General features: G+C 51.9%; 1 protein-coding gene across 1 annotated transcript; it reads right to left on the reverse strand.

Moving 5' to 3' along the window:
* Positions 1 to 6,805: 6,805 nt before the first annotated feature.
* Positions 6,806 to 24,424, reverse strand: OAF (out at first homolog). The gene is made up of 4 exons (XM_081238715.1): positions 23,612 to 24,424; positions 9,601 to 9,735; positions 8,517 to 8,697; positions 6,806 to 7,812 (listed from the first exon to the last, which is right to left on the reverse strand). Exons 1-4 carry the CDS (start codon positions 23,882 to 23,884, stop codon positions 7,547 to 7,549), a joined length of 855 nt encoding a protein of 284 aa, XP_081094841.1. The 5' UTR covers positions 23,885 to 24,424; the 3' UTR covers positions 6,806 to 7,546.
* Between the last annotated feature and the right edge of the window lie 46,550 nt (positions 24,425 to 70,974).

Here is a 70,974-nt window from a genome sequence, read left to right on the forward strand (position 1 = left end):
CCCTGCCCCCCACCTCTCCTTCCAAGCGGTCTCTCCACCACTGTCTCCTGTGGTGAGTGGTGGTCCACGTCTGGGGGAACCACAGGCAAGGGCCCCAGTTCCAGGCCAGCTGGAGATATTGAGTGTAAGTTTCAGGCTGCCGTTGGGTCTTCTAGTCCATGCTCCCCATCCAAGGCCAGACTTTACCATGGAAGCCCAGTTTTGGACACCCAGTCACCACCTTGACGGGCTGTCAGTCCTGTTTCTGGACAGCTCTGCTGGTTAAAACGTCCTACATCCCACTTTGCCCTCCGGAGCTTCTGAGCTCCACGCCGATCCTACACCTGCACACATAGGAGGACAGCGCCATTGGTCCTTTCATCCATCTGGAGCTGGGAATTGAGTACCCATCGGAGCTATGCATTGGGCTAGGGGCAGGGAACGGAACAGAGACCAGGCAGTGTCCCTGCCCTCAGGAAGCTCACAGGCTGGCGATGCTTGCGGACCAGTGAACAGTAAGTCCCTCATCCTGGGGCCTGTGCTGTACCAGGGAAGTAGGGGGGACCATGGGGGCCCACAGTAGGGCACGTCTTACCTGAGTCTGGGGGGGTGGGCATCAGGAAAGGCTTCTTAGAGGCAGGGACATCTAAGCAGAAATCCCCAGGAAAGAGGTAGGAGGAGGAAGGGAGCCTAAGCAGTACAAGCAAAGGGAACAGCATATGCCAGGAGGGTGCCTGGCACCCTGGGGGGAGCCCACATGGTACAAGGCGGCTAGATCACAGGGTACAAGAGGTGGAAAACCACAAGTGAGTGAAGGTGATGGTATTTGCACAGGGAGGACCTTGAATCTGGCCTAACTTAGGTGGAAATAATTCACCAGTTTCAGGAACAGGTGACTTTTACTGATTGCATCACAGCATAGGCTTGAGTGCCACGGCATGGGGCGGGGGGAGGGGGAGAGAGGAGGAGGGGGAGTCTGGCAAGAAGCTTGACTGTGAGGACACAAGGAGAAATGGGACAGAGGTGGAGTGGGACTCGGGTTTGAGGTGCTTTTTTTTTTTTTTTTTTTTTTTGGCGGTACGTGGGCTTCTCACTGTTGTGGCCTCTCCCGTTGCGGAGCACGGGCTCCAGACGCGCAGGCTCAGCGGCCATGGCTTACGGGCCCAGCCGCTCCGCGGCATGTGGGATCTTCCCGGACCGGGGCACGAACCCGTGTCCCCTGCATCGGCAGGCGGACTCTCAACCACTGCGCCACCAGGGAAGCCCCTTGAGGTGCTTTTGATTGCACTTTTTAAATGGAAAGATTGAAACGCTCTCAGCACAGGAGGCAGGAAAGAGCGAGATGCCAGGGGAAGAGCGGGGAACACTTCTCCAGAGAGGAAGGGGAAGGGCTGGGATTCAAAGCCCTGGAGTCGGGGAGAAGGGACACTTCCCCACCATCAGGACGGGCGGGAATCCTGAAAGGCTGGTATGGATGCAGGGGGTCGAGAGGTTTCTGCTCCTGGGATGCAGAAAAGGAGGGCACTGTGGGTGCAGTGTCCCTTCATCCCGCCCCCGCCCCCCTAGGAGTCAGGACATTCTCCCAGCGGGAGACCCACAGCGGGAGCCAGGACCACTAACTCACCACCCCTGAAAGGCTCTGCAGGCCTGGGTCCTGAGGTAGCTTGTGACCCGCCTTCTCTCTCCCTTGTTTGACGGGAAGCCCCCTGAGGTCTGGACCTTCTCCCAGGGAGAAGCATGTGGGCCTGTGCCGTCCACCTCACTTTGGCCCCCTTCCCGTCCACCGTCCATCCTTCTGGGTCCCCATCTGGGACCGCTGTCGTCAGCAGGATCTCTACAGGAAAACAATCAGCTGAACTCAGAGGGCCTTTAATGAAGTATTGCTTATTTACAGAGGTGCCAGCAGGGTTAAGGGACACTGAGAAGCTAGGGCTGAAGAGGAATGAGGAGGAGGAGTTGTCCAGGAGTGCAAGGAGGTCTGGAGCCTTGGAGGAAGGAAGCCAGGGCCAGACCCGTGGTGCTGAGGAAGTAAGGGGCGGGGAATCCAAGCCCCAGAGTCTCTCTCATCCTGCCCTGTGACGTCTGGTGCTTTTCCTGGCTGAGCCAGAGGTGAGAGAGCCCAGGGGAGACAGATCCAGAGGTCGGAGTCCCGGGGCACAGAGCAGGGCAGAGGGAGGTGGAGAATGCAGGGGGCGAGGGGCAGACGGGGCAACAGCACGGCCAGGCACCTCTCTCTAGTCACTTGTTCATGTCCGAGGATAAACCCTAGAACGCTTTGATGCTTCTCACAGTCAAAATGACCAACGCTTGGTGATAATATAAAGTGATGGCAGGTATGGTACTTAATTTTCTCTGTCAGCTTGGCTAGGCTATGATGCTAGTTTTTGGTCTAACACTAGACTAGGTGTTGCTGTGAAGGTATTTTGTAGAAATGATTAACATCTACAGGCAGTTGCCTTTCAGTAAAGGAGATGACCCTTGCTAATGTGAGTGGGGCTCATCCAATCAGTTGAAGGCCTTAAGAGCAAAAACAGCTTTCCTGAAGAAGGAATTCTGCCTCAAGCCTCAACACAGAAATTGAATCTGAGTTCCCAGCTGCTGACCTGCCCTACAGATTTCAGACTTAAGGCTGCCACGTCAACTTCTGCCCAACCTGCCAGCTGCCAGGACTTAGCTGCCCACATCCCCAATCACGTGAGCTAAAATCAATCAGTGTGTGTGTGTGTGGGTGTGTGGGTGTGTGTGTGTGGGGGTGGTTGACCCTTGAACATGGGTTTAAACTGCCTGGGTTCACTTATCCGGGGATTTTGTTCAATAGTAAATACCATCGTACTACACGATCCACAGTTGAATCTGTGGATGCAGAACTGTGGATGCTAAGGAACCACGGATATGGAGGACCAACTATAAGTCATACTCAGATTTTTGATTCTTGCTCCCCTAATCCTTGCCTTATTCAAGGGTCAACTGTATATATATGTATACAGTTATATATATATATATGTATGTATGTATATAATGTATATATATATATATATTCTGTTCTGTTTCTCTGGAGAACCCTGACTGATACAGCAGGAATGTGTAGAAACAGGGCCTCTCACACACTGCTAGTGAGGATGTAAATTTGGACAGCACCATCTGGAGGTGATTTGACACTATCTACCAAATACTGGCCATAGGAGCCAGTCAATTGCCCATCAGTAGCCAAATGGCTAATGATCTGCAGTAGGATGCCAGGCAGCAGTTACACGGTGAATGCCAGTGTCGGGGAAGACAGTCTAGAGAGGCCCTCTCTCTTAGTGGATGATGGAATTGGGGGCTTGGAAGGGGAGGTGACCCACCCAAGGTCACCCAGAGGTGGGCCTAGGCCGGTACCCACATTCCTCACGTGAATTTTTAGCCTCAAGTTTTGCTTCTGGGGAGCGGCCCCTGCCCCACTTTTTTGCCAGATTCCTTGACAGCTCCACGCACCCTATCCAGGTCCCATGAAGGCCCTGGGCAGAGAGGCTCCAATTGTAGGGCTCCACAGTTTCCCCACCTAAGACATCCAGTGGTTAACAAGACCGCGGGGAGAGGAGACTGAAGAAAACCCACAGGAAGTACAGGCCCAGCCACGCTCGGATGATCCTGCCGGGGAGGCCTGGCACCACTTTGAGCTCCTCTGGCTTGAAGAGGCACTGGTGAGATCTGGTCTCCTGGGCTCCCACCCGAGGGCCTTGCTTACCTTGGCCAAGGGAGCCAATCAGAAGCCTGTTCCTGCCAACATCAGTCCCAGGGGAGCTTTGGGAATCCCCCCACCCACCCAGTCCTCAGTGATTGCTACTGCAGGGCTGGCCCTGCCCACCCTCCCCTGCTGCGCCGTGCTGAGGTTCCGGTGGGCCCATCCGATAAACCCATTTGGGTTGTAGGTGTGCATGGCATAAGAAGGCTGGGGTTGGATTCCAGCTCTGCTCTCACTACCCTCTGACCTTGGGCAAGTCACATCGTTTCGTAGGTGAGCCGCATTCATAAAATGTCACAGAATCACTGAAAGAAGCCAAGTGAGCTCATTTGTATGAAGGCACTTCGTAAACCCTGAAGAAATGAGTACTATCGTAGGTATATTACCTCTTGCAGGTGTTTTCTCACATTCACAAAGGACTTTTGAGGAAAGTAAAGCCTTATCTCTCACGTAGCTGACCATCTACATCTATGTAACAAGCTCTGAGTCTGATGCACACAAATAGGAGACTTCCAACTGGAGGCACCGTGGCAGAGCCAGAGCTTGGCTGGGGAGGTTGGGAGGGTTCCTTGGAATGATGGGAGGCGTGGACTTCGTCTGAGCATAGGGTCAGGCCAAAGTCACAGGGAATCTTAATCCTCATCTCCATGCCCTGAGACCAGAGAAGGGGCCCCAGGCAGGGTGGTCTGTAGTGACAGCGTCCAGGAGGCCCCTCCCTGCAGGAGACAGGCAGGCGTGGAGGTGCTAATCCCCCCTCCCCAAAGAAGATCAGAAAAACACTCCAAGTCTTGAAAACATTACTTTTTAAAAAAGTATTATTCTTGGCTATTTGGAAGTGAGTAGGGAAGGCATATGGTTTGGGGACCACCACCCCCAGCAATGAAGACACACCCACAGAGTTAAGAGGGGTGGGAGATGCCTTCTCCAAGTAATCCCCTCCCTCACCCGGAGCAGGGGCTGAGCAGGAGGGGAAGGAGAAAAAGGCTTGGGGAGGAAGGCCTCCCCAACTTGCCCCCCAGCACGGCTGAAGCTGGTCCTTGAAAACAGGTTCAGAAAGAGGCACGCCCACTTGAAAAGGATGTCTTCCCGCTCCCCTACCACTAACTTGACCATCAAGCAAGCCCAGCACCCAACACACCCCTCTGGCCAGCACAGTTCAAGGGGCAGCAGCAGCCTGTTCTGGGGGTGCTGGGGAGCAGAGTAAGGGGGACAGCCCTGCCAGTCCCCTTCCTCCTCCAAGGCCTGTGAGGAAGGCTCTGACTCCCAGCCTCCTCCCTCCTCAGGAGTTGGGACCCCTGGGACTTGCCCAACACCTGAAAGACTCCAGTCTCTGCCCTGTGCTCACACGGTCCCCTCCACCTTGCCAAATCCCTACCAGCCTGAAGCCTCAACCCACGTCCCATCTCGTGCAGGAAACCCTCCCCAATCAACTCAGCCTGCACATCCCTCCTCCTTGGAAGCACTCAGTGCCCAGCCCGGCACTTCATATTACAGCCTCTTTATACTAGAAGATACTCTTGAAGTGAAGAGGCCTTCAGGATGTCTGGCTCCACTGTCTCGGGTTTATAAATGAGGAAACGTCTGCTCTTTTCACTAACGGTAACAATATTAATAGCAGCTAACACAGTGAGCACTCACTATGTGCTGGGCACTTGACACGTATAAATTCACTTCAGTCTCACAATTCAGCCCATTTTATAGCTGAGAGAGCTGAGGCACAGAGAGGTAAAGTAACTCAAGATTGCACAGCAAATAAGAATCATGGGGGCTTCCCAGGTGGCGCAGTGGTTGAGAGTCTGCCTGCCAATGCAGGGGACACGGGTTCGTGCCCCGGTCAGGGAAGATCCCACATGCTGCAGAGTGGCTGGACCCGTGAGCCATGGCCGCTGAGGCTGCGCGTCCGGAGCCTGTGCTCCGCAACGGGAGAGGCCACAACAGTGAGAGGTCCGCGTACCGCAAAAAACAAACAAACAAACAAAAGAATCATGGCCAGTAACAGGCCCAATGAAAAGATGCTCAACCTCACTAACAGAGAAATGCACATCAAAACTCCAGTGAGGTATCACCTTGCTCTGGTCAGAATGGCCACCATTAAAAAGTCTACAGATAACAAATGCTGGAGAGGCTGTGGAGAAAAGGGAACGCTCCTACACTGTTGGTGGGAATGTAAATTGGTGCAGCCACTGTGGAAAACAGTATGGAGGTTCCTCCAAAAACTAGAGTTACCATATGATCCAGCAACTCCACTCCTGGGCATATATCTGGACAAAACTCTAATTCGAAAAGATATTTACATGCACCCTTATGTTCATAGCGGCACTATTTACAACAGCCAAGACATGGAAACAACCTAAATATCCACTGACAGGTGAATGGATAAAAAAAGATGTGGTACATATACACAATGGAATACTACTCAGCCGTAAAAACGAATGAAACAATACCATTTGCAGCAACATGGACGGACCTAGAGATTATCATACTAAGTGAAGTAAGTCAGAAAGAGAAAGACAAATACCATATGATATCACTTACATGTGGAATCTAAAATATGACACAAATGAACTTATCTACAAAACAGAAACAGCCTCACATAGAGAACAGACTTGTGGTTGCCAAGGGGGAGGGGAGGACGGGGGTGGGGGAAGGGTGGACTGGGAGTTTGGGACTAACAAATGCAAACTATTATATCTATGTAATCACTGAATCAGTTTGCTATACACCAGAAACTAACACAACATTGTAAATCAACTATACTTCAATAAAATAAATTTAAAAAAAAAATCATGCCCAGGATTTGACCCCTGGAAGTCTGATTCCAGAGTTTTCACCGTATCTCACGTCTCAGTCTATGTCACGGGGTCTTTTACTGCCTGGCTTGCCCGTCTGTGTATGTCTCATCTTCTTAAGCGCATAAATTTTGTCATATCTTTTCCTAATAATACCCACCCCCACCTACATCCTCTCCCCCCAACACAAGGCTGAGCACACAGTAGGTGCTTTAGGAGCCGTTGTCCCAAGATGGGCCACCAAGAGCACAGGGACACTTCTCCTGACACCAGGTGGCAGCATTGGCCAAAAGTTCTCTCAGAACTCTGAGTCTAGAGCTATCAGCCAAGTAAAAATTTAAACTTTTATTTCTGGTACAAATGATAAATACTTTGCATTAAAAATCTGGGATTCAAGTTTTCCTCATACTTCATGCTCCCTCCCTGCCTCAAAACCTTACAAAAATATTTCTGCTTCGAGGGTGCAAGCCGGCTCCAGCTCCCTTGGCAAAGTCCAGGTCTGTGGAAAGGCACCTGCGGTCTGTCTCAGGGTGCGGGGCCCCCAGCTGGCCCCGGGCAGCCTCAGAGGCCAGTAGTGAGAGGAATGTGTTGAGATCCGCTGTCGGCACTGCCCCCTCTCTGGGGCAAGGATCCCCTCCCTGTTGGGCAGTGGGAAGGTGCACAGGGGCCAGCTCCTTCTGGAGGGTGGGGCAGGGGGCTGGGCGTGGGGAGGTGGGTGTCACAGGCATCGACACCTTCCAGGGTCTAAACCTGCAAAGAGTTAAATAGGAGAGTCACGCTGTCATATTTTGGTTGCTTGAAAGCGAACATTTCAGGGGAGATGGGGGTGGCAAGCTTGGAGAACCCCCTTCTCCCTCCGTCCCCATGGGAGTGGGGGGCTGCCTTCATGAGTTAACCCCTGCCGTGCCACACCCCTTTTCACAGTGACAAGTCGGGGGGGCAGAGGCTCCGGGATTAGGAGGAGGGAAGGGGGTGGCCACCCCCTCTGGCGGCTGGGGGAGGAGCAGTGGGCCCCAAGCAGCTGCCTCCGGGACCACCCCTCATCCCAAGCTGGCTAGGGGTCCTCATCCCAGAGGCACAGCTGCCTCTGCGGCACGTAGAAGTCGAAGCTGTAGCTCTTCTGGCAGCTGCGGATGCCACATTTGTAGGGGGTCGGGCGGTCACGGCCGTGGCAATACTTGAGCATGCAGGGGTACCAGGCCAGGCTCAGGCCGTAGCGGCAGACGCAGGGCTTCCCGCGGTCCCCCACCTGCCCACAGCGAGGCAGCGACATCTGCTCTGAGGCCTTGGGCAGGGCCTCGAACACGAAGCTGTCCACACCTGGGGGAGAAGGCGGAGGTCAGGGATGGGGGAGGGGGGGCCTCCTGGCATGGCCCCTTCAGTCACCCTGGCACCCCTATGGGCTAAGTGTTATCATCCCTGTTTTACAGATGGGAAAACCGGCCCAGAGAGGTTTAACCATCTGGCTGAGGTCACACAGTAGGTAGGGGAGTCAGGACTGAATCCCAGGTCTGTCTGACTTCAGGACAGTCCTGGGAAAGGTGACCCAGAGATGGGCCAGCAGTGAGGTCCCCTAGGCCGGGAAGGCAGGGACCGTGTAAAGATGGGAGGCGTTCTCAAGGATCCTGGGAAGGTGTGAAGGGAAAGAGAGGAGCTGATCTCTGAGAGGTGGCCGAAGAGGTAGCAGGTGGGAATGGGCATCTTTGGGCCCCATCCAGACCCTGGTTCCTGTGCCCATGTCCCAGGACAGAAGGTTCCATCTGTGTTCTCACGAAGGGCAGGGATGAGGGGGGCTTTGCCTGGGCATTCCCTCCCTGGGGCCTAGCACAGTCACAGTTCTCCGCGTCCCTACCTGGAATTGGTTCCTTTCATCTGCTGACTCCTCTCAGTAAAGAGCCACACAGGCATCACTTCCTCCAGGAAGCCTTCCCTGACCAGTCCCAGCTGGGTTTAGACCCCCCATATCTCATCATTGCTCCCCATCATATCTGAGACGATACGGCAGCGGGCAGCACCCAGCTGACCTTGCTCCAGCCAGAACCGGACGTCCTCCTGGCGGGTGTAGATGGCATCCGCGGCCTCGGCACACACGTTGCGGAGATGGGGGCTCAACAGGCCCCCCTGGCTGAAGTTCACGGTGACGTCCATGTGCATCTGCTCCAGGCCCCGCACCTCCTCAGCCTGCCGCACTGCCCGTGGATTTTTCTGCGTGGAGAAGAGCCGTTCCCACCCGGCCTCACAAGGCCCCCTGCCCACTCTTTCCCTGGTCGCTGAGAGTCAGACAAGCCCACGCCGGCTGTCTTCGGATCCTTGGGGCCACCGGCAGGGTGGCAGTCAAGGGGCACCCAGCCCCCCTCCAACTGGCGGAGAAACGGATACCCAGGGCGCAGTCAAGCCTTTTCAGCCAGCGGCCGCCGGGCTGACCTCTGTCTGGGGCCTGAGGGAGAATTCTGACACGTTGCTGGGGGGTGGCGTTGGAGGTGGGCAGGCGAGGCGAACTGTCCCAGGGTCAGTGACCTCTGGGGCCCTGTATTCTCCAACATCCAGGCAACTGAGTCACTCTGGGAAAAGCAGGTAAAAGGGAGGGGCCTCGGACAGCTCCTGCTGGATAGTTCAGGGAACTTAAATGAGGCCGGGGAGAGGCCCGGGGTCCGGGAAGGGACCGGGAGCAGGGCAAGAGGCTGAGGGTTTCAAAGGCTGCACTGAACACTTAACATGCACTATCCCACTTAATTCTCACCATAACCCATCTCTCAGTAAGAAAATAGGGGTTTTGAAGGCGAGGTGACTTGTCCAGCGTCACCGGGATGATGAGTGGTGGCCCTGGGCCTGATGGCAGATCCGACCTGCCTCCATCATAAACGGGGAGGAGCTGAGATTAGGGGACTGGCAGAATCTGGGAGATGGGGGTTCAGGGCAGATTAGGGATCTGGGGTTATGGGGTCAGGTCTGGCATATTTAAGGGGTTCGGGACTGGAGTGTAAGAGTGGGGTGCCAGCGATCAGGTGGGTCAGGGGCTGGGTGGGAGACTGGGGCTGGGGTAGGGTCCAGGCCAGGAGTCAGCTGCAGGGGTGAGGGCTCTGGGGCAGGTCTGGGGTGGGCACTCACCTGTCGGAGCTTGGCCATAGCCTCGCTGGGAATGATCTCATTGTGGTGCAGCCGGGTGACAAAGCAGAGGGCCTGGAACTGGCTCTGCCCTTTCTCCAGCTCCCCTAGGATCAGGGCCCGGAAGATCTTCACATCCTGATGGAGAAAGCAGAAGAATGGGAACCGGCCAGAGGGGGGTGGGGCCTCCTCACCAGCCCACCCAGTGCTCAGCTCAGACCCTGCAGAGGACACAGGCCTGGACGCTGCCCTGCAATAGACGCCTCCCTCTTGCTGGCCTGGAAATTTTTCTCTTTCCCGTTTAAACCTGTGACTTAAAAGAAAGAACATACCCCAGATGTTCCAAAGCCTCCTGGAAAATTCACATAGTGAACTGCTGGAAAGCTTTCCAAAACAAAATTGTTTAAAAGTACAGAACGTCACCTTAAAGGAAACAGCACCCCTTTTGGCTCCTGGTTCATTCATAGCTGATGCTTCCCCTTGGTGGTACCCCCATATCACCCTGATCAGGGTGAGTCAGGGCCCCTTCAACCACCTGACTACGGCATCATGGGGGGGGGGGCTGCATTTTTACAAGTACAGATTCTAGAGTTTCTCTCGCTGACTTTCGCATTCAGTAGGTTTGGGGAGAATGCCCCCGGAGCTTCTGGTCGGCCAGGCTCCTAGCCACCTGCATCTCAGATCAGGCAGTGGGGTCAGGGTGGGGTTAAGGGCAGTCGTCGGCCTTCTAGCCTGAGGGAGCTGGGATGGCTCACCTTTCCCCTTCCCTCTCCACTTCCCCTTTCCCCTCGGGGTTACTAGTGGCATTACCAGCAGGCCAAGGGCTCTTTCCTGTCACTGATGCACTGCGTGAATCAGAGAGGCTGGGGGCGGGTGCAGAAGGAGAAGGGAGAAGGGTGGTGGGATCAGGTCCCCTTCCCAATCTGGCTGCTGGAACCCTGGGCACCTGAGGTGTCCCTTGCTCTCACCCATCTCTGTGCCTTGGCTAACAGCTCGCGGTGAGAAGTCAGCAGGTCCCAGTCAGAAGTGGTCTGAATCTGTCAAGAGCCCACCTGCCTGGGAGGAACCCAAGCCACAATGATGGTTCTCCACCAGGAACCCCAATGGCCCTGCACCAGCCCGGAGGGGATATAGCCCTGTGTAGCTACGCATCCTTCAATGTGCGTGCCCTGGCCTCGCCCACTGAGAGCCCCCATGCACTGAGCGCTTACTGTCCATGTGCCAGAGTGAAATGCTCTGAAACAGGGCCTGAAGGTCCCCCTTGGATTCCAGTACAGGCAGTGAGGGGCCCAGGGTTCCACTCCAAGTCTACACTGTATTAGCCGGCATACAGGTCTATCTCCCACCTTCTCTAAGCCTCGTTTGTGAAATGGGGATGATGCCACTTTTACCTGGAGGCTTACAGTGAAGACTAAATGAGTTAGTGTGGGGGGAAAGCACAGCAGAATGTCCGCCCGGAGTGCGTGCTCAGCGGGGCTAGCCGGGGCCACTGTCATCACTGCAGGTGACCAGCAAGTGTCCCAGGTGATCTGAAACTAGTCAGTGCTGTCCTCACACAAACCCCCATGCCCTCTGGGAGTCCTCTGACTCTACAAGGACATTTCCCTACTTCTTTTCACCGTAAATGATCTCTGGAGCATTGAGGGCTGGGAGTGTCCAGGGAGATTTTCCACCAAGATTGCAGAAAGGGAAACTGAGACCTAGCTGGTGAGAAAGGTTCCATAAGGTTCCTCATGGTCCCAGACTTGCAGGCAAAGTGAATCAGAGCTCGGATAATCTCAGCTTCCTCTCCACAGGAAATCCACTCTCGGGCCAGGAGGCTGGGATCTGCTTGCCCCGCCAGCCTGGGCCATCCAATCTCACCCCCTCAGGTCGTTTGAGGAGAGACTGGAGGCTGGTACACTTGTGCATTTTCTGTTCTGGGCTCAGTTCCTGCCAGGTGAGACTTGATACCAGACTTTCCCTCCCGGGGCTGAGTCAGGCGGATGTCCCTGGCAGGACCCCCAGGCAGGATCCAAATTCCACCTCGGGGGTAATTTCAGCAATGACCCTTTAAAAGGACCCATCTGGTATATTCACAGCATCTTCTCCAATACCACAGGCACGTGTCACTGCCTGTGGTCTGAGGGATGCCCCAAGTGGCCTCATTGCTTGGATATCACCCATCTACCATTAGCAGGAGGAAGAATTTGAACTTTTAGACCAGACCAGGGGGCGAACAGAATCTGTTATTTTCCCTGCTTCTGTATTAAACAACAATGTCAACAACAAGAACAAAACGCTACCAAAATGGGAACTTGACTGGGGGTGGAGCGAGGGGATGAGAATTTTTTTGTTGTAATAGATTTCCTCTATATCTCCTATTTATTTGTGTAGGACAAAGATTTATTGAAGTTTATAACTGGAAGGGACAAGTCATTGTTACCATGAGTCAAAAAGGATGTATCATCCTGTTTAAAATCTTTGTAACAAAAGGAGATAGGAACTATGATTATTACCGAGTTTGGAATGGATAACTTGTTCAAGGTCATGGGACCAAGAGGAAATGTAGCCAGAATTTTAACCCAGGCAGGCTGACTCCAAAATCCAAGCTCTCACAACCACAATGCACAGCTGTGTCCTAGATCAACGAGTCCAATTTCTTTGATGCCCAGTTAAAGAAACTAAAGCTCAGGCCCAGAGAGAACGTGTGGTCTGCCCTAGGCCACACAGCTGGCGAGTGGTAGAGCCAGGATGAGAAGGCAGTGCCCTCTTCCAGCTGTGCCCATCGGCGCTGGTCTGTATGTCCTCTGCAGACCTGCCCTGGGAACGTGGCGGCTCCTATTCAAGGCTCTGGGTGACTAACAGACAACAGCATCTGACGCAAACATCAGGGCAAGATGACGCAGGATCACCCTTCTACGCCCTCTGCTGCCCTGCCCAGAGCCTCTTTAAGCCCTGAATTCTCCAGCCTTCTTAATCCTATGTCTCCGGGAAACCTTACTCCACGTGCTGAGCCCCGGGAGGGAAGACAGCAGCCCAAGCATCTGGATCTCTTTGGCTCCGTCATCATGACCAGTGTCCCTCCCACCTTCTACTCCCCACACCTTAGACTCACTACTAAGGTTCCAGGGCCCCCTTTCCCTCCAGCACTGAGGGCAGGGCAGCGGGAGAGGTCTCCCTGCTCCAAGGAACATCTGGCCAGATGCTAAGCCCAGGCCAGATGCATGCCTGGCCCCCAGGTTTCCTGCTCGCCCGAGAGTCCCCTGGGATGATCCACCCAGAGGTGCCCTAACCCTCCAAGGCAAGACCACACAGCTGGGGAAGAGCCCATGGCAGGCTCCTCAGGCCCAGGACTCAGGCTAGGGTTCCCAAGATGGGCAGTTTCTATAAGGCTTCTTCTCCCATGAGCTCCCAGGAGCCTCCAGCCCACCAGGAGCCAGGCCACCAGGAAGAAGCGGAGTGGACAGTACCAGGGCTGAAACTGGGCCACACAGAGGGTATGGCCACGGAGAGAGCATTTGCTGAAGTCCTTTGGGGGTGGTTTTAAGGTTCCCAAACAGCACGGTAGTTAAGAGCAAAGGCTCCGGAGCCAGTGCTGGCCGCGTCCAAATCCTGGCTTTGCTGATACGAGCCCTGTAACCCTGAGGGAGTTACTTAACCTCTCTGTATCTTAGTTTCCACATGTGTAAAATGAGTACAACTCACAATACCTACACCCCAAGGGATTACTGTGAGGAAAAATGAGTGAAAGGTCTCAGAACAGAGTGGGCTGGATTCCTTAAGTTCCTCTATTATTGCTGCAATCCCTGGCCTTGCTCCAGCTGTGATCTACTCCAGACCTGCAGAGGCAGGACAAAAAATGTTTCTCCCAGAGATGTACCTGAGGCCCAGAGAAGTCAGGTGACTGCTGGAGCTTGCAGGTAATCGGCAAATCTGTGGGAGAGCACTGATTAGCATCACCCAGGGCAGAGCCTTCACAGGCGCCAGGGCGGGGCAGGGGAGTGGGCAAGACCAAGGCCAAGGCTCCTGTCTTTAAGGGGCTCATAGGAGAGGTTGACCTACAACTGAAGTCAGCGCACTAGGATGAGGCCTCGGGTGAGGTTTATGCAAAATGCTATAGGGCAAAGGATGGATGAGGGAGCATTTTTTGCCCCCTTAGGGATGGGGCTGGGAGGGGTGGAGGGAGGGAAGGCTTCCTAGAGCGAAGGACATGTCAGTGGTTCTGGACAGTCAAAGGATGGGTGGCTTTCTAGCAAAGAGAGAGGCATGTACAGAAGATGGGAAGGTACGAAGGCCTCTTAATGCCCCCACCCCATCCAGCCCTCCACGTTACTGTCACACAATCTGGCCCAGTGCCCTTCCAAGGCTCCTTTTGTCCTCACCATAAAGTGTACCCCCCAGAGGCTGGCATCCAGATCTTTGCTGACAGCTCTGAGCATTGAACCAAAGAGATGGCGGTTCCCAGAATGAGCAAGGCCATGTGCCGTTCCATGAGCTGATACCTCTGCCAGGGATGAGCTGTCCCCTTCTGCCCATCATCCTTCAGGACTCAGTTCAAATGCATCCATCACCCCTGCCCTCACCAACCCTCCAGCCGAGTGGACCAGGCCCAACCCCTAGCCTCCAGAGCACGAATCCCACTGTGTCTGCAATGATCTCTTTCCTTCCAGACTCAACTCCTTGAGGCTGGGATAGTATCTTATTTGCAGGGTATCCCTGCCCCCTGAATACACTCAGTACCTATCTGGAAATGAATAAATGAAGCACTGAGTGGGCAAACAAGAGCAGGCCAGGGTCCCGAGGAAAGTGAGGGGAGTACCGGGGAGGGGAGGGCTGAGTGTGGAAGGAAGAGGCTGGCAGGCAGGAGGGCAGGGCACAGTGTCTGAGAGCCCAGCCAAGAAGCCTGAGCTTCACCTAGCATATCACTGGGCATCATCGCTGGGTTTTGAGCCAGGGTCGGACATGAATGGATCTCTGGCTTAGAGCTGAATCAGAAACTTGAGCTGTGCTGGGCCAGTGTGCATCTGACCGAAGCGCCTCGGCAGAGGGCCCCATCCTCATGTGGCGTCTTCTGCCCGGGCAACAAGTCCCCCAGGCCCTTCGTGTTGTGCCGCAGCCCCAGACAGGGGCTCCACTTATTTATGCAGTATCCTCAGAGTCTGGCACAGAGCTGAGCGAACGGACCAGTGCTCTGGGGCCTCCACTGACCCCCTCGCCTCCAAAAAGAAGACAGCTCTTCCTTCTTGGGCTTCCTTGTAACTGGGCTTCTGCAGGCTGGTCGTCCTACAGCTGTGATTTGGGCTTCTAGAAGATTTAGGGGATCATTTAGTTCAGGCTCCAGTGAGGTTCCAGCAGTGGACGTGACCTTCAAGGTCACACAGCTGCAGAGCCGGGCCCAGGAGCCCAGATCTCCTGACTCAATCCAGTGATCTTTCTGCTCTTCTGAGCTCCCCGCCGAGCCCCTTCCCAAATATTCTATTCTTCTCTGCGTCCACTCCCTGCCACGCTGCCTGAGATCCACTGTATCTCACAGAGAAAAGGCTGTTCTGGGAAAAGCAGGGGGCAGCTCTCTGCACTTCCCAGAGCAGACAGCCCGTGCCAGGCCTCTGCTGCTGCCTTCCTGGGGAGAAGCTCCAGGGAAAGCTCAGTGTTGGGGACGGGTGGCAACCCCACAGACGGAGCCCTCCGGAGAGCTGATGACCGTGACGTTGTCATATCAGCCCAACGGGCGGCTTCCAGCCTTAGATAAGACTGAAAGAGGGAAACAAACTTCTCTCTTGCTTCGGCTGCTGTGGGGTTTTATGTTACTTGCAGCCAAGTCGAATCGTAACTGTACGCACAGACAGACACTTGCTTTCCCCCATTCATGGGTCCCACGGCCATAATCTTTCACCCAGACGTGCTGATTCTCCCACCGTCTCCCACCCCTCAGCCAGCGGCACCCAGGCCCCCCAGGCCCCTCCCGCCAGGGCCCACGCTGCGGCTCGGCTGCGCGGTCCCTTCTCCGTCACACCGTTGCTCCTATGAGCACGTTTCCTCCCTCACAGCGTCTCCGGGGAGCCTCCCCATCTCCCCCTTTCTCTCAGTCACACGTGGCAGCCCTCACAGATTGTCTCACAGGCCCACCTCCTTCCGACAGTCTCTCCCACACCCTCCCTCCCTCCTTGAATTCCCCCAAAGTCTCACACGCCATGTCTCACACCCCATCTCACACACAAGCCTCTGCACACATGCTGTTACACTCCCCTGCCTCAAGGCACGCACACCTCCTCGTAGGCATCCTCTCCTGTGTTCGCTGCCCCAGCCTCAGCCTGGCCGACCTCCCCTCCTCCTCTGCCCTCCTGCTGCCTTCCTGTCACCAGCTCCCAGCTCCCCACCCTCCCAGGGCCCTTCCTCAGCCCCCCAGTGGGGAGCGGTGGCGGGGGCTGTCCTCTCTCAGACCTTGCTGCCAGCCCAGCCTTGCACCACAGGGGACCCGAAGACTAAGAGGGCCTGATGGCGGAGCTGCCCTTTCCTCAAAGCCCCTCTCCCAGCCCACCTCTGTGCCACGGTGGCTGCACAGCCCAGGCTGAAGGCCACCTCTCCAGGGTCTCCACAAAGCACCAACTCCCCTTTCCTCTTTGCCCTTGGACGGCTGACGCTGTCTCCTGGGAGTTTCCTCTACCATCTTGGTCTCCTTCCCGTCGTCACACCGGAGTGTGTGATCTGAGGCCCGGGCTGAGCCCACCCAAGTATTTATTGTGCTGCTCCTGGCCGGGGCTGCTTCATGGCTAGAGAGGAGAGAACTTCACTGCACTGGGGAGGTGAGGGGTCGCGCTGGAGGGGCAGCCAGGAACCAATGCCCTCTTCTCCCCGTGCTGGCTGCCCCGGGGCACACTCAGGGGCACCTTGGCCCCTCTGCCCTGTCTCTCCAAGCAGGTACAGAGGCAAATGGACTCAACCCAAAGCCAGGCCAAGTGCATTCCCTGGCCGGTGCCCCGGACGTAGGCCGCTCCCATTACGAGATGCCTGCAGACCCTCAGGGCTGGGCCCGGACAGAGGCTTCTTGTTCCGGGACATTAGTGCCACCACCAGCTGGGGGCAGTGCCGCCTGCCCGCTCCCAGTGCTCCCAGTGCCCCCAGTGCTCTGTCAGCCAAATCCCAAAGGTCGCCACGGTCCCGACTGCCCCAGGAACAATGGGCGGCTTTATGCGGATCAACTGCGCCCCAACGTCCTGCTGACTCAGGGCTCCTGAGGGGGGCGCCACGCTTCCCTCTCACCTGCATTCCCAGCCCCAGCGCCTGCCCCGCCCCCAGCCCTTCGTGGGAACCTTGGTGGCAGCAACGTCAATGCTTGCCAGCGAAAGGATGGGAGTCCCAATAATGCTTTGGTCCCCAGAGCAGGAACCATCTGCTTAACAGCGTGAGGAAGGAGGGCCGGGGCCCTGGCTAGAACTGCTATTTCTCTCCTCACGTGCCTTCGCTGGCCTCTGCTTCGCTGAGGCCTCTTACTCACTTCTCACAACACACCTGCAAGCATCACACTGTGTCTGTGTCATGTCTGAACCTGGGGCTCAGAGAGGTTAAGGGATCTGTCAAGTCACACAGCTTGGTAAAGGGCAGGAAAATGTACAGTGAGTGCTCAGTAGTATCTGTGAGATGTTTTAAAAATGGTCCCCTCACCCCCACCCCCCACCTCTCCAGAGGCCATGGCGGGAGGGGAACGGGGAGTGTCTCGGGCACAGTGAAGGGGTCAAAACTTAAAATTCGTGGGAGGGGTGGGGTGGGGGGATTGTGATGAGCCTGGGGGAGGGGCGCAGCCCAAATCTGTACAGAGGAGGTTTTCTCTGTCGATTTGTTCCTCTGCACCAAGGCTTTTTTCAGTCTCCTTCTTCCTTCTCCCCTCCCCTATTCAGGTTTCTTCAGCCTTCTAGAAGGAGCCCATTTATATGCCATAGTAGCACAGGCAGTCAGAATAGAGTGGAAGGCTCCCTGGGTCCCAATCTTGGATCATTAGCTATTGATCTCATCCAAGTTGCTTCATAGCTCTGAGCCTCAGTTTGCACATCTGCAAAATGGAAGCAATGCCTGCTGCGTGATGTAGTGGTGAGGATCGAATGAGGCCAGGCGTGTGAAAGCGACTGTCAGTGTGTGACCTGACGGCTCAGATATATGTGATTCTTACCTCAAAGCTGGCCTCTTGTTCTACCATCCCCACCTCTGTGCACCTTGGGAAGCCTCGAAGGAAGAACCTCACTTCTGCCTCTCCCCATCATCCCAACAGGCCACTTACTTGTCCCAGGTGGCAGTCCTCACTGCCTGACCCGGGATCTTTTGCCAGGACTCCATCTGGACATAAGCGTTTGGGGGGTGGGAGATGCTTGCCAGACTCCAGGAGCTGGGCTGAACCTCAGGGCAGGGGTGCCGATCTCTGATGCGGGGAGGAATTCCTCAGACATGGCAGAGGGACTGCTGTTAGACCGGAGGGTCCCATGGACACAAGCCGGATCATTCTTTCTGGTGACTTCTCATGAACTGCCAGGGTGGGGAAATACCCTAGATACCAAAAAACTCTGGGCCTCTCCTGTAAGCACCTCTACTGCCCTCTGTTCCCCCCAAAGACATCCTCTCCAACAAATACCCCTACTACAAATCACCAAACTGCAGGGACCGAACACAGGCAGGGTAGGGGGAGACTGGACTCTAAAAGCTTGTCCGGCCTGGCAATCCCCGGGATGTGATATCCTGTTAGAATAAACAGCCTCAGGCAGCAACGTGGCCATTTGCACATTCCACATCTTTGCTGACTACCTCTCCCAGGCTGAAGCTGCTCCCCCCACCTAGACGGGGAGCCCCAGGGCAGGGACGCTGGTGCTCTCTGGACCGTTCCTTCCTCGGCTCCCACTCCCACTCACCCGTCGGGGCCCAGGGCAGGGTGCAAGTTTCCAATCTCCCTGGGTCCCTCAGAGTGACCTCGAGCTCATCCACCCTGTTATATGGCTCCCCTTATCTTGGCGCCAGCCTGAGGCCCCTCTTGACCCCTTCCCTCTAGCATTTTTTGGATGTGGCTCCTTCCTCCCGTTGCAGCCATGACCCCCACCCCCACCCCGGCACAGCTGCTCATGACTTTCTCTTATCTTTCAGCCCCACCCTCCCTGTCCAGTCAGCACCAAACCGCTTGAACATGACTCATCCCCTCCCTCAGCTTTTAGACACTCACACTGGGAGACAGAGGGGAAAGAGACACTTGGACGGGCACAGCAGCCTGGGGGACAGGGACCAAGAGGGCTGTCAGACCAAAAGCCGGGATGGTGACATGCCCGTTATTAATATGCCCAGTAAGTCTGTACCTCCGGGTATAATCACATACATAGGCTTTGGATTCTCAAGAAGAGCACTGCTTGTTGAGAGTGTATGATGAATTTTAGTTCCTGCACTGAGGGCACAGAGAATGAAGCCTCAATATGCTGTTGAAACACATTAGGGACTATCGTGGGTAGAATGACAGGTTTCAACTAAGTGACTGAGTTTGAGATCTACCTTCATTTAACAGTCTAACCTGAAACCTCCTCCACGTCCCTCCTTCCCTGGAGCAGCTATGTCAGTGCTTCCCAAACTTTGCTGCTCATTGGAATCAACCAGGGGCTCTAAAAATCTGGCTGCCTGGTTCCTACCCTCAGACAGTCGGACTTAATTAGTCTGGAGTGCAGCCTAGGCTTCGGGGTTTTCCAAAGCTCCCCAGGCGATTCAAATGTGCAGCAAAGTTTGGGAGTCGCTGAGCTATGTCACTTCTTTGAGAGCTGCAGCCTGACCTGCTTGATGGGCAGCAGCCTGTGGGCAGGGCCTACAGTAACTCATGGTGGTGATTGGTAGCTCCAAGCTGCTTGCGGAGTTCGTCATCCTTGCCCGGGCTCCAGGCTACATGTCCTGGAGCAGGTTGATTACTGTTACAGCTTTACTGGCTTCAGGTCCAGTGTGGCAGTGTGGGGAGGGCCAGGCCATGTTAGAGACCCGTCCCGGCAGAGGCAAACAGAGAGGGTGGAAGGGGTGGGGGTGGGGTGGGGTGGTGGTGGTGGTGTGTGTGTGGGGTGTGTGTGTATGTGTGTGTGTGTGTGTGTGTTGAGATCATCCAGACAGAGGGCTGCATTGCATCCAGCACAAGGGGCCTCGCTGCTCCCTGAGTAGACTGACAGGACAGGGATGGCTGCTCCCTGCTAGGGGGCTGGCCAGCAATTTTGGAGTGTGATGGTTAACTTTATGTTTCTACTTCACTGGGCTAAGAGATGCCCACATAGGTGGCAAAACATTATTTCTGGGTGTGTCTGTGAGGCTGTCTCGGAAAGATATTAGCATTTGAAGTAGTAGGCTGGGTAGAAGGTGGCCCTCACCAGGGTGGGTGGGCATCATTCAATCTGTTGAGGGTGTGAATAGAACAAAAAAGGTGGAGGAAGGGCAAATTTGCTCTCTGTGTGAGCTGGACATCCATCTTCTCCTTCCCTCAACATCAACGCGCTTGGTTCTCAGGCCTGTGGACTCAGACCGGAACTACATGGGCTTTCCTGGGCCTCCAGCTTACAGACAGCAGACCGTGGGACTCAGCCTCCATAACCGTATGAGCCAACCACTCATGATAAAATCTCTTTCTGTAGATCTGTATTTCTACCCTATTATTTCTGTTTTGCGGGAGAACTCTGACTAATAAATGGAGCTTCAACGAGAAGCTTATGATGAAGGATTAAGGCTCTTCCAGGCTCAGTGCTGACCTTCCGTGTGACTTTGGGTTGGTCATGCAACCCCTTTGCACTCAGGCTTACAAGGGAAGGTCCATGTTGAGATGCGATGTGGACCATGATTATGAAAGTTACTGGTTTCTATCTGGAGCACTGAGTACAGCAGCTGACACACAGTGAGTATTTCATATGCATTGCCCTGTTTAGTTCTCACAATGGCCATGGGATCGGTACCATTATTATCCCCATTTTAGTTCTCACAATGGCCATGGGATCGGTACCATTATTATCCCCATTTTACAGATGAAGAAATGAAGCCTTGGACAGATCGGGTAGCTTGCCCAGGGTTAAACCAGGTCTGTCTCGTTTCAGTCTGGACTGTCTCCCAAATGTGCAAAATGGCCAACGTCACTATTCCCAAGTGGACTAGGGACTGTTCCCAAACCACCCCAAATGGATTTGGTACAGGAAACAAAAGAAACACCACATCCAGGACTTTTTCCTACAGGAAACGTCATTACTTCTAGATAGAAGCTTCTCGTGGAAAGTTGCCAAAGCGGGCAACAAGAGAGGTGACCCACCCCAGAAGGATCCCGTATAAAAGTTGCTCTGGCCAATGCAGACAGTGGACTGGGGTGGAGATAAAGGCTATTCCACCCCACTCCCAGCCTTCCCCAACTCCACCCTGCCCCAGGCCATCTGAGAAACCCAGAGTCAGAGGGGACCTTGGAAAGCTGGTTCCCTTTGGGTACCTTCCACTCCCAATTCCCTCCCTTGCTGATGAAATTGGAGATGCCAGGGGTGGGTGTGAAATGCCAGCTTCTGGGTCAGAGGCTAACCTGAAAAGCACACTCTGGAAACCTGGGTGGTGGTTTGAACCACGGTGGGGATTAAAATGTGGCTCTTAAGGCCATTTGCGGCAACATGGATGGACCTACAGATTGTCAGACTGAGTGAAGTAAGTCAGAGAAAGAGAAATAATGTTTGTATGCGGAATCTAAAAAAACAAAATGCTGTAAGTGAACTTATTTACAAAACAGAAACAGACTCACAGACTTAGAGAAGGAACTTACGGTTACCAGGGGGTAAGGTTTGGGGGGAGGGATAGTTAGGGAGTTTGGGATTGACATGTACACACTGCTATATTTAAAATAACTAACAAGGAAAAAATAAAATAAAATAATACAAAAATAATAAAAATGAGGCTCTTACAATCAGCTCCGAATCGATTCTCTAACTGGGCAGTCAGCCTCCTACTCCACCCTCAGCCCCAATCCCCAGGCCTTCACCCCACTGCCACCCCACCTCTCCCCTCTCCTCGCCCTCAGGGTAGAGCAATAAAATCTTCCACGCTGCAGCTAGAGGCTATAAAAGCTGAGCCCTACCCCTTGACTCTTTCACCGGTGTCCTAGCCACAGCCTTGGCTGCCAGAGAGGTGCCAGGGTCGGGGAAGTCTCTCTAGGGTTTCAGCAAAGCCACAGAACAATGCGCAGTGGGCAGGAAGGTGGGAGACTCATAGGCTGACCTGAGGCTCACTCACAAGGACAAAGGGCTTCAGTGGAAGGTCAGAGGGGAAGATTAGATCCCTGTCTCCTGGGGAGGGTCTGGCCACTATTTGGGTTTTCTAGGAAAAGAAGAGACTTGACAAAATTCCCCTGGAGTTTAAGTGGGGACTCTGGGGGTGTTCTGGCCCTGTCAGCTTCCCTCTCTCCACACACAAACTCACCTGCCCCTACCTGAATTGAGAACCTAGTTTGGGCCTGCTGAGTGAGGAAGGGTTGCAAAGTCCTCCCCATTGCGACACTCAACCGCCCCTCCACCCCCAACCTGCCACCCGCCACTGGTCTCCCTACATCCCTTGTCAGTGAAAACTCAGTAGTCCAGGGACAGATCGGCCGTCAAGCCCCACTTCCACCGTCCACAGAGTCACCACCCACCCACCTGGTACTATCTTCGGGCGATTCTGCTGGGTCCCTAGCTGACACTCCAAACTCTACCCCCTCCCCCACCCACCCCCAGCTCCCAGTCTCTAAGAGGAAGGAGAGAGAGATGGCTCAGGCAACAGTCCCACCGCCCTGGGCTTCCCCAGCTGCTGCCTATGTCATGGGCCTCACCTCTCCACTCCCCCAGAGACAGAGCCTCACAGGGCCTCTTTATCAGGAGAAGAACTTGGGGAGGGGCACTTCAGGTGATCAGGAGACTCCCTTTGTGTACCTACACCTCACCCACCTTCCTCCCCTCCAGGATTCCTGCTGCTGGGTCACCGCTGGTCACTCGCCGCCCTTCCAGGCCCACTTCCTGATAAGACCAGCACCTCCACTCTCTACCCCAGCCCCAATCCTGGGGGCAAGGCCCCCCTACTGGTTCCCTCCACCCCCCCACACACACACACACTGAGGAGAGGCTGTCTCTACCCACTTCCCTGCAATCTAGGCCCCCCTACTGGTTCCCTCCACCACACACACACACACACACACACACTCACTCACTCACTCACTCACTCACTCACTCTGAGGAGAGGCTGTCTCTACCCACTTCCCTGCAATCTAGGCCAAAACTGGGGGTTGGCCAGCCCTCCTGCCAAGCAGGGTGAGAGGTGGCACCTCTCCCATAGCCTGGGGACTGCATCTGGGGCCTCTCCCCAGGTCTTCCGCTACAAGTTTCCCAGACTTTTGGACCAAAGAGGAGAAGTGGCTTCTCCTCGGCTTGGGAGGGACATGGGACAAGCAGCTCTTCCCAGGAACCCCCTTCCCCAGCCCAGGAAAGTGAAACAAGGAGAGGTAGTACATAGCCTCCAAGATGTCAGGGCTGGGAGGCCTGGCGCCACCCCCTTGCTCTGTACAGAGGTGAGAAAGGAGGCCCGGAGAAGGAAAGGAACTTGCCCTAGGTCACACAGCGAGAACCCAGGACCTCTGATGCCTGGCCCAGGATTTTTCTCTGATAGAGCCTGAGAAAATGACTCCAAAAAGGGAGACGGGGTTGCTAACATTGACTCCCTTGAAGTAGGTCTGCACCTAGAGGGCTCTCGGAGAGCTGAAAGACGAAGTGGGGAGCTGGTCTGGTGGCCTGGTCACCCAGAGAGAAGAAGTGAAAGGCTGGAGGGGAGAATCGGAAAGGCAGCAGAGCAGTTCGTGCGGGAGAATGAAGGGCCGGGTCTAGGCGCTGGGGAGCAGGGCAAAGAGGTGTGGATAAGAGCCCGGCGTGACCTTGGCTAAGTCGCGTCCTTCTCCTGGCCCAGTCTTCCGTCTGCTGGCCTCGGTGCGAATGGGACCCCGGAGCGCTCAGGCACGCAGGTCCCCCCGGGGCGAGCGAGGGTGCCTCACCTTCTTGAAGTCGGCGGTGAAGGAGATGAGGGTGCCGTCGGGCTTGCGCAGCTCCAGGCTGATGCTGTCGGCGTCGCTGTCCGCCTGCAGACTCTCCTCGGTCACCTGGCCGTCGGGCAGCCGCACGCGGACCCGCAGCTCAGACGGCGCGCCAGCCCCGGTCCCCGCGCCCACGCTGCGCGGCGCCCCAAGCAGCTGCATAAGCACCGGCAGCAGCAGGAGCAGCAGCGCAGGGGACGCCGGGGGGACCCCGCCGCGGCCGGGTGGGCGCATCCCCGGGGACCGCCGCCGCCCTCGCGGTCCCGGCGCGCCGCGGGCGGGGAGCGGCTCGGCCAAACTTCGCCCTAACTTGGAGGCTAGTTCGCGGCGCCGGGGCGCGGCTCCCCGAGGGGCTCAGCCGCGGGGCGCCCGCGACGCGGCGCCGACGCACGTGGGCTGCGCTCCGTCGCGCGTCCCCCGGCGGCTCCGAGGCGGACACCGCGCTCCAAGGGCCCGTCTGCTTCCCCGGCCCAGTGCCCTCGCTCCCACGGCCCCCAACTCCGGCGCTCCCAGACTCTGTTTTGCACTTTTCATTCAATCCCACCCCCCGTCACTTCCTTCAGAAAACAGAAACCACCAGGACCTGCCTTAAAGAGACCGCGCACCTCTCGGCCCTTAAAGGGCCCGCGGAGGCTCCCCGCGCTCGGCGGCGGCCGCGGACGGGGGCGGCGCGGGCCGAGGGGACCGGTGCAAGGCGGCCTTGTGGGAACAGGGCTTTCTCAATCGCCCTCCCTCCCCGCCGCGCCCGGCAGCGACCGGGCTGGCCCAGGAGTTGACTCTCCCAGCAAATCCCTTCCTCCCAGCAGGGGCGGGACGGGTGACTCTTCCCCCGCCTCCCTTTTTTTGGCTTGTTCTTGTGCCACGTGGATGAAAGAATCGGGCTTGGTGTTTTAGGGGTTTTGTTTGGTCTTTTAGTTTCTCTGACGCAGCGAATTTCTACAAAGCTTCTGCAAAATCAGACCTCGCATCGCATTCAGCCTTTTGACTGCCCTGGGTCGGGAGAGAGGGGCTGGGGTTCTGCTGGCGTTGACATCCGTCAGGTGTGAAATCTTGATCAGTCAGGGCACCTCTCTGACGTGGTGGCCCTCAAAGCGCCCGCATTCTGTGAACCCCTGTGCAGTTTCTTTTCTGTCTCGTTGCCCTCACTTCCCCCATTCACGACCTTTCCCCAGACCTGCCCACCTCCCCAGACCCCCATTCTCTCTCCCAGTAATAGGCCAAGCAGATTCAGGGAAATGTTACATTCCAGGCCATTCTGGAGAATGTCTGGGGATTCAAGATGCTCTTGACCATCAGAGGCTCTCCCACAAGCCCCAAGAAAGTATGACTGCCCTGCCATGCACCCCAACAATGAACTGGGCGAATGCAGGAGGGATCTGGATTCCTGCTTTCTCTGATTAACTGTGTGCTTTAGACACATTTAAAAAATTCTTTGGGCCTAGGTGTCCCCCTGGGTATAGTGAGAGTTGCTGAGACATACAAAGTCCGGCCAATCCCGGAAGAGACAACCCCAGGGGGATGCTCTGAACCTGTTGTTCCTTGATGTCCATTTCACTTCTGTTTATTCTAGGTCCCCCTATTCTTTCCAAAGTCTTGATCACAGATGGTGAATACCCTCCTCTGCTCTGCAGGCTCCTTCCCTTCTAGGTTTTCCCCAGCACAGGGTTCTTATTAGTACCAAAGATGACAACAGGTACTCCGGCACCCAGGGACCTTGAAGACACCAGCAGACCAGATGCCCTGGAACTGCAGGGTGGGGCCCAGAACCCACCTCCTTACTGCTAACCCAGGGCTCTTCTTACTACACTTTGCTGCCTAAATTTAAGACTGAAAGTGATTCAAGAGATTATCTAACTTGATGTTTTTCAAATTTGCCTTATCAAAAGAATCACCTAGGTGCTTGTTAAAAACACAGATACCTGGATTCCTAAATCTAGCCCATCAGACTCCTTAGGAAAAAGAACTGAAAATTTGCATTTTAAACAAACGCACAGTGATGCTTGATATCAGGGATGGATAGCTGGTACTTGACAGAGGGTTAAGCTTAGAGGATCTAAAACAAACAGCATCTTTCCTGGGGAAACATCCTGGTCCCAAAGGAGTTTATCTCTCCATTATGGAGATAAGGCAGGCAGTCAGAGAACAGTGGATTAGCACAAAGACTGCTCCCCTAGGGCTTCCCACTCTGAGCTGGAAGGGCTGGAGAGGTGCCCAGGGTCTCAAAACTGGCCTCCTGCCTGACAGGACACTCATCCCAATCCAGCCTTAGAGATAGGTCTTCTCATGTGAGTCATTAGGGCCTCACCCACATTTCCTAACTTCCTTTGTTTCAGATTCTGTCCCCCATCCATCATCAGCTCTGCCCCCAGCCATATTCCTAGGCTCCTTCCTCTTCGCCCCAATGAGATCCCAGAAGAAGTAAACAAAGAAGCCCTGTGTTTGGTTTCTTTTCTAGGTGCAGGCTGTCTTTGTCTCTATTCAAATTCTGTGTTTGGAAACAAGGGTAGAAGACCTCATCTCTTCCTACCACCTCTTCCCCATAACCAATGTCCTTCTTGAGTTCAACCACAGATCAAACTAGATTTTTCTTTTAGGATAGAGAATTTGTAGTCTCACTCCACTGTGTAAGCCCTCCCTCTGTCCCTCTCCTTCCTTTGGATTTTGCCTGACCAACTCTTCAAGATCCAGGACAAAACTGGAGTTTCCCAGGAAGACTTTCTCAGCTACTGACCTACAGCTCTTCACTATTCTCTCCCGGCTCTGAACTCCAACAATAACAATTATTATAGCAGCTCCCATTCACTGTGTTCTTATTACGTCCAACTTCTGTGCCAAGCACTTTACATGTATCATCTTATTTAATTTTTGTGGCAACCCTCCAAAGTATGTTCTATTCTTAGCTGCCTTTTACTGACTAGGAAACCGAGGCTTCCAGAGGTTAAGTAGCATGCCCAAGGTCACACAAGTAGGGGAGCCAGCAGGGATTCAAACACGAAGCCTCCTGACCACAAACCCCTTGCTTTTAACCACAATAGCATCTGCCTGCCTATGGCCCTTGCTTTCTTCCACCCCATTGGGACATACATCCTGTGCTATCTTCTTCTGTAATCTAATGGTTCCAAGTGTGACAATCTTGTGCCCCAGTGAGGCTGTCGGTTCAAACAGGACAGCCCCGTGCTGGGAACAGAGACTGCTTCCCTTAAAACAGCCAGGCACAGAAGCATCCATTCATCTTACACGTAAAGGCCCTCAGAGGAAGAGCTCTAACAAGCCCAATTACTGTGACTGCCACCAAACAGCCCTCATTGTCAGAACGTTCTTAATGTCTAATCTCAAGCCCTCTGCCACACCATAAACCCATTTCCTTCCTTTCTGATCCCTAGTCCTAGGAAAGCAGTTGTGAGTCGTGGTTCAAAGCAAGGGCATCAGCATCTCAATCCTGGAGCTTGGCCACTCAGGAGCTGTGTGATTCAGGGAGCCTGTTTCTTCATCTGTAAAACGGGTGCATATATGCTCACCTCACTGGGTTGTTTTGAAAATTAAATGAAACATTATGTACAAAACACTTCACAACGTGTTTGGCATATAGTAGAGGCCCAAGAAATGGTGGCTATTATTATTTTAAACTGTTTACTCACTCCTCTTATATCAACTATTAAGTCCCTGTTTGACCTACACAGGGTCCCCCCTCCCCGGCCCACACTCCACACACACGCACAACTGCTTCCGGAACACTTTTTCTATTTATTCTCTTTAGGTCTTCCAGTTTATGCTACCGAGACCACTGAAACTGGGAAGTGGGCAGCAACACCTGGGCAAGCACCTCCCCTTTGCTCTTCCATCTTAGGGTGCCTCAATTTGGCAGGAAGAGAAATGCCATGCCATCTCCCAATCCCTGTCCAAGAAAACAGGTGCTGACGGAGCCCTGCAGAAGGCTGAAAGGGAAACTGAACCAGTGACCTCTATCTGGAGATGGGGAGAATGTGATAGGGAGCTTGACTTTGCAACAGTGGTAGGATTTTTCTTTTAATTTCTTTCTGTGGCTGGCGTTTGGTTTGGGTTACGGTACAGTTGCTCGGTGCTGGGCCCTTGCCGCTGGGACTGGCCATTCGTGTTTTGAGTCTGAGAGGGACCTGGGGATGGGGTGAGGTGCTCACCTCTACCTCTCAAGGCCACTGCAAAGCTCCAGTCACTGCTCTGCCCAAGGAGAAGTGCAAATTAGTTTTACAACATCACACAGCTACTTGGTTACATAAATCCAAGGGCGTGGTGGGAAAATGAACTGGAGAGGCAGCGGCCAGGATAGAGAGCGGGAAGGGCAGAGAGGCCGGGACTGCTGGGTGAGCAGCCATTCTCCCCAGGCAGAAAATCGGGCTGAGGGGAAGTTTAGATGAAGTTGGGCTGAGTCAGTGACTTTTAGGAAGGAAAAGGAAGCCTGAATGATCAGAACTGCCAGAGAAGGTACATCTCAGCTCATCGATTCTAGACCAGGGACTCTTGAAGTTCTCAAACATAACCATCTTCTTCTCCATGCTAGTTCTTTCCGGGGGCCTTTCTTACTCTCCTACCTGGATACTCATCCATCCATCCATCCATCCAGTCAGTCAGCCAGTCAGTCATCTAGTCACATACTCTGCTAGACGCTGTGGTCACAGCAGTGGAACAAAGCAGATGCAGCATTTCCTTATCCTGAGATGGAACCTACAGCTGCAAGGCAACTAGACATTAAAAAAAGAAGTGCAGAAACAAATATTTAAATTATAATTGTAACTGGTACTGTGGAGAACTAGAGGAGACTCTAGCTTAGACCCACAATGTCTAGGTTGACTTAAAAGATGAATCAGGATTGATACGCAAAGATGATATTCCAGGCAAAGGGAAAGGCTTAGGTATGGGCCTGAGCCTGGCGGGCTTCCCAGGAACTTCGCCAAGTGCCTGAGGTGAGATGAGGGGAGGAGAGCTGCTAGAAATAATTCAGGGCCTTGCAGGCAATGTTAGGATGTGAGTATTGTTTTGTTTTCCTAAGAAAAGGGGGGCAGTCACTGAAAGGTATTATATAAGGGAGTGACTTGAGCAGACTTGTATTTTGAAAAGGTCACTGTGGAAGTGGATTGCAGCAGTCCAGAGGAGGGGTCATGGTGGCTTGGACCACGGTGGCAGCACCAGGTGAGAGAGGTGTTGGATTTCAGCTGCATTTTGGAACTAGAATTTGGAAATAGGATTTGATGTTTCTTTGGACTTGGGGCGAGGGAGAGGGAGGGTCAAGGACATTTGGCTTGGGCCATTGGGCAGCACCATGCATTGAGATTGGGAAGCCTGGGGAAGAAGCCCTTACATTACTTTTTTGGTAGCTTTTCTGGTACTTTTCACCCTTTGCCTTTTGTTTTAATGATTCCACAGCATTTGTTCTTGAACCAGAAGGTATAAAAGAACTGAGGGGGAATTCTCTGGTGGTTAGGGCTCCGAGCTTCCACTGCAGGGCCACGGGTTCAATCCCTGGTTGGGGAACTAAGATCCTGCATGCCGTGCAGTGCGCCCCACCCACCAACAAAATAAATAAATAAATAAATAAATAAATAAATAAATAAATAAATAAATAAATAAATAAAAGAACTGAGGCCCGCTATTAGTGGCCCTGCTCAGATTAGAAGCCAGCTTTAGCCTCCTCTGTGATGCCACACAGGGTTTCCCTTTCATGGCTGGGGCAGGGTGTACTGACTCATCTTTGTATTCCCCTTGAGCCCAGCATAGCACCTTGTGCACAGAGGGTTTCAATAATGAGGTTTCTACAGCCCTGTGTACCTGGCACTGTACCGTGCAGTGAGGACCTGAGGCATAGTCCTTACTCTCAAGAATCTCACTGGTCATGTGGTCCACAGAGAACAGGGCCCCCCGGGTAGCAGGCTGGGCCACGTCATCAAAACGGAAGCCCTCAGGCCATCTGCAGAGGACAGCACTGCTCCCTACTGCTGGAAAGCACAGATGGAGGGAGATACAGATGTGTGTCCCTGAGGGCATCCTGTCCCCTCATGCACCAGTAACTCCATCACCATGGGGCACCCTTGGAGACCTTGCAGAACAGGGGCCTTGCTCCTGCTCTGAGGAGCCACACCCTCAGCTCCAGCAGAGACCTTAGGCAATAAACCTGCAGCAAAATGAGGGGACCTGGCAGGGTGTATGCCTTGCGTTTATTACATTTTTCATGGGTACATATCCTTTTCTTTATGCAAAGCCCTGAGGAAGTTTATTACTAAAAATAGGAGGAACTTCCCTGATGGCGCGGTGTTTAAGAATCCGCCTGCCAATGCAGGGGACACAGTTTCGATCTCTGGTCCTGGAAGACCCCACATGCCGTGGAGCAACTAAGCACATGCACCACAACTACTGAGCCTGCGCTCTAGAGCCGCGAACCACAACTACTGAGCCCGCGTGCCACAACTACTGAAGCCCGTGCGCCTAGAGCCCGTGCTCCGCAACAAGAGAAGCCGCCGCAATGAGAAGCCCACACACCGCAACAAAGAGTAGCCCCCGCTCGCTGCAGCTAGAGAAAGCCTGCACCCAGCAACAAAGACCCGACGCAGCCAAAAATAAATAAATTTATTTTTTTTTAAATTAGAAAAATCAGATTTTTAGCCAGGTTTTTACTGCTCTTACAAAATGAATGTACCTGTTATGGCTTTGGGTGAGGTCCTGCTTCTCATCAGGGAGCTGAGTATGAGTGAGTTGGGCCTGGACAGGGGCCATATCTGACCAGAGTCATCAGCTTTCCCATCACAGGTGCTCTTCAGGTTCTTTAGCATCTGTTTCTCTGGCTCCAATTAGATCGAAAGAGGGAAAGTCAAGTCCTAGCTGGGGCCAGAAGGGTGGGGGGGGATCACATCTCTTCCTTACATAATGGAAGAAGGAACATCCTCCTTCCCCAAACTGGGGATCTCAGAACCACCATCAGTGTCATGACTTTTTAAAAGAGGCTTATTTTATTTTTCTGAACAAATGGAAAACTACACCATGGGAAAACAATATGATAACAATACATACATTTAGTGCACTTTCAATTATCTCAATAGGACTTTAAAACATCTTTCCAGTAGACTATTTTTCCAGCGATTTTAGGTTCACAGCAAAACCGAGTAGAAAGTATGGAGTCCCTGTATTCTCCCCGCCCCATACACACAGCCTCCTTTACTGTCAGCATCCTGTTCCAGAGTGGTACCTTTTTTACAATCCATGAACCTCCACTGACACATCTTTATCACCCAAAGTTTGTAGTTTACATTAGGGTTCATTCTTGCTGTTGTACATCCTATGGGCTTGCACAAATATGTAATGACATATATCCACCATTACGTATCATAATGATGATATCATAATGTATCATACAGAGTGTTTCACTGTCCTAAAAATCCTCTGTGCTCACATATTCATCACATAGGGGAATATATGTATATATATATTCACCTATATATATATTTGTCTATATATTTCAAAATGCATACAATGGTTTTAGGCTACTTGAGAGAAAATAAAACCTGATCAATATTTATTTCAAAGTATCTTCTGAGCTTTAGGGCTTTTATGAAGCTATCAGGGCAAGCATTGTGTTTCCTGTTCTGCTTTTCTCAACATCATTTCATACCTGTATTTCCATATATTGACACAGTTCACATGTCATTCTTTTTTTTTTTTTTTGCTGTATGCGGGCCTCTGACTGTTGTGGCCTCTCCCGCTGCAGAGCACAGGCTCCAGACGCGCAGGCTCAACGGCCATGGCTCACGGGCCCAGCTGCTCCGCGGCATGTGGGATCTTCCCGGACCGGGGCACGAACCCGTGTCCCCTGTATCGGCAGGCGGACTCTCAACCACTGCGCCACCAGGGAAGACCCACATGTCATTCTTAATAGTTATGGAGCATGCCATGTCTAAACAGTTGATAGCTCACTCTAATCATTTGTTATCATTTTTCTCCTATATGATCTTGCAGAGAAGATTTAAAAGGAGACATGAATATGATTCTAAGATGCATCACTGGAATATGAATAATAACAGTGCTCTTTGCAAAGGTTGACTCCCTGGACATAAACATTAATTCATGCCTCCAGCCAGGGCCATATACAGCAGCCTCTGAGACAGAGTGTTCCACCTCTCTTTTAATGTCTGTGAGGGGAAAGGATCCCATTATGTCCTGAGGGGACTCATTTACTACTGTGTAAATACAGGATCTTAGCCAGCTTTCAACTAGAATGTTCTTTCTAATGTACAACACAAATCTCTTTGAAGTGGATTTAAGCTTTCTATGCTTCCTCAGTGCGGACAGTTTCTCTGACCTGCGTATAGCATCCCTGGGCAAATCAGAAGAGCCTGATCAGTTATAGGAATCACTTATATGTACTAATATTCTGCTCAAGGATGTCAGAGGATTTTCATGAATTTTCATCAAATCCTGAACAGCGCTTTGAGGTAGGTACTATTATGATTTCCATTTTACAGATGAGAAAAGAAGATGATTCAATCAACTCCCAGCTCTTAAAAATTATTTCTCATTTTACATGTCTCCTATTTGGAATTTCAATTTACTTCCCCCAAATACCCAACTTGTAAAAAACGAAGTGGTGGACTTCCCTGGTGGCGCAGTGGTTGAAGGTCCGCCTGCCGATGCAGGGGACACGGGTTCGTGCACCAGTCCGGGAAGATCCCACATGCCGCGGAGCGGCTGGGCCCGTGAGCCATGGCTGCTGAGCCTGCGCGTCCGGAGTGAGCCTGTGCTCCGCAATGGGAGAGGCCACAACAGTGAGAGGCCCGCATACCGCAAAAAAAAAAACAAAAAAAAAACAAAAACGAAGTGGTGTGAGGCCCTGTGACTATTCATCGATTGCTTACTGTGAGCCTGGGAACTTTGGATTCATTTTCTTACTTAATTCTTATGATATCTCTGGGAGGCAGGTATTATTACTCATTTAATAGGTGAAGAAATTGAAGCTCAGAGAGGTGAATGTACTGGCCCAAGGTCACACCAGAAAGGAATGGGACTCGACCTGGAACCAAAGTCCAGCTCCAAGGTCTTGGGCTTCGGGCTTTGCCTACTGTCCTCCTAAATGTCCCGGCATCTCTCTCATCTACACAGAGTCTAGCTCTTCATTTTTTTTTGTTTTTTTTCACGGGCCTTTCACTGCTGTGGCCTCTCCCGTTGTGGAGCACAGGCTCCGGATGCCCAGGCTCAGCGGCCATGGCTCACGGGCCCAGCCGCTCCGCGGCATGTGGGATCTTCCCGGACCGGGGCACGAACCCATGTCCCCTGCATCGGCAGGCGGACTCTCAACCACTGCGCCACCAGGGAAGCCCTAGCTCTTCATTTTATTTGTAACTTTTTGCCTCTTCCTGGAAATAGGGGATCTGAATGTCCCTCTGTGTGTATGTGGTTGCCCTGATGCCCTTGAACAAGTCAGAGGAGACCAAGTAAGCTTTCAAACCCAAGCCCTTGCTTGGGTTGTGGGGGACCTGGTCAGGGCCCTCAGGGTGAAGGCAGAGGGGAAGGAATCTCCTTCTCATTTCCTGCAAATAACCGAAGGGAAGCTCAGAAAGGGCCGTCAGTAGCACCAGAGGAGGACAGAGCTATACTGTCCCTTGAGTTTGCAGTTTGAGACGGTCCCGTCCCCTAGTTTAAGGGGGGTTGCGGCTTTGGTGTTTGTTAGGCCTGGTTTTGAAATCGTGGCTCTGCCTTTTCCTGGCTGTGTGAGGTTGAGCCCGTGATACCCCTCCCCCGCCCAGTGAGTCTCTGTGCCCTCTGTCACACGTGAAAAGGGGATAGGAATTCCTGCTGGTGGTTATATGGGGGACTAAGTGCGATGAGATGCACAATTAGCCCGGTGCCTGCACCAACTGGAGTTTAGAAAAACTTCTTTTCCTCTCCTTCCTTTACTGCCTTCCCTGTGACACTTTTGGGTCACCTCTGCTGCTTCCTGCCCCATGGCTGTCAGACCCCCAGCCCTACCCCTGTTGCCCTAGCTGCCCCTCAGCTCTCCTGGAGAGATGGAGAAGGAAGCAAAGAAACCCAGGCCAAACCTTGGCTTCCTGCCCACCCCTCTCCCCGGCTGGGGTCAGAGCCCTGAATGCCTCTCCCTCTGTCCAGACACTCCTCCAGGTCCTCCCCTCCCTTTTGCCCACCTCCCAGAAGTTAACAATGACTCACAGATCAAAGGATGCCCCAGCAGGGATCCTTAACCATGGATAGCTTCAGGATCCAGAACTCTGGATATTATAGGCAAATCTTTGTATGTATTTGCATTTTTCTGGAAATAGAATCTTCAGGGATCCCTTACCTCTCTGGTTAGATTTGAGGTGGGGGAAAAGGCCTCTGTGGGTTTCTTCTGCGTGGACTAGAACTTTCCTTAGAACTTAGACAGCCACTTGCAACTTCAGCAGAAGAAATCTGGTCCCACCCACAAAAGGGAGTGAGCCTCGAGGGAGGGAATTCCTAGAGGAAGGCAGATCTTCGGGTAAAGACCCTACAGATACTCAGTCTCCTTCTATTCTGCCCACTCATTCACTCATTCATTGTTTTTTCTTCAATCAGCATTTATTATTGTTGCCTACTGTGTGCCTGGCTTTGCACTAAGTAATATTGGACATACAAACCTCAGACCGGCGTTCTCTAAAGTGTGGTGCTGCAGACTAGCCTCATCAGAATCCCCTGGGTGCTTGTTAAAAATACAGGTCCCATGCTTGGTGTCAGTTTATTTATTTCTTGTAAAAATAAAATACAGTGTGTGTGTGTGAAAAAAAAAAAAAAAGAGTGAACTTCCAAGAGTGAGATTAACGAATTAAAGTAAAGAACTTTTTGTGCCACTACTCATAACTGCTTTCCAGAAGTGTTATATGTATATGTATATACCGATTCCTTATAATACTATCAACTTTGGATGCTATTTTCTTGCAATCTTGTTACTATAATAATATTACATAGTATCTCTGGATTTAAAAAATTTATCTTTTCTAATGATTAAAAAATAATAAATCAATCAATCAATAAATATGTTATTTTTCATAAATAATTGTCATTAAAATGAATATCCCTCAATAGCAAAAAAAAAAACCCCAAAAAACAAAAAAAATCAGGTCCCTGGACCTCAACCACTGAGGGCATTGCCTGGGACTCTGCATTTCAAACAGGCTCCCCGGGCTCATTAAATTAGTTGAGAGCCATTGCCAGAGACTGGCATCTCTCACAGCCCTTGGCATTGATAGCATGAAGGGTGTTAGCTGGTCTGAGAACATGGTCCCGACCCTTTCATAGGAGATGTAGCCCCATCCCTGCCTCTCCCCTGGCTCGTCCCTGCCCTTCTCCATGCTGGGCCCTGTGACGAGGAGGGAGGGGAGAAGCTGCCTGCCCATCCACCCACCACAGCCATGCTGGGGGTGTAGTCTTGGGCAGATGGTGAATCTCAAGGGCAGAGAGGCTGTCGTAGCCTGCGCCGCTCCATCCTGACTAGGCAACGATCTCATAGCATCAGTTAATGCCAGGAAGGCTCCCTCACTGCCTGGGCCTGTCCCGAGGCTTTGCTAATTAATACCTCTACGGTCCCTTGGCTCCCTGGGATGAAAGGTTTGGGGAGACCTGGGGAAACTGAATGGTTTCATCTAAAAGGATCTTTCTACCCATAATAAGTGTAAGGAAACTGAAGCCGGAATCAGCAGTGGCATGGGAAGTGGAATCTAGAAACGTACCAGGTAACATTTTTGGAGCTCGCTACAAAAGCTTTAAACACAGCGTCCCATCAATACCCACTTGCACTCCAGGTGGTAGAAACTACGATGCCCCCCACTTTGTAGGGGGGCACAGTGAGACACAGTGTTCTGTCCAAGGTCACGCAGCTAGTGCAGCAGAACTAGGGTCACACCCAGGCCATCTGACTCCGAAGTCTGAGCTCCCACTTACATTCTCCAGGGGCTTCTGTGCTGCACAGCCCTGGGTCCCACCCAAGCCGCAGCCTCTTGCCCAGGGCCAGATGTTCCCTGTGTGCTCAACCCCAGATGGGGAGGGCAGGGGTGATGTCCCCGCAGCTGTAGCCCTTGGCTCCCACTCCCAGCTGAGCTTTTGGACCTGATCATGGACTTCCTGTTCCTGGGGAGGATGAGGCAACAGGGAGTTGGGGAGGGCGGGGACAGGCCTTTCCCCTCTCCAGGGTCAAGGGCCTCTAGGGGAATCTACACCCTGGGCCTTCCTGGACAGTGCAGCTTCCCTCTCTAAGGCCCCTGGAGAGCAGAGTCCACCTCCCAGGAGGGCACGGGGGAGGGCAAAGCGGGCTGGAGCATTACAAACACATGGCCAAGGTCTTGCCCCAGGGAGCCTGTCTTCAGCATGACTTTGGGGCAACTTTGAGCCCACTTGAGCCAACTTCAGATTTCTAAGAAACGTTGGGTCTTGGGCAAATGCCATGGCTCCAGAGTGGGTGGTAGAGCGTGGACAGTGGAGTCAGACAGCCCCAGGGCTGAACCGTGGTTCTGCTACTTTCCAGCTGTGTGGCCTTGGATGTGTAGCTAAACCTCTGAGACAGAGAGCCTCAAAAGTAATAATTCCTATCTCATCGGGTCGTTGTGATAATTTTTAAAAATACTTATTTATTTATTTGGCTGCGCCGGGTCTTATTTGCAGCATGAGGGATTTTCGTTGCCGCGTGTGGGATCTTTTAGTTGCGGCATGCAGGATCTTTAGTTGTGGCACGTGGGATCTAGTTCCCTGACCAGGGACCGAACCCAGACCCCCTGCATTGGGAGCGCAGAATCTTAACCACTGGACCACCAGGGAAGTCCCGGGCTGTTGTGATAATGTAATGAAATGCTGTATTCTATGTCCAGGCATTCACCTCTGCATTTGGGCCTGTAGCAGAGGTGCTGGGCAGAGGGCAAGTCCACACAGCTGGAGGTCTGGGCTGCGTAGCAAGAGGTACCTGATAGTCCTCTACACAGGGCAGCAGGTTTTCCATAGGTGCTTAGCCATTGGCAGTGTCGCCTCCTGTCTATTAACTGGAGACAATGGAGGCCAATTTGGGGTGACAGTTTTAGACCCCAATCAGAAGGCACTGAGATCCAGAAATAATTCCAGGGCATCTTGGGTACTCCTGCCGGGCGTTCCGCTTTCCCTGTTCCCCTCCGCCTTTCCCCTCCTCCTTCTCCCCTCTCCCTCCCCCCTCCCACCATCCACATCTGGATTCAACTAGAGAACAATAGGCTTTCTGTGAATGCCTCTACCTTCCTCTGCCCTGGGTCCTCCAGTTCAGAACTACGGTTCTCACAGGCGTGGAAGGGGGAGAAGTGGCCAGAAATTCTGAGAGCTCTTGTTTCCCAAACCTATAGTGCACGCCCTCCCCCGGCCCCATTCTTAATGTTCCCTGTTGTCCCAGTTCCAGCCTGGAGCCCTAGTTCCGAGCTGGGGCCGGCTGTCCCCAGGCACGAGGAGGAGATTGCAGTCCTCCACCCTCCACCCCAATCCCAGTCCACCCCTCCTGCCAGGGAGAAGTCCTGCTGTACTCCTGGAGGCCAAGTCATAAATTGGAATGCAGCAGTCCCAGTTGAAGGCAGCTGTAACTCTCATTAAAGTGACATCAACCCCACCGCAGGAGGATGCTGTAAATCCAGGGAAAGGGGGCATTCATCCAGGGAGAACCGCAGGAGCAAAGAAAAAACCCATAAATAGAGGAGACATGGTGTCTGGAATTAATGGTGGAGCCCTGCCCAAGGCCATGCTGAACTGGGGGTGGGGAGGGACTCCCGGGCCAAGGAGGGCTGAGGGTCCTGAGGCGGGGGCTCAGTCTCAGTGAAGTGAAAGGGCGCAGCCAAAGCCCCTCCCTGTAATGATTCTCCTCTGCGCCCTTTCTGTCCATTCTCGGGCTGGAGCTGGGAACAGAGCTGGCTTGTGTCCCTGGGAGAACTGCTGGGGACATATCACTGTTCATGCGCTTTCTCGGGGACAAGAGGAGCTGTTGGCATTGGCCATTAGGATTTTTTTCATGGGAAGGATCAGTCATGGGTCAAGCTCTGGGCTTGTAGCTGGCCGTCTGGGTTCTAATTTGACTCTGCTGCTTGCTTCCAAGCTGTGGACCTTGGGAGAGTAACTTCGCCCTTGGAAGCCTCAATTTCCCTCCATCAGAAAAATGGAAGCGGTCACCTCTGCCACACAGGCTTGGGTGTAGATGAGCTTGTACCGAGTCAGGCAGGCTGTAGGTGCTGTTTGTTGAATGACTGAATGAACTAACAAATCCCTGTAGCCTCAGAAGCTGGGATTTGCATTCGGATCAATTTTCCTTCTGCCTGAGTTTGGGTTCAGCCACTAACTTTCTGAAAGACTTTGGGCAAGTGACCTAACTTTCCAAAGCTTTGGGTTTTTCCTGTGAAATGAAGGGGTTTTAAGATGTTGACTCTGGGGGGTAGGGGATGGTGCTGCCTTGGGGATCTGTGGAATGGCCCAGGTCTCCAGGTCCCTAGGAATGTTGGGCTGCATTCCAGAACCTTCCCCTCGACTCCCTCCTCACCACTACACCAGGAACCTCAGACACTCTGCTGGGAGGCCACACCCACCTTTGCTCTCCAGTCCCGGTGGCAGTGGCGCTAATGGTTGGCCTGTTCTGAGGTAGGGTCAAGGCCAACCATGCTCTCCTGAGGTTGATGAAGGGGGCTTTCTGCGTGGCCCTCTTCCGTGGGCGTCAGAGTCACCTGGAGAGCCTGTTCAATGACAGGTGGCGGGGTCCCCCTACCCACGTTCTGTTTCAGCAGTTTTCAGGTGAGGCCCAGGAATCTTGACAAGTTCTCAGGTGACGCTGCTGTTGCTGACTGGAGTGGTCTTGCCAGAATTCAGGCTTCCTTTCCTCTCTTATTGCAGACCTGCAGCTGAAGCAAATGGGCAGCTGAGGCGGCCTCCAGAGGCCAGTGTGCAGACTTCCGAGTCACCTGGGTCCCTCCGAGGCCAGCCTTCACAGATGCGCAAAGATCTGGTGTTGGAGGCCTTAGCAGAACACCAATCCTGAACCTTTAACAAGTTCCTCGGCCACAGAGGGCACTGGCATTGGAAATTCAGTGTCCTTTGAGGGTCCCCCTCCCTTCTCCCCACCACAAAGACTTAGAGAAAAAGAGGGTGAGGAGAGAAAAGAAGCAGGAACTAAATTGGGTAAAATGGCTTAGATGGAGGAGTCCAGGCACAATCAGTGGAAAGGAAAAGCATTATAACCAGGCTTCTGAAACACCTAGAAATGATGCCCAAAGCTGGGCTTGGGGGAGAAAAGGTGACTCACCTCTGTCGAGGGCCAGACAGACACGGTGTGGGTAGAAGCAGCCTGTTGATTTAAAGGATGCTTCTGGGTGCATCTCACTCCCAGGGAGGGCAGCTGATGATGGATGCAGGTGACGGCTGAGACTTCCCAGCGGTCAGGAGCCGACCAGGAGGGCCACCTGCTCCACCATGAGGACCAAGAAACGAGGCGTTCCGAGGAAGCACCCCATTGCACGGCACCTGCTGCCTCCTGTCCGGGCACCGCAACACTGTTCTTCAGCCTCTTGGAAAAGCCAGGCCTGAGCCCAACCCCCCAGCAAAGGACAGTGTCCAGGGGCTCAGGGCCCTGCTGTCCGCACACCCAAACCCATTCGGGTCCTGCAAGCAGCACCTTTCTCATTCCGCTGCCCTCTGGGTGGGCCGTGGCTGGGGTGATCCACGCTCCACGCCTCAGAGAAGGACACACAGCCCGACAGGAAGGCATGAGCTTACGGGCGCACAAGTAAGCGTAACTGGAATTAGGACTCACTCTGAATTTATGGTCTGTGTGGGCACCATGTTGTAAAAATCCCACCGGCTTCAGAGCATTTCACAATTTGCATGATGGCCTTTTAAGCTCCTCGCAACCCCCTAGGAAAGGCAGAGAAGTGAGCAGAGCCTGTTTAAAGATGAGCAAACTGAGGGCAAAGGAAATGAAAGAACTTGTCCAAAGCCCCACATTTAAGAGTTTGGGCCCAGAGAGGAATGGCGGCCTTCTCATTCCCAGCCTGTGTTCCTCCTAGAGTGAGCTTAACTCACTTCTTGGAAACTGGTATTAGGTTTGGGGCAGGAGGAGAGAGCTGAGAGGCTGTAGGGCGAGGTGTTGAGGTGCGCAGCCCAGCGCCCCCTTTAGGACGGAGGCGGTCATTGCTGCCTAGAGTCACGTCCCTGCAGAATTGCCCTCAGCCCGAGGGGGCTGCACTGCCCAAGGTCATGCCCCTTCCTAGGTTGGGGGATACCTTGCATCCAATGACCAGCTGCCGTCGGGTACAAGGCTTAGCCCTCTTGCCTCAAGGTGGGTCCTCTCTGCAGGGCCACCCCAGCTCCAAAGCTCCCAGTGGGGTCGGCCGAGGCCTTGGATGCCACTGCATCACAGACCAACTTCTCCCTCTACCCAGTCCTGCTTCCTTCACTCCCCCACCAGCTTCATCCCAAGAGCACCTCAGTAAGTGTGTACCAGTCTTTTAGAGTCTGTTTCCTAGGACCTTAAGGCAGAAGAGGAAGGGGGCAACGACAACTGGGTGCTGGGTTTTTTTTTTTTAGACTGTCTTATTTTATATAATAAATCTGTAAAATAATATTTTTGCTATTTTATTGTTGTAATGACCAAATAGTTCATATCTGGCAAAGCTGGGACTCTAAGCCAGATCCACTTTGACATTGAAAGTGCCCAGGGAGCTTCCCTGGTGGCGCAGTGGTTGAGAGTCCGCCTGCCAATGCAGGGGTCACGGGTTTGTGCCCCAGTCCGGGAAGATCCCACATGCCGCGGAGCGGCTGGGCCCGTGAGCCATGGCCACTGAGCCTGTGCGTCTGGAGCCTGTGCTCCGCAACGGGAGAGGCCACAACAGTGAGAGGCCCGCGTACCGCAAAAAAAAAAAAAAAAAAAGAAAGTGCCGAGGGACCCTGACCTGTGGGGTCTATAGTGGAAAGAGCTGGCCAACCAAAGACCTGCCTAACATGCTCAAGCAGCGATGTAAACACGCACGAGAGGGGCATTCACACCTTGGGTACGAACTGAGGGGAAGCAAGGGAGGAAGATCAGTGGCCGCATGTGGCAGTCTCTGATGGTTAAGGGCAGCAGGCAGCTCAGGCGGGGGAAGATCTCAGGCTGACCGTGGGTCCTGGAGCTGAGCCACAATCAACACTAAGCCGCTGCCAATGGCAAACCCCAAACCCGCTCCCCACAGGCCAGGCATGGTGGGGACTGCAGGCTCTGCATCTGCTCTGGGGTTACAAAGAGGGGTCACCCATGCCCAAGCCTGATGGCAAGACCCAGGCCCGATCCTGTCCCAGTGGAGGACGGTGGCTCCCTGGGCTTCTCTGCGAGTATGATGCTCTCTCCCTCGTCTCCACACAGCCGAGGGCTCACCCTTGCCTGCACTCTGGGGCTCATCTGCTGGTAGTCAGGGGCAGAAAAGGGAGTTCCAGGTCGGCTTGCTGCTTCAGCAACAGGCCTGTCTTATAAATGTTCCCTTGGGCTCCAGCCCCCAAGCATCTGGAGACAGTGGGAAGAGGATCCTTCCTGAACTTTTGTCTCCTGAGGCCTGGACCAGATTCTAGAGGGAGGCTTAAAGCTAGAGCCATCCCCCTGAGTGGCAATGGCCCTGGAATCGCACCTGGGGAAGAGAGCAGGCACGTTGGTTCTGGCTCATTTTCTTGGCACTAATTGGCGACCCCTGTCAGCTTTGGCATCAAACTGGAGAGAGGCTCATTGGGCCCATACTGTCGCCTGGAGATTCTGAACGTTTTTTTACAGTTCATACAAGTAGAAACAAAAATAGCTTCTCCCCTCCTATTAACCAGGTCCTTCTGCTGTGACCATGAGCTGCAGACAATGCAACCTTTCCCATGAAAGTGAGACCCCAGGCGTCCAGATGTGACACCGGCTGAATACTCCCTCGCGAATTAGAAATCGCTAATTTCCTTAGGATGCTTGACCAGCGTGGGCAGAAACTCCCCTCGCCTCAGTGATGGATGAGTGCCTTGAAATGAGAAGGCAGCCTGGGTCAGGAGCTGCAGTGCGGGCTTTGGGTGCTGGTCAGCCTCCACCCGGGACAGAGCGGCAGCCAGGTCCCGCCCCGCCCAGCGCCGGGCCTTGGTTTTCTCACCTGGCGGGGAATGTCCTTTCAGCCACTGGAGGAGGTATGTCTGTGACTGCTTCTTTTTTTTTTTTTCTTTTTTTAAAATTTTTGTGAGAAAAACCCTGTGGTTCCACTTGTTTTCTTTGAGCCGTTTTGTTGGCTGAGGTGTTTCCATGCTGAGCAACACACACTAATATTTTCCTCCTTAGCAAAACATTAATTATCCCACCTGGTAACCTTTCTCTCTGGCATTTTTTTTTTTTTTACCACCCCCTAAGCTGTTGGGCACCAAGCAATTTCTGTATTTTCCCATCACTGCAGCAAACCGACTGCATGTCTGGGTAAGAGCTGTCCCATGTGGCCGGGGGCAGGCCCACCCAGTGCCCCAGGCACCCGGCTGCTCTCCCAGCCCTCCTCACACCAGCCGGGAACCATCTGTTTACACCTCGTGTGGTCTCCTCACGAGGCTGTGAGCGGACTCACTTCTGTATTCCCCACACCCAGGATGGTGCCTGGCATGTTGTATAAATGTTTGCTGCAGAAGCAGGTGAATGAATGAACATGAAAGATGGAAAAAAGAAAGGATGCTCAGGACAAGGTGCCAGGGTAACAAATGGGGCTCCCCTTTGGCACCCCCCAGCCCCCCACCTTTTGCCTATCTGCACGAGGAGCGTTGCAAGGCTCACTTCTGGTCCTTTGTTGTCCCATCCCCTGTGCTATCTGCAGCCGTTCTCAGCTGCCAGCCAGCCAGCACCTTCACTGGAAGCCCAGTTGCCTCGTCCACAGGCTCCCCTGGGCTGAGAGCAAGATAGGACAAAAGGGAGAATTCTGAAGTCTGGGATGGAGGGACCAGGGGACAAAGGCAGGGCTTAGCAGTCATCTGGCACCAGCTCCTCCTCCCCCAGGTTAAAGAAAAGGCCCAGAGCGCCGCCGAGCTGTCTGGTTCAAGGTTACCCAGCTGGGGAGTGGTGGTGCTGGGACTCAGACTCCAGGCACGTGTTGAGAAACAAGCGTCCTAATTAATTCTGGGTGGGGGGCCTTCTAGTCTGTCCTGCTACCATATCCAGTGCAGAAGAGAGGAGGGAGCAGCCTGATCTGCCCCATGTTGCAGCACAAATGCCTCTCTTCTCCTGTCTCCTTTGACCTACACAGCATCCCTCTGCAGCAGGCAGGGTGGTGATGGTTGTCTCCATGTCACAGGTGAGGAAACAGTGGTGCAGAAAGCAGAACTGACCTGACCAAGACGGCAGAGCTGGTCAGGGTTAGAGTTGGGGCTGAAGTTCCGTTCATCTGACAAGTCCAGAGCCTGTGCCCTCACCCACTCTGTCTCTCCTGTCTGGTCCGTTCTGCTGCTCCGCCCCTTCTCTCCAGGACCCTGGGTTCTCTGACTTGCCCTGGCTCTGGTGAGAGCGATGAGAGGTGCCCTGCTTCAGAGGGGAGTCCTGGGGCTCAAGACCAGAACCCAGGATCCTTCCTCCTGGCTCCGGGCCTGGACGCTGTAGACAGTGCAGCCTCCCCGTGCACTGCTGGACTGCTCGGCTCTAGGACGGGGAGCAGGAGGGCTGGGGAGCCTTCAATACACAGGACAGCAGACTAACGTGCTGAAGGTGCCAAAGGGCCCCCCTCCTGCACCTCCAGGCCTTCCTGGGTGATGCTTGCTGAGATAAAACCTCCCTCCAATGGGAGAAAGTTTAGAGTGAAACCTCCCCAGAGCATTTGTCCTGCCCAGCTTGGGAAAGTGGGCAGGTAGCTCACAAAAGGATTCTCTCTCAGCTCCCACATACCTTTTTGGTTCTAAAATCGAGCAAGCTGTTCCCCAGCGAGAGTGAGACCCTGGGTGCTGGCTTGGTCCACACTCTAAAGGGTGGAAAGGGGCTCCTAGGACAGGATGAGTGACTAAGCCACTCTCCTCTTGGAGAATGCCCGAATTCCTCCTGTGCTCTAGATGAAGACAATGATATGGCTGCTCCATAGAAATAAATGTGTTTTCTCCAACACAGGACTTTTGCATCATAACCCATCTCCACCTAGGACTGATTTCTGTTGGCTGGTCTGAGGGAGAAGCTAAGGAGAGAAGACTTATCTGAGTTTATCTTATTATTATTGTTATTTTTAAATTTTTTGGCCACACTGCATGGCATGCGGGATCCTAATTCCTTGACTAGGGATCGAACCCGCACCCCCCGCCCCAGCATGGGAAATGTGGAGTCCTAACTGCTGGACCACCAGGGAAGTCCTGAGTTTATCTTGTTTATTTGATCATCTGTTTTGGTCTGTCCTACCCCTATAATGTAAGTTGTGATGCCGTAATAGGTTTATATAGAACCCTATAATACTAAAGGTCATACATGTGAATCCTGCTACTGTATGGAATTTACGTATCAACTGACTCCCTCTGAGACCCAGATGCCCCGCAGTCAAAAGCATTTTGCACTCTCCATAGCTGGCCCAGGTGAAACAGAGCAGGGCCCTGTGGTCCTTGTCCCCCATGTCCTCAGCCTGCTTTTTGTCTGTAGAAGAAATTTGGCTAAAGAATAAGTTTACTCGGAGAAGTGAGAAAATGCAGAAACAAAGGAAAACAGTCCAACAAGATTAAATAATAATACTTTAGTCATTAAGCAAAGTCAAGGACCTTTAGGTCCTCCTCAAGGGCTATAGATACTATTCTGAGCCACAGCCTGTGAGCTGTTTTATAGATACTGAAACCCCCACCAGGTGGAAGAAGTTAGCTACATGATGAGCAGACTGTAGTCATGACATAAGCTGCCACAATTCTGAGAACTGGGCTGAAAGAAATGGAAACAAACCGACCCTGGAACTGAAGACTAACTGTACTTAAAAAACAATCCAGATGATGCTGATCAGATCATCACATGACCAAGCTCAAGATGACTGTCAGAGCTGACCCTGCCGTTTCTGCACGTAGCCCCCTCCCTCCACCTATAAAAGCTCTTGCCTACCGATTGTCAGTGGCGGGGTGCGGGGGGGAGTCGGCCTTTGGACAGGTGTCCGCCCTCCCCCTGAGGTTGCCAGCCTCTGAAATAAAGCAAACTTTCCTTTCCTCCAGCCTTGCCTCTTTATTGGCTGTTGAGTGGCGAGCAGCTGGACACCACTTTCTGTAACACAGGGGCTCACTGGTCTGTTCACGTCAGTGCCCTGCTCCAGACCTAATGGCTTCCTCAGCCTGGCCTTCAAGGCCCAGCACCATCTTCCTCCGGTCACACCATGCATTCCGTGTCCCTGTGTGCTGGCATGAGTCTCTTTCCCTCTCTTTCTTTCTTTTTTTTTTTTTTTTAATTTTTAAATTTTATTTTATTTATTGTTTTATACAACAGGTTCTTATTAGTTATCTATTTTATATGTATTAGTGTGTATATGTCAGTCCCAATCTCCCAATTTCTCTCCCTCCCTTTCTATCTTCCTTTCATGATTTAAAGAGCACCAGACCCCTTTCGAAGTGCAATGGACTTGCTTTCCCTTACATTACAGGGGTGGACACAGATAAAAATAGATATTCAGGGCTTCCCTGGTGGTGCAGTGGTTGGGGGTCCACCTGCAGATGCAGGGGACACGGGTTCGTGCCCCGGTCCGGAAGGATCCCACATGCCGCGGAGCGGCTAGGCCCATGAGCCATGGCCGCTGAGCCTGTGTGTCTGGAACCTGTGCTCCGCAGCAGGAGAGGCCACGGCTGTGAGAGGCCCACGTACTGCAAAAAAAAAAAAAAAGAAAAAAAAAGATATTCAAATACACAAAGTAAATTTAGAGAAGTGCTATATGCATACACTACAACAGGGTGATGTGCTAAAGACTTCTGTGGGATGGGAGTGAGGCCACATGCCTTGACCTACTCCTATGCGGGCAGAGGGAAATGCCCATGGGTAGAGGCTGCCCACAAGCCACTCCCCCAGGAAGTCCATCTGCTTTGGGGGGCTGGCAGCATTCTCTCCCACCTCTGGACTTTATCCCTATTTCCGACACGGTGTCTCGTGGCTTCATTACAGTCCATGCCCCATCTGCTGCTGAGCCGTAAGCTCCCTACAGGTAGAGAAAGCATCTCTTCCAGTCCTGTGCCTCTCACCTGCCCCACGCATGCCAGGCACAGAGTAACTGCTCCAGGAGAGTTTGCTGGGTAAAATGTGCAAGGATGTCTCCCACCTCAGGGGGCTAAGGCAGAGGGGGCCCAGCTCAGGGTCATTGCCTAGAAGAGAGCCACTTCTGTGCCCTGGAGAGGGACGAGGAAGGGGTATAGCTGAATGGGAGAATTCATCCCTGGGGGAGGGGGTTTAAACCAGCGCAGGTAATTGTGGGACAGGAACTAGTCAAATTCTTTTAAAGCTTTAAATGGTTTGCTCTGATGAAGAGCCTCAGAACAGTATCAGGCCTATTCCTTGGCTTGGAAAGTTCTGGAACTGTGTATGGGGGCATACTTTGATGAAGAGTGGGGAGTGGGTGTGCAGGATCACTGCTTGTGGAGGTGGGTGTGTATGGTTTGGAGTGTGGTCTGGCGTTAGTGTGCAGTGTGTGTGGGGGGGGTTGTGTGGTGTCTGTGATTGTGGTTCTGAAATATTGGCATAGGATGTGAGGGAGGATGTGTGTGTGTGTGTGTGTGTGGCCAGGTGTGTGGGTGGCGGTGCTGTGGTGGCTGGGTGCGTGTATATGCGAGGTGCATCCCTGGCACACAGCCCATGGTGTGGAGGGGATGGAGGTGTGCTGGTGTGTTCTCCCAGAAGACAGTGGGGCACTTGCCCAGGGCCCTGCGGGGGACCCTGCTCCCTCACGGAGAGGGGTCAGGAGAGGCGGAGTGGCAGTGGGCTGGGAGCTGGGGGCTAGCATCCCTGATGGCTGGAGACATCGCTCTCCCAGGTGGTACCTGGGGCCCTACAGCTGAAAGACGTCAGAGACTCCTGCCTTGCCCCCAGGCCCCACACTGGCCTTGGGGGATGGTCTTTCTTCTTCACTTTCCCTGTGACTTGCAGTCCCTCCTTTTTGAAACTTATCCTCGCGCCCCATCCCCATTCTCTAGCCTACTATCCAGAACAGACACCAAAATATTTCTGCGTTTCCTCTGGAAAAATCCCGGGAGGTCTGCTTATGACTGCAGCAGAGCAGTCCACATCTGTGCACAGTTCAGCTGGGACAGCTGGAAACCCAGGCACTGGAGTTGGCCGAAGCTCGGAGCACATCAGTGCTTCCCCATCTCTGCACGACGGGCACAGCAGAGTGAATTCATGTGCCTCTAGCTAGCCCTTCAGTGGTCCCTGTATGAGCACACCCGCATAGGCAGACACGCTCTTGCACACAACCAATTTCCGTAAGACATACGGAGGCTGGACAAGGACACACACGAGCACACAGGTGAGCCAGAACATTCTGAGAACCACCTCAAGATATAGAGGCCCGGTGCCCTGGGGCCTGTCCCACACGTGCAATGCCTCCCTCCCTCCCTGGACATGCAGGACAACGCACGCTGATTCAGCATGCCCAGAGGCGGACATGCAAAGCACACTTTCAGCCACCTGGAAAGCCCCCCACACCCAACCTCAGGCAACACCTGCCTTTTCAGGTGGACAGGCCTGCCCCCCCCGGGAGAGCTGGGTACTCCCGACCCGGGGAGTGTCTCTGTCCTTCCCCATTTTCTGCCCTTTCTCCGACAGAGGCTGCCCGCACCTCCTCTTGGGCCCTTTGCATCCTGGATCTTCTCCTCACCAGGTGATCAGGAGCTGCTCCTGTGTGGCTCTGGGCCTCAGTTTCCTCCTCGCAAAGGAGGGGCTGGACTGGAGGACTGCTAAATCCTGTCCATTCTAATCCGGGACTCTACGCCAGTTTCTCGAGGTCCAGCTGGTCTGGGAACAGGCCACCCTCCCAGGCCAAGTGCTCAGGCCATCTGGGGAGACAGGACTGCCAGGCTCTCTGGGAGGACTGGAAGCAGGGACCTGCCTGTATGGAGGAAACTGGGGACAGGGAAGGGGGCAGCCTCTAGGAGCTGGCTGGGCAGGCAGAGGAAGGCCACCATGTGCCGGGTTGCTAGGAAGTGTGCAAGGGAGGGGCCTGAAACAGGAGGAAGCCGCCCAGCTGTGCAAGGGTTAACCTGGGCTGGCGGAGGAGGAAGGCAGCCAGCCGGCCCTGCTGATGGGGCTTCAGAGTGTTCTTAGACACAGGCCTGGAGAGGGTGAGGGCCCCAAGTGAGCACCCCGAGTTAGAGCAGCGGCCGTGCCTGGCGAGGCCCAAGGCTGCCTGTTTGCCGCTGACTTTTTGGTCTCCCCTGGGCTGGGCCCCTCTTCTTGATTTTGCTACCCATGGCAGCCTAGACCAGACACCCTGGGGGCGCTGGGCGGGACTGTAGGCTGGCGTAGGCGGGAGTGCCTCCCCAGCTGCCCCCCACTGCCATGGTCCCCGCTGGAGGGCAGGGCAGGGAACCTGAGAACCCCCTCTCCTCCACTCCACATCTCTCCAGAAGCCAGGTGGGTTCCGGGGCCACTCGTCCCAGCAGCCCCCTCCCCCTGCCGGGAGCTCCTCTCTCCCCATTGCTCTAACCCCTCCTTCCTTCAGTCCTGCTCTTGTATCTGCAGCCACGACTGCCTCTCCTCCCTTAGCCAAACCAGGCCTCCCAGATTCCAGCAAAGCTTCTCGGTCAGGATAGGAATTTGCTCTTTAGGGCAGATGGGGGGAGGGGGGAGCAGGCCAAGGAAGGGGGAACGGGGAGAGGGCAAATGGGAAACAAAAAGTGGAAGGAGACGAAAAGAACTGACATTTGCTTGGGTCTCAGAAGGAAGGAGGGGCGAGTTTAGTACAGCTGCAGGATGCCCAGTGTGTGTGTGGCCAGGCAGCAGGTGTGGAGGGAAGTAGGGACCGAGCTCTTCAAGTTCCCTTGCTCTGCTGGGCACCCATCTTAAGGCACTGCCTGCTCCACACGGGGACAAAACCCGTGTCCTTGGTCTCTCCAGCAATGTATCCCAAAGACCTGATCTTCTCAGGCCAGAGCAGGATACTCCGGGATTCTTGGAGGTGTGTCCTGGGCTTGGGGTGCACTTTAACCTCCTTCTTCCATATACAGGGCCATCTTGGTGGCTTCCGGGTACAAAAGAGTATCCAACCTCTTGGACCTTCCCAGTTCCCCTTGGGACCCTCCCTCTGCATATGAGCCCAGGCTGTACACAGACCCTCACTCATCCTTCTGAGCTGGAACATCACAGCTATATTCAGCTTTCTATCCATACTCTATGAATAATTCTGGAATGTTCTAACTCAGTCATGAATTAACTCCCCCCCCCAAAAGTCCACTGGAAGCCTTGAGGCATTCTCCACCCTTCATTTCATATTTGTGAGGTCTGGGGCAAGTTTCTTCAAGGCTTTGCACCTCAGTTGCTTACAGGCAAAATAGGGAACCCCCCACCATCCCCCAGTAGGACAGTTGGGCTGTCAGTGTCTCCTGGGCACCCAGCCCAGTGCCTGATAATAGCAGGAGGCCCTTGATCAGCGTTAGTCCCCCTCTCCTTCCTCCCCACCCCCTTTTAGTCTTCTGACACCATTTAAGCCCAAGAGGAGCAAGCTGACCCCACTGCCCTGGGACCAAAGGAGCGATGGCCTCCATTCAAGGGCAAAGTACAGGAGTTTTTGATTAACTCGGGAACACCACTGGCTTCCAACAGCCCAGCTGCTGTGGGATGGGGTGGGGAAGGGAGGGGATGTTGTTGAGGGAAAAAATTCAGAAATGCTCAGAGGACATGAGGGCTGAAAGGCTGTGCCAACGCCCTCTCCCATCTCTCCTCTGCAGCCCTGGAAGGCCACAGCCCAGGGGCAGAGGCTGAGGCCCTGCACTGGCTCCACCGGGAGCCTTAGTGAGAAGGTGGATTCCTGTGGGACTGAAAGGGCTCCTGTGCTCCCGTCCTCTGCCCCAGGTTCCCTGCCCCCAACCCTGAGGGCGTCAGATGTGTTTCTTTCTGGACTTGGCTGGGGTGAGGTCACTCTGGCTTTGGAGGGGAGGAGCTATGCAGCCTCTAGGTCAGTGCCCCTGTGGACCAGGGACTTGGCCAGAGGGCACTAGGTGGGGAGGAGGGTGGAGGGGTTGGTGGGGCCCAGAGCACAGAGGGCACAGTGCTCCCTGAAGACCCCCGGTGTGCTCCCATCAGAGGGTCTCCCGGGGTCAGGGGGCGCCTCCTCTGCCTCCAGGCCAAAGGACTCCCCACCTACCCCAGGAAGCAGGCCAACTCTGTCCTCCAGACAGAATGTTCCACATGGAGGCTGTCCTGGTCTGCACAGGCTTCCTGATTTGTAACCTAATTCCTGCCAATCTCATAGAATTATTATTTTTTTTAATTTTTATTTTTTGTGGTACGCGGGCCTCTCACTGTTGTGGCCTCTTCCGTTGCGGAGCACAGGCTCCGGACGCGCAGGCTCAGCGGCCATGGCTCACGGGCCCAGCCGCTCCGCGGCATGTGGGATCTTCCCGGACAGGGGCACGAACCCGTGTCCCCTGCATCGGCAGGCGGACTCTCAACCACTGTGCCACCAGGGAAGCCCTGTGATAGAATTCTTTAGGTTTCAGGATATCAGTTTGTTTTCCCCCTGTAGATAAACAAAATTTGGGGAAGATTCTAAATATTTTCACCCTCTTTCATCCAGTTCACACCCTCCCAGCCTCCTCCCCACCCAAGGACATGGGAAAATCTCCAGTGAGCCCTCCCAGTCATGTGAATGAGACCACGAGTCAGAGGCAGTGGGCAAGAAGGAGGCCACCCAGAGCAGCCCGAAAGAACCAGCCCTTTGTGTCGGACTGGGGTCCTTGGGGGATGAGTGCATTTTTGGCGTATTTGGAAAGATTTCTTTTTTATAATGAGGAGCAGAGTGGGAGAGCCAAGGGAGAGACAGAGAGGCCAAAGGCAGGACTTGGGAAAAGAGGAGGGAGGAGGAGGGGTGAGGGCCAGAGAGGGAGGTTGTAAGAGCACATGGAGAAATGTAAAAGGAAGCAAAGCTCGAGAAACGGGGGAGACGGGGCCCAGCAGGGCAATTCTTAGGACAGATGGAAATTGCCACATCGCCGAAACGGAGAGCTTCTGAAGAGAAAGAGTGTTTGTGTCTGGGGGCAGAGGGGTGGATGAAATGAAGGTGCCCAGAGAGGGTTTTACCTCCACTTTACACATGGGAAAAACAGGCCTCAAAAAGGATGCAGCAGTTGGTAGCCAAGCTGACCGAGGCTTCGCACCACACCGGGCATAGGGCATCGTGCTGAGGGCTTCGCAAGCAGTGGCTCATTTAATCCTCACGACAACCACACATGGCCCGGGGTCTGTCATCATCCCCACTCTGCAGGAACTTTGAGAAACCGGGCACCTTACTAACACCTAATGTGACGTCAGCCAAGTAAGAAGCCTCGGTGCTGGTGCTGAGCCTGCAGAGCTCCTGGGTGCCTCATGCTGCTGGGTGGGGCGTGGTGCAATCAGGGGAGACAGAGACACAGAAGTAGGGGCGGTGAGCACACTTGAGGCGCCCCGTGGCCGGAGATGATACATAAATTCCAGCTGTAGACTCCACGTCTGGTCCTTCCTCAGGTCAGTTCAGAAGGTCTCATGTAGCTTTTGACACGATGCATCATCTCCTTCCTGCCTGCGAGCCTGTCCCTCCACCATCGGACTCCCTCTGAGAAAAAACTGTTTTTCTCTTTCTTGAAATGCTCTGTGCCGTGGGGGGCCTAGGACACACCTTCCCTCCTTAGCTCTTTGTAGAGCAGACGTCATGAGGCCCCCTGCCTCGTGAGCCCATCCTCTCCCGCCCGTGTTTTCCACTTGGCCTGCCTCATTGCCAGTCCTCTGTTCACACATTGTTTTCCCCAGGGACTGCCTTAACTGAAAGCCCGACGCCTGGCCCTGTGCCGGACACAGCCGAATGACGGTGCGGGCATTCCACAAATACTCAGGTTCCTGCATTCACACACACTTCTAGAGCATCCACTCCATGCTTGGAGAGTGCAAGGAGCTGGGGAATGAGACATAGTCCTTGTTGTAGGGGCACCAGACCAGAGTTGGGGAGAGAGATGAGTGAATCAGTGACTACACAGCCTAGTGATGGAGATGATGGCAGAGGCCGCAGTGGATGAGGAGCCTGGGGTGGGGTGGGGTGGAGGGAGGAGGGCAAGTCCCTGAGGGCTTCCTGGAGGAGGTGTGGACAGACAAGAGTCTTGAAGAAAGAGAGATCCTCAACTCCATCAAATTCTGGAGGATTCTGATTCTCTATTCCCCTTTCCCCACTCTTACCATCCATTAAAAAAAAAATAGCAATAGCTCATTCATTTGTTAATTCATTTGAAAAATACTGCCGGCCCGATGTGTGTCAGGCCCTGTGTTAGTCTTGGGAACTCAGCAATGACTAAGAGCTAGTCACCGCCTGGCCAGAAGCTCCCAGATAAGTGAGAGCTGACAAGCAGGCAAGCAGTGACCCCCCACGAGGCCCACCGTGGAGTCCGAGCCAGGGCAGCCCTGTCACTTGACCCTCCCTCCCACTGCCATTCACATGGGCTGGTGGCTTGCCCAAGGTCATGGGGCAAATAAGTAGGGGATCTGTGACCCTTCCTCAGTTCTCTGGCTCCAAGACCCTGTTCTTGGCTCTTACCAGCCTGGTCCCTGTAGGAGGAAGGGGCTAAAGGTGGCCTGGCTACCTGGGGGTGACTGCTCGTGGCGTTGGGCTGCTGGGCCTCCCCTGAGAAAGTGGAACAGTGCCCCTTTCCTCCTGGGCGACCTGTGGAAGGTCTGGTGCTGGGTTGCGAAGGCAAAAGCTCTAGGGGGTGTCCCCGGGGGCATGGCTGAGCTGGCAGGTCAGGACGCCCCTCCTGCACCTCCCTGCCTTCTTCCCGCCCCTCCTCCATCTCCCCCCCTCCACACCCCCTCCCCTGCTCCAGGACGAACCCCTCCTCCTCCTCTCCCCTTCCCTTGCTGCCCGTTTTCTCCCCCCACCGTCCCCTCCTCTTCTTCCTCCTCTTCCTTCTGCTTTTCTCCTTCAAACTAATTGCTTAAGGGGTGAAGACCAGGTCGACTTGTGAAAACTCTGATCCATCGCCATGGTGATGCTAATTCAAGCTGAGTTCAAAGGAAATTGTTCCAGTTAAAACTAACAAGCTGGAGCTGGGGCCCCAGGAAGGACCAGTGCCAGGAGGCGTGATCCCCGAGCCCAGAGCCCAGAGAAATAGGAAAAACAAACCCGGCGTTGGATCCTCACACACCAGCTCTGTTCTGTTCTGCGCCCTCCCTGGGCCTTCAGATCCACCCAAGATGAGAAGGAACCTGAGAGGTCATTGCAGGGAGTCCCCTGCCTCCGGCCAGACTCCACCCAAACCACCGCACACAACCCAGTGCATTGAAGCCCCCCCTTGAAGGCCTGACATGGTCGCCCTCACTCTGTGGTTCCGGGTTGTAACCACCTTTGCTTCTGGGGAGTCCACAGTTCACACGGTGCTTCCCAGCACTTTCTAATGAACGTGGATTTGAAAGCAACAGGAGTAGAACAGCCAGTACTCCAGGAGTGTCTGCTCTGGGCGGGGCTGGTCCAAGCCTTCGTGTCTGTGCTGGTACTATTACCACTCTTATCAATGCTTTTCGGGTTTCCAGGCACAAGAAAGCTCCCAGGGGAAGCACCTGCTTCGTTTGAGCTTAGCCAGGTCTGGCTAGTTCAAGGGATGGACCCTGAAGTGGGGGGAGATGCCTGAGGATGGACAGGGGAAGGTCTTGATTCACAAGTACAGGTGAGCAGCCTCTGTGTGTTGAACTGACCAGACCTCCCCTTCCACCTCCAGTCCCCACAGCACGTTGCCTGGACCTTCCTGCGTCCCGGCTCGCATCCCTTTCAGTCTGGGTGGCTGCACGTGTTCTTCGTGACCCTGAGGGCAGGAGCCGTGTCTTCTTTGTCTGGGGCCCATGAGTGGCCAGGCTGGGGCCAAGTTAACCGTTGTCTACCCATTGGAATGCTGAATGGGCCCCTAGTCCCTTGGAGGGGGATGCTTTGAGGTCCGCCAGGTAAAGGAGGTTTGGGGAGCTCCCTCTCATGGAGGCCAACTGAAGACCAGCAGGAGGAGCCTTTCTGGGAGGACTTGGTTGTTCTAATCCACTGGCAGAGGCCAGCGCTGGAACGCTTCCCTTGGCAGCCCTCGCCTCTCCACTCTGACCTTCCAGGAGACCTCACTCTCTTGCTCAATCTCCTGTTCTGTTTCTTAACCCTGAAATACCCAGTGATTTTCCAGGCGCTGAAGAGGTACGGGTTGAGCAGGAGAAGACATTCCTTAAGGCCATGCCCGTGCGGTGCCTCTATCACAGCGCCGGCAATACAAAGCACAGGGCTGGGAAGCTCCTAGGAGAGCCTCACATTTAAAAGAATGAGTAACTGGGGTCTGGCTGCCCTCTGCGGGGAGGACACTAGGGTCCAGAAGGCTTCAGATCTGCCTTCCCCTCAGATGTGCCCTGAGACCTTGAGAAACCTCTCCAGCTTTTTGTTCCTCAGTTTCTTCAAGTGTAACAAAAGGATGCTCATCGGGCTTCCCTGGTGGCGCAGGGTTGAGAGTCCGCCTGCCGATGCAGGGGACACGGGTTCGTGCCCCGGTCCGGGAAGATCCCACATGCCGCGGAGTGGCTGGGCCCGTGAGCCATGGCCGCTGAGCCTACGCGTCCGGAGCCTGTGCTCCGCAACGGGAGAGGCCACAACAGTGAGAGGCCCACGTACCGCAAAAAAAAAAAAAAAAAAAAAAAAGGATGCTCATCAGCGATCCACCTCGCTCTCCCAGCCACATTCAGAGCGAGTCACGAAGCTGTAAACGTGTGGTAGCATCCCCACCAGCATCAAGGCCAGAGCACCTCCCTCCCCTCCCAGTGGACTGAGGTTCATGCCTGGCCTGTGTGCTGCACACACTCTCTGGGAACACCCCATCCTCCCTTCCCCCCTCCCCAAGCTGTCCTGAAAGGGGAGTTTGGTGTCTCTGGATTACAGAGGCGAAATCCAGCCAGGATGGAGGAAGTGGCTCAGCACAGGGGCTGGGGAAGGCCCAGGGCCGGGTCTCCCACTCCCAGGACAACTCGCACTGTGCTTTGTAGTCAACCCAGTGCCTTTCATTCCAGCATCTCAAAGCCCCTTTCAAGCTGCAGCAGTCCTGGGAGTTGGGTCATGATCTCAACCAACACCTCCGGTTTGGGTTGCTGACTCGGGCCATTGGGTTGATGTCCAAGGAGGCCTGTGGCTGCAGACCGTCCATCTCATCGATGCCAAGCTTCTCTCTCTGGCCCTTGTTGCCTTCCTGGCCTCAGACACCACCTTCCTCTCCCTTTGTCTTTGAACGTGGCTCTGGACGTAGCCAGGCATATCTGCTCAATAACCTCAGTATCTGACTCTCAGTCTTGCCCTTGACCTTTGTGTAAGCCCATAACATGAAGGCAGCGGGCCTGGCCCTTTCCCCACGTGGACCTTTTTCAAATCTTTGTTCCAGATTGAGTCCTCCAAGTCCTACCCTTAGCTTCCCTGCCTGTGAGCCTGCTTCATCTCGGTGGCTGCTGCAGCAGGGCAGTGTGTTACAGAGAGGCCAGCTGTGGCCAGGAGGCCCAGGTGTGCCTCGGGTTTGCACGTGGGTTGGCTTTTGTTCTGGGCCAGGAGTGGGGGGCAGGTGAGGAGGAAGCATGGCCGAGGGCAGGCAGTTGGGAGCGTCTCCCGCCAAGTCTGGAGGACGCGTGAGGGTGGGATGGATGGAAAGGGTTCCAAAGAGGGAGGGGACCTGGGCTTGGTATCAAATCAAAAGGAGAAAAGAATTTGAACTTTCTTCTGGGGGTTGTGAATTCTAGAGTGTGGTTTCTTCAATATGACCTCTTCGATCCTTATCCGAGGCTCTCAAACGCCTTCCCATTCCGGCTTCCCTGACCCCCTCTGATCCAAGTCCCCTATTACACTCACTTCTAGCCTCAGGCTCAACATTTTTCTGGAGCTTTTTGCAGTCTTTGGATGCGTATAAATTCCTGCATTTTGCAGATGGAAAAACAAGAGACTTAGAGAGATCTGGTGATTTACTTACAGACCCACAGCCAGCAATGTTAGAGCTGGAAAAATGACCTGGTCCACCTGGCTCCGAAGTTGTGCTCCTTCCATTACACCCTCATACAGATGTGCAGGGTGTGTGTGTGTGTGTTGTGTGTTCATGTGTGTGTGATTTCCCAGAAGTCCTTGGAGGATTGTTTACTAACCTCTCTCCACTCCCTCCCTCGCTCCCACCTTCCTTTTTTCCCTTTCCTCTTCTCTCTCTCCCTTCTGGATGATGTAATGGGCTGTCTGTGTTCATGACATGTTTTCTTTCCACGTCTACGAGGATCAGAAATGCTGGCATTGGTCTCTCCGCACCTTCAGGACACCCAGCGTCTAGCCCTGTCTCGGGAAGAGGCAGGTGGTTTTGTTACTCTTCCCTGGCATAGCGGCAGTCTTGGCACCAGTCTTGGCTTCTAGGTGGAAATATAAAATTTAAAAAAATGTAAAGTGGAGAAAGCAGGAGGGTCAGGGAACCTGTGTGCTAGGTTTGACTCGGCCTTTTACAGATTGTATGACCTTGGGTGAGCCTCTGACCTTCAGTTTCCTTAACTGTATGATGCTCTCAGCCTCCCAGGAGTTGGATTAGAAGACATACTGTGTGTTATCATGCTTGGTAAACTGTAAAGGGTCAGGTCCACTAATGTCAACCCAGAGAATCAGGGATGTTTGGACACGCTCCCCCCGTGTCATTCTGATGGTGACATCAGGAGACCAGCATCCTCTCCACACCCTTGTCAGAGACAGGATCTACTTGGATGGACATTTCTTGATGATAATTCTTTTTTTTTTTTTTTTTTTTTTTTTTTTGCGGTACGTGGGCCTCTCACTCCTGTGGCCTCTCCCATTGCGGAGCACAGTCTCCGGACGCGCAGGCCCAGCGGCCATGGCTCACGGGCCCAGCCTCTCCGCAGCATGTGGGATCTTCCCAGACCGGGGCATGAACCCATGTCCCCTGCATCAGCAGGCGGACTCTCAACCACTGAGCCACCAGGGAAGCCCGATGATAATTCTTATTATGGCGGAATGAACTACTTGGTGGCCTCTCCCCCTTTCATCAAGGGGGTGTTAGGCATTAGGACAAATCTAATTAGAGTCATTCCAGATGCTGAGAACACTTAACAACTGATGTGGTGATGCTTCTCCTGTGAGCCGAGCTCAGGTATGAGTGATGCTTTCTTAGATGAATTAATGCTGGGGTTATTGTTTTATAAAGGGCAGGGTCAAAGTCAGACGGAGAGGAGAAATAGCCCTTCCCAGGAAGAGACCAGGCTGTGTTGGCTCTGGGGAAACATGAGTGCTCCCATAACTGGAGGCCTGCTTGCTTCTTGGCTAATGAGGTCACTCAGCCAGGGGGAGGCTGAGTGGAGTCAGGGAGCCCACCGTTGCTCTCCTGAACTAACCACTGCTGCCAAGAGCAGAGGCTCCATGAGCATCCGGCCAAGCTCTAGGCCATAAATAAGGGGGCTTTCTGTGGGGGGAGGGAAAGAGTAGGGACACTGGTCCAGGGAACTTGAAAGAAGGGACTTTTAACAGAAGGATGGGAAATTGAAGAGACAAAGAGCTAAGAGCATGATCACTGCCCAGAGGAGCAATTGTTTGCTGAGGGTTCATCCCAGCTGGCAAAGGGCAGGCCCCAGAATTCCTAATTATCAGCCATGAAACCTTTTCCAAAGGAGCAGGTGCGCAAGCCTGCCGCTCTTTGCTTCTGTCTGAACCTGGTCCCTGCCCTTCCCTTGGGTTCCCACTCCCCTCCTCTTGGGTCCTCTCAGCTTCCACACCTTCTTATAGAAGTGAAGGGGGGAAGAAGCGGGCTGAGCAGTGGGACAGGAATACCCCTTGAACTCGGAGCCTCTCTTGATTCATCAAAGCGGGGCTATCTGGTTGCTGGAAGGAGTGGGGAAGGAGAAGGGAGGGAGAGTGCTCTTCAGGCTGGGAAAGATCCAGAACTCTCATTAATGTCTGACACCTCCAATAAAAGCTGCATATTCCCCAAAAGCAAGTTTTGAAAATCCTAGACTCTTTGAAGCTTGGTGTTTAACTGCCACTCCTTCCACACTTAGTAGGAAACCAAGCCCCTTGGCTTGCGCACAGGGCTCCCATCTGGGGCGATTTCCCTCCTCCAGGCATTTGAGGCCCTTGTGTGCTTCTTGCAGCTGGGCATGAAAGGGAGGCCTTGGTCCTCACAGAATGAAGAGTAGCCACCCCGGGGGCAGTGGCTGTAGTGCAGACAGGCTTGGAGGCTGGAGTGGGTCAGAGCTGGGTGGGAAGGAAGCAGGGGTAAGACTTTGGAAGTTGGAAGGTGGATGGAGTTGAGAAATGGGACTGAGCCCAAGCAGTTATTTTTCTAGACTCTTTTTCTCCCCTTCATTTACCTGAAAAACTTAGCACATATATAAATGCTAAAATAGGAATATACTGAAAAGCAAGTCTCCATTTATGCAGACTACCTGCCTCTTAAATGGCCTCTTAAACTACAATTAACAGCTTTTTGTGTATCATTCAGAAATTTTCTATGCTTAAATGCATTTACTTCTTTTTTTTTTTTTTGTCATCAGCAGGAACATATGATACCCACTCTTCCATATATGACTTGCTCTTTTATTTTTTAATTTAAAATTTTTATTTTTAATGTTTTATATTCATATTTATATTGCCGTATATGACTTGTTCTTAATATATCTTAGAGATTGTCATATAAATCTACTCCATTTATATTTACGTATATTTCTTTATATACACACATATCTACTTCATTCTTTGGCTGGTATTGTATAGCATAGATGTACCATAATTTATTTACCCCACCCTCTAGTGATAGATACTTAAGTTCTTTTTAGTTTTTAGTTATCATGAACAAAACTGCAGTGGACAGCCTTATACATACACGTCTGTGCAAATATAACTGAGGGGTACATTTCTAGAAGAGGAATTGCCGCGTCAGAGGTGTGTCCTTTAAGCTGATAGACGTTGCTCGGGTTGTTTTCTGGCCAAGATTGAATCCAAAGTGCGGGGAGAATTGGTTGTCAACCTTCCATCTCTCCCCCACCTCATCTGGGAATAAGGTGACCCCTAGGGTGGGATAATTCCCTAGGGGATGATTGAGAATTCATCTCTGTTTGGCTTTGGGATGCAGGAAGAGAGGTGTTTTCTGTTTGTTTTTTTGTTTGTCTGTTTGGTTTTTTGCAGAATAGTCTGTCCTCTTCATGATGTTTGCTTGGGTGGAGTGCTTCTTGCTTTGCCTGAGCAGCGCTGCACTGCAGAGGGACTGCCGGACTCAGGGGGTGTCAGCTGGGCTCCCCACAGAGTAGAGGGGCCAGCTAGTCTGCCCCCAGGGAACTCCCCGGGCTTCCCAGCACTGTTCACCAAACTGCAATAATGTTGCAATCATTTGCCTGGTGGATTTAACTTTTCAAAGACTTTTGTAGCCAATGTTTCATTCCATTTCAGCTGTGAGGGAGGCCAAACAAATACTCTTAGGTCAGGTGAGGAAACAGACCCAGAGAGGCTGTGTGATGGAGTGTGGTCATGAAAAGGTACTGGGTCGTGAGCTGGGACCCTCGGGCTCAAGTTCAGCCCCGAGGTGTTAGCGGGGTGACCCTCTGTGGAAGCAGTTGGACAGGATGGTCTTCCAGCCCCTCCCCATCAAGGACGTGGTTTGATGACTATCCAAGGGCCTGCAGTTAGCTTGGGGGCAAGCTGGCCGTCCATGATTTGTGAAACCCATCCTACAGTGGTTCCAGGCGGGTACCACATCCTGATGTGGCTTCTATAGAGGAAGCAGAGGGTCTCTCTCCTTTGGGTGATGGCACATCCTCCAAGACTCCTCAGGGGTGGGTTTGGTGGGGCGTTTGGAGAGGGGGCAGGAAGCACAGCAGTGGCTGCAGCTGACGTGATGGGGCCAGGCTGCGAGGGAAGAGGCCCTGCACCAACACCTTCCAAAGGCACTGTGGGTAGAGCTCTGCTGCCCCATTAAAGCCCCTATAATTCATGCCATCTGCCCCCCATAAAACCAACCAATCTCCAGAGTCTGACCCTGCAGATGGCTTTGGGACCTAATCAAAGCCAGACCCCTGCCTGGTCTCCGCTTCCACTGGTCTGTGAATAGCCTTCAGCCATCCTGGCTCCACGCCCCCTTAACCCCTTCATCCCTGGCTTCCTTTCTCTCCCCCAGGATCTCTGTTCTGCTGCCCTTTCACCCCCTTGGACTAGGGTCACACAGAGGAGCCCATTCCAAAGCCAAGTATGATGTCTTGAAAGAATCTAGGCTGGGATCAGGAGGCCAGGGCTCCTCCCCTCGGGCCACCACTGACTTGCTGTGTGGCTTCCAGAAAGTCATTTAACCTTGTGGGGTCTCAGTTTCCCTATCTTTGGCAACCAACATTTATATTTTAATAAAGAGCTTTCAAAATGTTTTTCACCTCCATGGCCCCATTTAATGTTTCAAAAGGAGATAATTATGCCTCTTCTAATTACCATCACAGGGCGAAGTTCACGAGAAGGTGGGTTGTGGAGGTTAGGAAGCAATACCTAGGTCACCAGTTACCCTGCCAGACTGCGGAGGGGTCTCCACAGAAGATGGCACGGGCCTCTCTGTAGGCCGGTCAAGGGCCTCTGTGGGAGGGGCCAGGATTTCCTAAACACCACCCAGGGGACCACAGCATGTGGGTCCACAAGGGAAGCAATTCCTGCTCCAGTCCACTCAGATTAACCTAATGAGGCAGGGGTGTGGGTAGTGACAGGCCTTGCACTTGCCAACAGTCAGGGCCTGTCTCCCCTGAAGGCAAAACAGGAGGAAACACGCTAAATAGTAGGGGAAGGATTGAGGACAGCCCCGTGAAGGGCTGTGTCAAAGGGAGCCGCGGCCTGGGTGGCTGGTTGAGCCGGGGTGTGGAGACGCCCTGTGGTGAGAATGAGGAACCACAGTCTGGTTCCCTCGGAAAGGTGATGGGGCAAACCGGGGATGCGGCTTACTTGAGTTTACACCTGTGCTGGGCAGGTACTTGCCCCAGCTGACCCTTGAGTCCCCGCACTGCCCTCTCCTCTGTGTTCACGCTGGTGTTCAAGAACACCTCCTGTCTCCCCAGCTTTAAGACAACCTTCCCTGGGCCCAGGGCAGGGAGGAGAGTGAGGATCCAGCCTTCACCACCCTTCAGGCCAGAGCTCAATGAGTGAGCTAACGACAGCAGGAAGGACTGTAGTTGGATACCAGAAGGGACTTACTGGGTGGAAGATTGTTCCATGGTGGCACAGAAATCCTTCTGCCCAGGCCAAGTTCAGTGAAGAAGGTAAAGGAAGGGGATGGACTGTTTCCTAGGGTGCTCGGATGACCACTTCAGAGGCTGGTCCCATCACCAGTGGCCTGACATTGTTGTTCTGATGGACAGAGTGGACACAGCAGGTCACGTGGGCATTGCTTAGTCCTCGGCTCTTAAATGTCCAGGCCAAAGCCCAGCCGTCCTTGGCGCCAACTTGGTGTAGCCAGTGAGACTCCTCCAGGGTCCCTGCACCATGGGCTTGCTGAGGGCACTGACTCAGGCCGGGAGTTGACTATTAGGGGCGAGCTGGGCATCTCACATTGGGTGAGGGTATGGCTGCTGAGCCATGTGGGTTATGGGGGGGGGTCACAGTAACAAGAACTGACACTCACCGTGCATCTCCCTTGTGCCAGCAGCTGTGTGTCCACAGTCCCTCCCAGCGACCCTACGCGGTAGATCTGTCATTTCCTCCATTTGACAGGTGAGGAAAGTGAGACACAGAGAAATTAAGGAACTGGCACAGAGCCACACAGCTGGAAGACAGGGGAGCCAGGATCTGAGTGCAGGCAACTGGACTCCACAGCCCACACTTGTCACCATTACACCTGCCTGAGGGGTAGGGTGGTCGGGCTGGACCGAAAGTGGGGCTGCGAGGTCAGTGGGGGTAGAGTTGGAGCAGGAAAGGGGGCTCTAGATCCTGGGGGCGTGAGGGCTTAGGGGGATGGGGGCAGGCTGTGAGGAGGGGAAACCCAGCCATGCCATTGGACCTCCCTGTGAGAGGCTGGGCATGCTTGCTCAGAAGGGCTAGAGGTTGTACAGTTCCACCTGCCCAAGAGCAGAGTTCCCATCTGTGGGCAGGGCACACTGATGTGCCAGGGATGAGTTACAGGTGTTCTAAGACAGAGATCTCCTCCATCCGATCCTCCAGATGGTCCCAGGTTCCTGGGGCATCTGCCACCCCCTCCCCCAGCTGTAGCCTCTGGCTGAAAGCAGCCCCTCACTTTACTTCAGTGGGTCATGCCATGCCATGTCGTCGTTTTTCTCATGTGCCGTGCTGTGACAAAGTTTGGGAAGTTCTGTCTCAGACAGGAGCTCACACGGCCTCTGACTCTTTCTAGGAGCTCAGAACATCAGATGCTGCTTCAACAGCTGCTAGTACTGCTTCTCCGGGGTCAAGCAGAGAGAGCCATCCCTACACTGGAATGCTTGGGGACCTGTTGGTGGGGTGGCATGCGCCTGGCTGCCAGGCTGGGCTCTCTGACCTGGAGCTGGCTGGGGAAAGCCCACGAAGCTCAGGGAATCTCCCGTGGGAAGCTCATCGCGTCCACCCAGTGCCTCTGCGCCTGCTTGCTTCTAGCTGCATGGTCCTGGGCAGGTGACCTCCCTGGGCCCCAGATTCCTCATCAGGAAAATGAAAATAATAAACGCCTCCTCCCCCCGCCCCCACGGAGGGTGCTTGTGAGCATTAAATGAGCGCATGTGCCTATTCAGCAAGCCTTTCCAGTCTTGCTCTGGGCCAGGCAGTGGTTGGTGTCAGGGATGGGAAGTGAGTTAGTACACTGCAGTGTCTCTGGGCAAAGAGAGGAGGGGACCCGGGGACAGGGAAACAGACCCAGTGACAGAAACCCAGAGACTTAATAAATGGGGCTGCGCACAGAGCCCATACGCAACGCACCACCAGTAAATAACCTGCTGGACTTCCCTTTAGAACAAGAACGATCGGCATCGTCCTGGTGACCCGCTGGACGTTGGACCTCAGAAGTGCCCTCTGCCTCCCTGCTCAGTTTGGTCCCTCCCCTCACTCACCCCAACCCCTTGGGGACCAGAGAGAATGTCCTGGAGCCCGGGTCCCTGCCACCCTCAGAGGCTCACTGGGCAGCAAACTCAGGTCCCCGATTCTCCGGTCGCGGGGAACCCGTGGGCAGACACAAAACCCATTCCAGCATTGGGCATGAAACAGGCCTTTGTGCCGGGCGGGAGCAGCCATCAAAGCCGAGCGAGCTGGCGGGGCCAGCCCGGAGCGCTGAGAGCCTGGGCGCCGCTGGTTCCCACCGCGCCTCTCCAGACAGACGTCCTCGCCCCTCTGCCTCCTCTGTTTCCATCCTCCCACTTGTAACTTCAGTGATGAGTCCGCTCTTACTTGCGTTGCACGTTTACAGCTTTGGGGAGCACCTTTCACTCCAGCTGACTCATTTGCTCTGCATCCCAAACTGAGGAGGCATGAGGGAGCCACTCAGAGCTGTCAAGTGGCTCATTTGTTCAGTAAGCACCTGCTGTGTGCTAAGCTCTGAGGATACAAGGGACTTTGGACTTTGCAGGGCGTTGGGCCATCTTAAGGCCCGGGGTCTTATTCCTGAGAGCTGTGGGGTGCCACTGGAAGGATTTAGGTAGGGCCAGCATGTGAAGAAGGGAGGAGAAGGCAAGTTCAAATTTATGTTTCAGAAAGACCCCCCTGGCTGCTGCATGGAGAATGCATTGAAGTGAGCCAGAGGCATTGTGGGGAGAGCAGCGGGAAGCTCCTGAGAAGGCTAGGGTGGTGATGGGGACAGGGTCACACAGTGCAGAATTCGATGAATGACAAGTGTTGTGGGATTCAACCCTTCGTCCAGCCCCTCACACAAGATTCAGGGTAAAGCTGTTTGTAGGGTGAGAAGAGGGAGGGGTATGGAGACATTTCAAACTAGAAAGTTTCACGGGAGGCTCCCCATCAGTCGACTGTGGTAAGACTTGGGTATTGAAGTTGATTATTAGCCACAAGACTTTGGGCCAGTCACATAATTTCTCAGTGCCTCAGTTTCCTACTGTGTGAAAAGGGATAATATAGTTCTGACTTCTAGTAATGGAAGAATAGCTTTGTGGGACTTACCCATCCGCCCACCCCCCAAACAGTCACCGGCAACAGATAACAATTATAAAATCTGGGAAAGTATTTTAAAAAATTATTTGAAGACACTGGGGAATGACTAAAAGCAGGCTTGAAATAAATCTCTCTCTATCCATCTCTCTTTTTCTTTTTCTTTTTTTTTTTTTTCTTGCGGTACACGGACCTCTCAGTGCTGTGGCCTCTCCTGTTGCGGAGCACAGGCTCCGGACACGCAGGCTCAGCGGCCACAGCTCACGGGTCCAGCCGCTCCGCGGCTTGTGGGATCTTCCTGGACCGGGGCAAGAACCTGTGTGCTCTGCATCGGCAGGCGGACTCTCAACCACTGCGCCACCAGGGAAGCCCTCTCTTTTTCTTTTTACACATAAGAAAACATGGGTAGATAAAGAAATATTGTTATAGATCTCCAGTAGGTTCTATTTCTATTAGGTCTCTAAGGCAGCATTTAAACACAACACATAGGAAAGCTGGAGTAACTATATTAATCTCAGACAAAATAAACTTCAAGTCAAAGATTATTACTGGAAATAAAAGGAATATTTCATAATGATAAAATGGTCAAAACATTAAGAAAGCATAATAATTATAAATCTGTACTAAGATATAATAATACTTAAAATAATTGTTTATAATCTGTACTAAATCTAGTAACAGAGCTTCAAAATACATGAAGCAAACACTAACAGAAGAAAAGAGAGAAATAGACAAATTCACAATCATAGTTGCAAATTTTATCACCCTTCTCTCAGAACAACTGGACAAAAATTTAGTTAGAACATAGAAGATCTGAAGGACACAATAGACTCCCTCAGTTGAATTGACATTTATAGAATACTACCCATAACAATTGCTATACACATTTTTCACCCAAATGCCCATGGAATATTCACTAAGATGGTTTTATGCTAGATAAAATAGCATCTCAATAAATTCCATAAGACTGAAATAAGATTGAGGATGTTTTCTGACCAAAATGGGATTAATTTAAAAATCAATAAGATATTTAGAAAAATTCCAAATATTTGAAAATTTAAAAATACAGCTTTAAATAACTTGTGGGTCAAAGAAAAAACTAAAAGGGAAATTTAAAATTATTTTGAACTAAATAATAAGGAAAATACAACATATCAAAATTTGTAGCATGGTATTTAGAAGAAACTTTACAGTTTTAAATTCTTCTATTAGCTAAGAATAATGGCTTAAAATCAATCATCTAAATTTTTACCTTCAAAAACTGGAAAGAGAGGAGAAAAACTGAAAATAAATAGAAGAAAGGAAATAATAAAGGGCAGAATCAATAAAATAGAAAACAGATGATAGAGAAAAACAATGAAACCAAAAGTTTTTTTCTGGAAAAATTAATAACATTGATAAACCTCTATCAAGACTGACCAAGAAAAAGAGAGAAAATATCAAGTACCAGTATGTAGAATAATAGAGGAATATCCCCACAGATCCTATAGGACATCAAAAGGATAATAAGGGACTATTATGAACAACTTTATGCCAATAAATTTGACCACCTAGATGGAATAGGCAAATTCTTTGAAAAAAGCCAACAGACCAAAACGGACATAAAAGAAATAGAAAATTGAAATAGTCCTATACCTGTCCAGTACATTGAGTTTGTTATATAAAACTGCTCTACGAAGGAAATTCCAAGCCCAAGTTGTTTTACTGTTGAGTTCATTACATATATAAGGAAGAAATAGTACCTGTGGTCTTTCAGAAAATGTAGAAGAAGGAACACTTCTCAGTTCTTTTCATGGGTCTAACATAACCTTGAGCCCAAATTTGACAAAGACAAGAAAATTATAGACAAGTATCTTACATAAACATATATACAAAAACCTTTAACAAAATATTCACAAATTGAATCCAACAATATATAAAAAGGATCATATATCTGACTATATGAGGTTTATCCATTTCATACTTGTAAATCTGTTATTATAATCCACCTCATTTATAGAATAAAGGAGAAAATTCATATGATTATCTTAATAAATGCACAAAAAGCATTTGACAAAATTCCACTCAGTCATGATAAAAACGCTCAGAAAACTAGGAAAACAAGAGACTTTCCCAGTCTGATAAAGGGCACTATATGAAACCTACAGCTAAAATCACCCTTATTAGTGAAAGACTGAACACTTTCCCTGTAAGATCAGGATGTCTAATTTTATTACTTCTACTTAACATTGTACTGAAGATCATAGTCACTGCAACAAGGCAAGAAAAAGAAATAAAAGACACAAATATTGGGAAAGAAGTAGTAAAATAATATGTTTTCACAAATGACAAGATAGTTTATGTGGATAAACACCTTACTAGAACTAATGAATGAATTTAGCAAAGGTGCTAGATACAAGGTCAATATATACACATAAACTATATTTCTACATACAAGCAGCAAACAACTTGAAAAATTCCACTTAGTATTATAAATAACAAGATACTTAAGAAAGTCTTTAACAAAAAATATGCAAGAACTGTGCACTGAAAATTACAAAATATTCCTGAGTGAAATTTAAGAAGACCTAAATAAATGGAGAGTTATATAACATTTACAATTGAAAGACTCAATCTTGATAAGATGTAATTTTTGCCAAGTTAATATGGAGATTTAATGTAGTTCCATTCATAATCCTAGAAGGGTTTGCTAATAGCATTTTATAGGCTATTCTGCAATACATATGTAAGTTCAAAGGACCAAAATAATCCTAAAAAAGAAAAACAAAGATGAAGAGTTTATAGTAGATTACTTTAAGATTTATTATAAAGCTGTAGCAGGGACTTCCCTGGTGGTCCAGTGGTTAAGAATCTACCTTCCCATGCAGGGGACGTGGGTTACACCCCTGGTCGGGAACTAAGATTCCCACATGCTGCAGGGCAACTAAGCCCGTGTGCCGCAACTACTGAGCATGTGAGCCACAACTAGAGAGAAGCCTGCGTACTGCAACAAAGAGCCAGCATGTCACAACGAAAGATCCCACATGCTGCAGCGAAGATCCCATGTGCTGCAACTAAGACCCGAAACAACCAAAAATAAAATAAATAAATAAATATTTTTTAAAAGCTATGGCAATCAAGACAGTGATGTATTGACATAAGGATAGAAAAATTGATCAACAAGACACCATAGAGATTCTAGAAATAGACTTGCACTCACACAGTTAATTAATTTTGAACACAGGTGTTAAAGCAGTTCTATGGAGAAAAGAAAATATTTCAACAAATGGTCCTGAAACAATTGTACATGTTTATCCAGAAAGAATAAGCCTTGACATCTGAACTTTATATCATATATCAAAAAATTAGAGTTGGGGCTTCCCTGGTGGCGCAGTGGTTGAGAGTCCGCCTGCCGATGCAGGGGACATGGGTTCGTGCCCCGGTCCGGGAGGATCCCACATGCCGCGGAGTGACTGGGCCCTTGAGCCATGGCCGTTGAGCCTGCGCGTCTGGAGCCTGTGCTCCGCAACGGGAGAGCCACAGCAGTGAGAGGCCCACATACCGCAAAAAAAAAAAAAAAAAAAAAAAATTAGAGTTGGATCATAGACCTAAATGTAGCAGCTAACACTACAAAGTGTTTTGTTAAAGCAAGCATAGGAGAAAATATTTTTGAGACCCAAAAGCAGGCAAAGAGGTCTTGAACAAGACCCAAAAGTCAATAACCAAAAAAGAAAAAAATGATAAAGTAGGCTTCATTAAAATTAAAAAAAAAAACTTTTGCTCATCAATGAACACTTCTGCTTTCATCATAATGGAGTAATGGGGACCAGATCTACCCTGTCACCTTAAATAAGTAGAAAATTGGAAAAAATATATGGAACAACGCTTTTCAGTTATGAGATAATAGCATAGGGCTGTGATCCTTGAGAGAATGGAAAAAATGAAGTGAGCCCTACAAATACCTTACTTTATTGCCTGGAGGCATTTTCTAGGTCACAGAACAGGGAGAAACCAAGCAGTGCCTGTTGATCTCACTGAATTGAGGAGAAAGTGACTGGAGGTCAGGGAAGCCAAGGAGCAGAACTTGCAGGGCAGGGTACCAAAGAGGAGGGAGCTACAGAGGAGAGAGAGCTCTGGAGATCTTCAGAGGTGTCCCTTGAGTCTTTGACTGGCTATTGATTTACAATGTGTGAGAGGAAATGACCCAAAGCTAGGGAGAGGATTCCCAGAAAGGAGTGAGCAAAACAATTTCTAGAGCTCACATAGAACTTGGAACTTGTGTTCTCACCAACCAGAGTTGAGAAACCTTATAATGCATGGGACATTGGGTTAAATGTTCAGAAAGGTATTGCCTTAGGAGTGGAGCTAAATCAATTCTGGTCTAAAGGTTGCTGTGGACCCACGTTAAGGAAGCTTAGACACAAGTCTTGAAAGGCTTCAACTGATTACAAATCACTTACCTGTGCATCACAATAAAGTCCAGCACTTAAAGGAATGCAACAAAATTCAGCACCCAACAGATAAAATTTATAATGCCCAGCATTTAATAAAAATTTCCAAGCATGAAATGAATTAAGAAAAACATGACTCATAATCAGGAGATAAACTGGCCAATAGAAAAACAGAGAAAATAAAATGAACAAACAAGAGTGTTAAAAGCATATTATAAATATGCTTCATAGATTTAAGAAGGTAGAAGAAAACTAACATAATGTGAGAAAAATGGATAATATAAAAAACCCAGATGGAACTTATACAGATGAAAATATAATATCTGAAATAAAATATACTTTGGAAGGAACTAAATGCAGGTTAGACACTGTGGAAAAAAGGAGTAATGAGCTTGAAGATCCAGCAATATAAATCATACAGAATGAAACACAGAGAGAAAAATATTGGGGGAAAAAATGAACAGAGCTTCAATGATCTGCAGGATAATGGCAAGCAATCTAATATTCATGTAACTGGAATCTCATAAGGAGGGAATAGGGCAGGGCAGAAAAAGCTGAAACCCAATGCAAGAAATAAGAAAAATGAGAGCAGAAATTCCTGAAACAAAAAGAAAAAAATCCAAGAAACCTAAAGCTTACTCTTTGGAAAATATTTTGATTTCCCCCTATTCACCCAGTTGGTGAGACAGGGATTCTTGCCCATGAGTTAGGAAAATGGTGGAACACGTAACACCTGACACCAGACAGATGCAACAGTCAGGAGTTTATTAGTCACATATACTCACAGTCAGGGGGAGGAGGACACTGCATGCCATTCAGGGCTGCATAGGGGTTGCACTTGGGAACAGAGTGAACACCAGGGGCTGTTGGGAGGCAAGCTTTGCAGTACCAAGTGGTTGAGGTGCCCCATGATTCCTAGAATGTGATTGGTGTGTTTGAATAATTCCACCGGCTGTCAGGGAACTGAAAATTACTATTCAGGGACAAATAGGAACTGCACCTGGTCCTCTTGATAGGGTGGGTTGTTTGGCTAGAGGACCTTATTCACAGGAACAGAGTGGGAAGGGGAAGTTGAGGTAGGGCCAGATGAGGCCCTCCTGATTTCACTAGGTGTCAAGGCAGCACATAATATTGGACCCGAATTTTAGGCCTTACACCATAGAACCATAGAAAGATCAACATAATTGATAAAACTCTAGCCTGACTGATCAGGAGAAAAGAGAGAAGACACAAATGACCAATATCAGGAGTGAAAGAGGGAAAATCTCTATAGATTCTACAGACATTTAAAAAACCTAAGGGAATATCATGAACAACTATATGCCAATAAATTCAGCAACTTAGATGAAATGGACATATTCCTTGAAACACAAGCTACACAAATCACACAATAAGAAATAAATAATTTGACCATCCCTATATCTATTAAATAAACTAAATTAATAGTTAAAAAAAAAATCCTTTCTATAAAGAAAACTCCAGGAATGGCTTCACTAGTGAATTCTACCCATTGGTGTGCTGGTAAATGTTTCACCTGTGATTTTCCAAAGGGAAAAAAATTCCCTGGTTTGTAGCATTTGCCAGTTTCCATGGTGTAAATATTCCCACCATGACCAATTTCAGGTTACCAATGTGATGTCACTGATCATGGAGCTGGGAGAGATGTGCAGTAGAACACCACATGGATAAAATAGTCATAAATGTCCTCAAGAGCACTGTTATGAATAAAATGTAGCAAAAATAATTAAGAAGTGATGCACAGTCATTCAGGATTTATTACCTTTGTTTTTAATATAATTTATTTAATTTTTAATAATGGCTGTATTTAACAACAGTTCACAAAATTCCTAAAAATTTAACAGTAGGCTATCATGAGCCAGTACAAGCCAGTTCTGGTATACTGTTGATTCTACTAAACATTTAAGGTAAAAATAATACCAATTCTATAAATACTTTTATAGAAAATAAAAGAGGAACAAACATTTCCAAACTTACTTTAGGAGGCCAGCGTTACCTGGATACCAAAACCATACAAAGACATTATAAGGAGAAAAAAAAAAGCTAAAACTACAAACCACCGTCACACAAGAACATAGATACAGAAATACTTAACAAAATTTTGGCAAAGAAATTTCAGCAATATGTAAAAAGGATAACAAATCATGACCAAATGGCCTTTTTCCCAGGAATTCAAGGTTGTTTTAATATTCAAAAGTCAATCTATGCTTTATCATATGTGATAGACAGAATATCCATTTCTTAATCCCAGAACCTGTGAATATGCTGCTTTCTGTAGCTTAAGAGATTTTGCAGATGTGATTAATTTAAGGATATTGAGATGGAGTGGGATTCTCTCCTAGAGCCTCTAGAAGGAAGATAGCCCTGCCGACATCTTGACTTTAGCCCAGTAGGATCCATTTTGAACTTCAAACCTCCACATTGGTAAAATAATAAATCTGTATTGTTGTTAAGCCACTGTTTTTAAGCAGCAGGAGGAAACTAAGTAGAAAACTAATGCATCATTTAAACAGTCTTAAAAGGAACAACATACAATCATGTCAATTGATGCAAAGGAAGTTTTTGACAAAATTCTACATAGACCCATGATAAAATTTTAGCAAACTAGGAATAGAAGGGAACTTAC

Source organism: Mesoplodon bidens, assembly GCF_964165515.1.
Source record: "Mesoplodon bidens genome assembly, chromosome: 7".
Taxonomy (NCBI): Eukaryota; Metazoa; Chordata; class Mammalia; order Artiodactyla; family Ziphiidae; genus Mesoplodon; species Mesoplodon bidens.

Bases quoted from the DNA above. Each gene is read 5' to 3' on its own strand.
- OAF (XM_081238715.1), bottom strand. From the start codon at position 23,884: ATGCGCCCACCCGGCCGCGGCGGGGTCCCCCCGGCGTCCCCTGCGCTG. The intron at 9,736-23,611 runs GTGAGGCACCCT...TTTCTCCATCAG, and splicing joins TCACCGCCGACTTCAAGAAG to GATGTGAAGATCTTCCGGGC. The intron at 7,813-8,516 runs GTCAGCTGGGTG...CTTCTCCCCCAG, and splicing joins CCGGTTCTGGCTGGAGCAAG to GTGTGGACAGCTTCGTGTTC.